This window comes from Tamandua tetradactyla, chromosome 4 (assembly GCF_023851605.1).
Source record: "Tamandua tetradactyla isolate mTamTet1 chromosome 4, mTamTet1.pri, whole genome shotgun sequence".
Lineage (NCBI taxonomy): Eukaryota > Metazoa > Chordata > Mammalia > Pilosa > Myrmecophagidae > Tamandua > Tamandua tetradactyla.
The window spans coordinates 120935237-121007325 of NC_135330.1; positions in this window are offsets into that span (position 1 = coordinate 120935237).

Below are 72089 nucleotides of genomic sequence, written 5' to 3' on the forward strand. Positions count from 1 at the left end.
TGAAGTGCTGTTGTGCACACCCAACTGTATGGCTTGGTGGGTCAGGCAACACCCAGTTCATAATAGGCAACTTGGGTCTCATGGTAATTAGTGGCCAATGGTTAAATGTTCAGTCTCTACTAAGGCCTAGTAACAAGCCAAAAGTTGTTTCTCAAAAGGAAATTAGTTATCTGCATAGGATGATAAAGCTTTTCTCTAAAATTCTAAGGGCTGATGTTGTGGTTCTACTATTGGGACCTGATAATAGGTTCAAGAGAGCATATCTGTTTGCCACCAACACCATTGAATCTGTTGGATCATATGGCCCAAGTGGCAGAGCATGTTGCACAGCAGCCTGGACCTGTTGTAGAGCCTCCTCTTGTTCCAGTCACCACTCAAAATTAGTAACATTTCTGGTCACTTTGTAACTGAGCCCAAGTAGCATATTCAAATGAGGAATATGCTGTCTCCAAAATCCAAAGAAGCCAACTAGGCATTTGACCTCATTTTTGGTCTTAGAAAAGCCCAGATGTAGCTTATCCTTCACCTTAGAAGGGATATCTTGACATGTTCTTTACCAGTGGACATCTAGAAACTTCACTGAGGTGAAAAGCCCCTGTATTTTTGCTGGATTTATCTCCCATCACCTGACACACAAATGAGTAACCAGTAATTCTAGAGTAGTTGCTACTTCTTGCTCACTGGGGCCAATCAACAAGATATCATCAACATAAAGGGCCATTTTGATGTCTTGTGGGAGAGAGAAATGATCACGGTCCTGTGAACATGATTGTGACATAGGGTGGAGATTTATTACACCTCTGAGTTACGACAGTGAAGATATATGGCTGGCCTTGACAGCTGAAAGCAAACTTGTTTCTAGAGGTACTTACTAACAGCTATTGAGAAGAAGGCATTTGCCGGATCAATAGATGTATACTAGGTCAGGGTATGTGTTGACTCGTTCAATAAATTATACCACATCTGGAATAGCTGCTGCAATTTGGAGTCACCACCTGGTTAAATTTATTATAATCCACAGTCATTCTCCAAGAACCTGTTTTCTGCATAGGTCAAGTAAGAGAGTTGAATGGAATGTGGTGAAAATCACTGCCCCTGCATCCTTCAATTCATTAACAGTGACACTAATCCCTGCAATGCCTCCAGGAATCCAGTATTGCTTCTGATTTACTATTTTGCTAGGTAAGTGCAGTTCTAGCAGCTTACATTTGGCCTTTCCTACCATAATACCCCTCATTTCATCAGTCAAGGGGGCAATGTGGGGATTCTGGCAGTAACTGAGTATGTCTATTCCAATTAGTCATTCCAGAACTGGGAAAAATAACCACAGAATGGGCCCAGAATAGGCCAGAGACCCACTGGACCCACTGTGAGGTGAACTTGAGCTCTGACTGGTAAACTAGAGTGATTTTTTGGGTCTTCTGGGTTTAATGTCACTTCTAAACCAGTGTCTAATAATCCCTGAAATATCTGATTATTTCCTTTTCCCCAATGCATGGTTACTGTGTTAAAGGCCATATAGGTCTGCTTGGCAAAGGCTGGGAAGAAAATTAGTAGTATAAATTTTAGTAGTGTAACTCTGTCTATCCCCAAGGGTGCCTGGCCTTCTTTTCACTGAAGGGGCAGTGGGTCAATATACTGTCTCAAGTCTGGGAATTGACTAAGGGGCCTTGACTCTTCATTGTTTTTAATTCAAGTTAGATTGCTGTTGACTTGACCTAGAACTCTTCTGCTTATACAGCTTAAACAAGAATTTAGTAGATTGCCCATCTATTTCACTTCTAGGTACCCCTTAAGCTATTAGCCTACACCACATGTCTCTGTGAATCGGATAATTGTGATTGTTGCTTTGAGTCTGCAATCCATTAGCCATGTCCACATGCCTTTGGTGATTTAACACCTCATGGCTTTTGCCAACTCAGAATCTAATCAATCCCATTCTGTTTAAGGATTCCAGTTCAGTGACAGCAGTTGCCATAGTATTGTCTGACCTTCCAAGAAGAGTGACTACAGAGCTTGTCAAGGATAATGGTGTTAGTCTCACAAATTTATTCCTCACCATCTTTGTAAAATGAATGTCTTCTGGACATTCATGAGATGTATAAACAGATCTTCCGTCATGAATTCACTCTAACATTCCAGTCTCTCTAAGCCTTCAGATCCCCTCATCTTCATTATACCAGGGCAATTCTGGCATCTTAACCTCATGTAGTATTGGTCACCTTTTGATCCGTGTTTCAGCCAACCACTGAAACAAACTTTTAATGTCCTTTCTAACCCCTTGAACTACGACAATGAATGCAGAATCTCTGCTTAGTGGACCCGTATCAGTACATTCAGCCTGTTGTTTCATCTTTATATTCCTTCCATGATTATCCTACACCCTTCAAATCCCTTCCTACACAAATTCCTCTGATTTCTATCTTTATAAATTGGGAAATTCATGCAGTTCTCTTGGAGTATAGCATATGTCCTCATGGATCGCACTTTTTAACTTACCTTTCAGGGTCTGTTGAGACTTTCGTTATAGGACTGGAAAAACAGAATGGGAGTGGGTCATGGAATTAGAAGTGACTTTCAAGCCAATTACTTCAGGGAATTCCATTGCAGTTTCATGTAGTGAAAGAAGATTGAGCTCTCCAGACAGAGGACTGAGGGCTGTTTCCCCAAGGTAAGTGATTACAGGTTTAGAAGGAATTGAAATGTTAATGTGCTCAGGTAGAGGTTATATGGCAGACTCCTCAGGCAGACTGGTGGTTAAGAAGCTTTTTCCTCAAGGTAGGCTGGAGGTTGGGTAGCTGCTTCCTCAGGGCAAGCTGGAGATTGGGTGGCTGTTTCCTCAAGGCAGACTGGAGTCAGGGGAGGGTGCTATTTCTTCAGGGCACACAATTAGAATTTTATTTACCTAAGACTCAGCAGAATTCAGGGTTCCTGTATCCTCACTAATATCATTATCCATCAAAATGTCTCCATTCCAATTTTCAGGATCCCATCTCTTTCCAAACCCCTTCACTTTAATAGGGCAGATACCTTGAAAAGTTGAGATTTTAGTGTACTTTGTATATCTGCTACTCACACAATGAGACTCTGCATCTACTTTTCAGAGATCTCAGTTCTGTGCCACAGTAAGATTTTCTTTTAGAGCACATATAGAAACTTTTACATCTTTCATATGGCACTGAAACTGCCAATCTGAATCTTTTAGCTCACCCATTTCATTTATAACTGTATCCTGCATATCTAAAACAAGATCATTATATCTCTTAACTCTACAAAACTCTGTTAAGGTGTCAAAAACACTGTCACCCAGAGCCTTGCCTTGTATAAGCATATGATTAGTACAGTCAAATGTCGATATTTTGCATATTTCTATTGCCAACTCACATGCCATGGGACGTCATTGCCATCTTTATTCTTATTGGAAATGGAGTCACTAATTCCTTTGAATCTAATCAGAATCAATTCAGAACCAATTGCAAAATCTCATTTATAAGATTATGTTTCTCAAGAACCACTCCCATATCAAAGCTATAATATTCAGGGTTCTCTAGGGAAACATAAACAACAGGAAATATCTGTATATAGTATGAGATTTTATAAAAGTATCTCATGCAACTGTGGGGATGCTCAAGTTCAGATTCCATAGAACAGGCTGCAAGCTGGCAGGTCTTCAGTGATTTCCCCAGGAAAGGTTGACTGGCTGAAGTAGAGAGGAAAGTTCTCTCTTCTAAGAAGTTGTCACCTCTCCCTTAAAAGTCTTCAATTGATTGAGTTAAACATCTCCCATTCTGGAACAATCCCCTTATTTGATGCTAGATGTAATCAGACAGAGATAAAATCATCTGACTGATGCTTTAAATCCATGAAATATCCTCACAGTAACACTTAAGCCAGTGTTTCCTTGTTTAGACAATTGGGCACCATCACCTAGCCAATTTCATACATGAACCTAACCATCACAGAAAGGTTGGGACTTCCACTTTCTCAAACCATGAAGATAAAACATCTTTCTGTAGATGACATTTAAACTTTGAAATATAATGGAATTTGCCCTGCAGTTTTTTGGAACTGTTTGAACTTTGACCCCTGTCTTCTTTCCAATTTTCCCTGTGGAAATGGAAACATTTATCCTATGATTGTACCTCCTTTGTATAATATAAGCAAACAATTTGTTCTGAGATCACAGTTCCAAAAAAGGAGGACAATTTACCTTAGGCCTAACCACACCTATAACTGACTTTGTTGAGATTTTGTACTGCTTTTGACTTTGTGCTGCTGCATTTGTATTGTTACTGACAGGGTTTAAGGCTTTTGTGATATTGTGATGGAATGAATGTATTTTTGCATTTGGAGAGGACATGTCTTTTTGGAGTCTGGAGGGCAAAACATACTGGTTTGAAATTGCAATGTAACCCAGAAAATCATTGCTCTTTTAATCCAATCTTGTGGTGCAGACCTATTGTGCCTGGGGCCTTTTGACTAGATTATTTCCAGGGAGATATGACCCATCCAATTCAAGGTTCATCTTTAACCCTCTTCTGGAGCCCTTTGTGAGAGATGTTTAGGGAGAGAAAGAAAACGCCCCAAGAGAAGCCAGAAGGACCCACAGGGACAGAGAGGGACATTTGAAACCAGATCTCAGGAGGGAAGGACATAGCCATGTGCCTTCCCATGTGACAGAAGAAAACGATGTCAGCAGCCTTTCCTCAAAGAAGGTATCTCCCTCTTGATGTCTTATTACAGACATTTTCATGGCCTTAGAGCTGAAAATTTGTAGCCTAATAGAACCCCTTTTAAAAGTTAATCTAGGACAGTGGCTTAGTGGCAGAATTCTCATCTGCCATGCCAGAGACCTGGGTTCATTTCCCAGTGCCTGCCCATACAACAAAACAAAACAAAGAAACAAAAAAAGTTAATCTATTTCATGTATATTGCATTTTGGCAGCTTTAACAAAGCAAATCAACATCTCACTATTTTCCTTACTATTTCCTCCTTCGAAGTTTATGGCATTGTTCTCTTGTGCTTGCCTCCTGCTCTCTGATTATCCATTCACTATTTTTGCTCAGTGCTTTTCATACCATCACACTAAACATAATAGTGTTTCTCGTGTAAACCATCTTGACTTTCAAATTTGTTTCTGTCATGATGATTTCAACAATCTTCCTTCTGAATATGATTTTTTCCTTCTAGAATGTAAGCTTCACCAGGTGTGCTAACTTGAAACTTTAATGTAATCCAGAAAAGCCCCATTCTTTATCCTAATCCAATTTTGGGGGCAGAACTATTGCTTGCATGGGATCTTTTTTATTAAGTTGTTTTATTAAGAGATGTGACCCACCATTTGTGGATGAGTTCTTTTGATTAGGTGGTGTCCATGGAGATATGTTTCCACCCATTCAAGATTGGTCTTAATTCCCTTACTGGAATTCTGTAAGAGGGAACCATTTTGGAAAAAGTGCACAGCTGACACAGGCAGAGATATTTGGAGAGGTAGAAAGAAAATTACTCCCTGGGAAGCTGTTTGAAATGAAAAGCCAAAGGACCAGCAGACGCCAGCTATATGTCTTCCCATGTTATAGACATGGGCCTTTCTTGATTTAAGTATGTTTCTCTGGATGGCTTAGTTTGGACATTTTTATTGCCTTAGAACTGTAAATTTGTAACTTAATGAATTCTTTTTATAAAAGCCAACCCATTTCTACTATATTGTATTCCAGCAGCATTAGCAAACTAAAACCCTAGGCATGGGATTTTGTCTGTTTTCATTCTTGTGTCTCAGGAACAGTGCCTGATATAGACATAACAGGCACTCAATACATAATTGTTCACTGAATCATTTCCAAATGTAAAATCCCAGTGATACTCAAGGCTTAGTATACATCAGAATCACTAAACATTTGTTTGAAATGCTTTTCCAAGTCACATACTAATTATACAAATACATGCATATTTGCAATTCTCACACACACATACACACACTTATATGCATATTTCCAACTTAAATACTAAATAAATTTTGTATAGTGATCTGGGTTGGAGCCAGAAATCTTCATTTTAACAAGTTCCTTAGTGACAGATGCTGTTCTTGCTTTGAAAAACACTGATTAAATGTACTTTTAATTGCTATTAAACATTTCCAGCTGAATATCCTTTTCTAAATATTTGCTTTTCTTATTTCTATGAATACCATCTGTCTTCCTTGTCACCTATATTTAAAAAAAATTATTCATTTTCCCTGTACATTTTACATGTAACTGTTTCCCATTATTTCTTCCTTCTAATGGGCATTTCTTTGCCCTCACTGCCATTTCACTATTTCAAAAATTCATAGAATTTAAAAATGTTGAAAGATGCCATTATTCTATAGATGATGTTTTATCTTCCAAGAACTTGAAAATAAAGATTTGAAGAACTAACCATCAACTTTGCACATAAGAATAAAAGTAAAAATATTCAAAATTGATTTTAATGGACAGATAAGTTCACAGGTCTGTTACTGGAGCTCACCCAACACCAGAGTCAAGCTCCTCTCCAGGGTTGGAGTCTTACTATGAGAAAGAATTCAAAGATGATAAAGCAAGTATCAGTGAGCAGTGAAGTTTACTGAAAGATTAGTACATGCTAAATAAATTAGCATGGGTGTGCTCAAGAGAGAGACCACCCTGAGTGGCATGGATTTAGCTTGTTTTATCGAGAAGTTTTGCTGGCAGTGATTTTCCATTTTGACCTTAGAATCCCAGGTGTCTACCTTGTTTCAGAAGGAGATAACTGTCAGTGCCTGTGGCCTCCTGTCATGTACTTAACATTTGTTTTGGGCACATAGTTTACAATCTTTATGGCCCCAGGCTCTCTGTTATTAACTAAGAGGCCATTTCAGGTCCAGATTTACAAGCGCTGCGGTGTGGGGAGGTTTGGTGAATTTAAGGGAAATTCTTGCTCTAGAAAGTTTGCATTAACTTTTTCAGAGTTGAGTAGGAAACCGGGGAGGGCAACCTTGATGCCCTATTCTATCTCATTGCCAGATTTAAAACAGTTAAGTATCAAAGTCATATAAAACAAGGGCAGTTAGTTGAACCAGGTACTCAGTGGACGGCTTATTCCAAGTCCCAATGCAGAGACTGAAACATGAGGCTCTTACTATGTGCTAAATGATTTAATGCATGAGGAAATAGAAATGAAATCCTCTTCTTTACTTTCATTTGCTTGGATAATTTTTATTATAAATTTTTATAGTATTCATAGTTTTTATTGCTATTTTCAAGTCTAGTCAATTACCTTTTTGATCTACAAATTTCCACCCTCCGACCTTCTCACTATATACATATAGTAAGCAGGCTCTATTCAGAAACAGCCATTCTTTTTTTTTCTCTCATGGGCAGGCACCAGGAATCGAACCCTGGTCTTTGGCATAGCAGGTGAGAACTCTGCCACTGAGCCACTGTGGCCCACCCAGAGACAACCATTTTAAGGAGTCTTTGTATACCCTCAAGCTTTTGCTGGGGATGTCTTATACTTATCAGCCACCATCCAGGCATTGTCTACATCACCTCTTTTTCTATTGTGTGCAGATGTTTCAGTATGTTTCCATTCTATAGCCCACTAGGAAATATTGGTTCTACTGAAGCACTCTGACTACTCCTTAAACCTATAAACCAAGCACAAGCAGCCGCAGTTGTTTACCAGGGCAAGAACTCTCTTTGGCAGGGCCTCATCTCCCTGGGTTGTATAAACACCTTGCCCTCAGGCAGCAAAGATGTGTCTCTTCTTTCCCAAAGCGAAGTGGGACACAGAGAGCCACCTTCCACCAACCCTGACCCAAGCAGTTGGCTTCCTCATGAGACCAGTCATAACAGGACCTCTTCCCTGGTTCTTTCAGACCCTTTGTAAGTAATAATGTGGTTATTTGCTGAAAGTTTCATTTGTGCCCCAGCCTATGTTCCTATGATAAACCATACAGCATCTTACTGCACATTTTAAGTTCCTAACCATTTTAAATTGATTGCAAGATTAACACCAACAGGCAATCTAATTTTTCTGTTAATGACCTCAAATACTTTAAGTGGTAGAGACTGCTCATAGATATGATTTGTTGGCTTACATAGGGTTTAGCAACAAAAATTTAATTAGTAGCCAATAATACAAATTAACGAGATTTTACATTGAATAAATTGAAGTCCAGTATCAAAATTATTTATAGTTTTCACTAGCCAAGCTCTCATTTTTGTGTGTAGCTGCTATCTTATTTACGTAGAGTTCTATACTTTTTACACTGGCCCCACCTATACATTTTTCCTTCAAAAACCAAGGACTCATTGATCTTAACACTTATCTACATAATCTGTGTGATGACAGAAGGCCATTCATTTTGCTTTGCCTGAGACCTATTTTTGACTCCCTCTTTTTACAGAGGAGGCACTTGGGGCTCTGAAAATTTAATGCAATCATTTTGTGGCCTTTATGATTTGATTCACATTGATGGACTCTCTTGCCTTAAATTATCCTCCTTTCCCTTACATATCAAATTTCATTTTGTGACTGAGGTTTATTATTATGATATGATATGACATGATATTATATTATATATACTATATTAACCTACTCTAATTATTTTAAATTTAATTATATTATTTTCTTATACTTTTGATCTTTGTTGATATATATATAGTATTTTACATACTTCTGTCATTATGTAGATGAAATTGAAAAATCAGGTAATCAAGTACTCAATAGTATCTAAAGAAAGAGAAATATATGGAGATAGCTATGTTAAAGAGAAGATTATTCTAAGTATAAAAATATAGAGAGACAAATAATTAAGGAATAAAGAGTTTTCCTTGTGTGTGTGTGTGCATGTGTGTGTGCATATTATGCATGTGTGAAAGCATATATTCACTGATTAACTCAATAAGTTAATCTGAAATAAAGAAAAATAATTTTTATATTCTTGATGGAATAATGTTATCTTGATTATACCACTTGAAAAATATTTTACTGTAGATTATGTATACAAATATTTCTTTTCTAATGTCTTTCTCTAGAGGCTGGGAAGTGCATCTCTTCTCCATAGACCAATAGCTTTGAACATAATGAAGACAAATGTATGTGAAATGGAAACCAAACTACAGAAAATCAATAAACAAGAAATGAATATAGTAGTATATACTTACACGAAAGCAGTAAAAAGATAAATTCAGAAATCCTTTAATTTTAGTTCTTTATCAGGAACACTTCTATAATGGATAGAGATATTTTCAACTTAATTATGAGAAGATATTCAATATAGTATATGAATGCCTTTATTTAATTTGGTTATTACTGTGAAGTATCAACAGCATAAAATGGAATATTATGGTAAAATTCAAATTTTGTATAACTTTGGTGAAAACAACGTATTTTATTATTCCATAGTGCTAACTACATTTGTTAGTGTTACCTTAGAAAATTGGAGGAAATCAGTAAATAAATGATTTAATATAAAATCATTTGAAACCATAGTGCAGAAATATTTATTTATAAAGTATCTGAATGTGAAATTTTTTGAAATTTTTTTCAGACACTGTTCTGCCTTTCGACATCCCAAGGCATCCATTTGTCAGGCATATGGAGAATGGGAATTTTCAAAGAGAACTGGTATAACACATGTGAAATGAGGTATTTATCTTTTGACAACAAAAATGGATGCTTTGCATAGAGACAGTAGCTTTAAAACCAACTTTGCAGAGAAAGAAAATTATTTCCTACATTTTCTAATTTCCTTCAACGGTTAGCAGACTTGAGCATACAGATTTTTATGTAGCAGAAAGAATCTCTCTTCTGCTACTGTGGGAAACTAGACCACAGACATTGAATTTAAAAACAAGAAGACTGTGCTGTTTCTAACCCTTGTTAGTTTAGTTTTAACTGTCTCTGTGGCATAATGTTCTTTTGATTATGGGGTGGCTGATTTCTTCTTCACTGAAATGGCCTGGCTTTAGGCTTACTTACTCAGACATGGAAGAAATTACTTATGGAAAATCCCTATCACAGTGTATGTGGAAAAGCTGCCCTTTTTGATCCACAATGGGTTGGATCAGATGGCAGAAATAGGAGAACAAAAGGTTGAAATCCATATGTACCCATCTTCTCTTTCTGCATGCTTTCTGGGTAGAGGTGGTTAAAAAATTGAGAATAATTCTAGCCAAAATAATTGGGACACTGGAAAATGGACAGAAGTCAATCTGGGGTTAGAATAAGCCTGATTGGAAGATTCTGGATTTATGTCCCATGATAATTCTCAGTTCCTGGGTGTATGATTAGAATCCAGCACTCCTGTATGCTCTCAAGAAGTTCTTGTGGAAATTACCTTGATCCTGATTGGTGATTGTGCTGGTTTGAAAGTATTTATGTACCCTAGAAAAACATGTTTTAAACCTAATTCCATTTTGTAAAGACTTCCATTTCTGCTAATCCTTTTCAGTATTTTAATTAGATTATCTCCATGGAGATGTGACTCAATCAAGTGTGGGTATTAAACTTGATTAAGTGGAGACATGTTTCCACCCTTTCCAGGTCGGCCTTGATTATTTTACTGGAATCCTTTAAAAGAAGAGGCATTTTGGGGAAAACTTCAGAAAGACATAGCCATGAGAAGCAGAGAGTCCACCAGCCAGTGACCTTTTAAGATAAAAAAGGAAAACACCTCCCAGGGAGTTTCATGAAAAAAGAGGCCTGGAGAGAAAGCCAGAAGATGCCACCATGTTCACCATATGCCTTTCCACTTGAGAGAAAAACACTGAACTTCATCGACCTTCTTGAATCAAAGCATTTTTACCTGGATGCCTTAGATTGGACATTTTCATGGCCTTAGAAATGTAAACTTGTAATTTATTAAATTATCCTTTTTAAAAGCTATTCCACTTCTGGTGTATTGCATTCTGCCAGCTAGAAAACTAGAACAGGGATCTTTACAGAGGCAGGTAAAGTGGCTCTGTGATTACAGAATTCAGGATATGCAGTTTGTCATCTTCACATAAGCAAATATTTGTTGTAGCCAAATTCTAGACAACAGCTGAGGTGGAGCCTTAGTTGGATGCAACTGGGTTGAGAGAAAATAGCCCATAAGGTAAACATCCATATAACCTTAAACCAATGCCCCACAGGATGAGCAGTCCTAGGTGGAAAAGGTCCATCATTACAGGAGCCAGAGGAGTTCAAGGGCAATACTATCTAATACAGGTCTAATATGGGAGACCACCTTTCCTCCACTTACAAAGTCAGGCAAATTATCCTTGTCCATATATTAATTGTCAGGAACAGGGAGGAAGGAAAGACTTTTTGAAAGATTGACTATTTAACAAAACAGTCTGCATAGCCCAAAGAGAACATTTAGACTATTGATTTGAGTTGAGATGACTGGATTTATGGCAATTTAGTTTTTTATTCTTTTATTACTCAGTAGAGTGAGGACATCATGAACTGGAAAAATTGGTTATAGAAGATCATGTATTAGAGTCTGTTCCTAATTTGAATGTAGTATGAATAGATTTAGAATTCTGCTTTCAGCATTTTAGCATATTTTCAGCAAGTATGATTCATTATTTTTTAAAATGTTTTATTGAGATATCTTTAGGCACACAGAGTCCATCCAAAGTGTACCATCAATGGCCCACAATATCATGACATAGTTGTATATTCATCACTATGATAATTTTTAGAACATTTGCATCACTCGAGAAGGAGAAATAAAAGAAAAACCCATGCATCTCATATCCCTTACACCTCCCTGTCACCCCCCCTTTTTTTAAAACCCCTTTTAGCCCCCTATTATTTATTTATTTTTATCCTTACTTTTTTACTCATCTGTCCATACTTTAGATAAAGGGAGCATCAAGACAAAGTTTTCATAATCATATCATCACATTGTAAATGCTATATAATTATATAATCATCTTTGAGAATCAAGACTACTGGAACACAGTTCAACAGTTTCAGATACTTCCCTCTAGCCACTCCAATGCAGCACAGACTAAAAAGAATACTATATAATGCATAAGAATAACCTCAAGGATAAATTTTCGACTCTGAAATCTCACAGCCACTGAAATTTATTTTGTCTCATTTCTCTTTTCCCCATTATGGTCAAGAAGGCTTTGTGAATCCCATGATGAAGAGTTCCAACTCATCCCCAGGAGTCGGATCCCATGTGGAGAACAGGGCAGTGAGTTCACCTGTCTACTTGGCTTAGAAAGAGAGGCCATATCTAAGCAACAAAGGAGGTTCTCTGGGGATGACTCTTAGGCATAATTATAAGTAGGCTTAGTTTCACTTTTGCAGGAATAAGTTTCATAGGGGCAAGCCCCAAGATTGAAGGCTCAGCCTATTGAATTTGTTGTTCCCACTGCTTGTGAAAATTTCAGGAACTCCACAGATTGGGGAGTTTAATATTTCCTCATTTCTCCCCAGTCCCTCAAGGGAACTTTGCAAATACTTTTTTATTCCTTGCCCCAAAATTACTCTGGGATATATCAGAGTATCACACTAACCTGTACAAACCAACAAGATCCCATGCCTTATTCAAGATTTCATGTAATTATGGTGTTTGAATATGCTGACCATACAAGTTAAATTAGACAATGCATTACCCCAAATATAAATTTGGCTCCAAATAAACATCTTTTCCTTTGGTCTCGCACAGAACTTGAACTTTGAAAATATACACTAAATCACCCTTTACACTGTATTCTGATTTGCTTGTCTATTTGTCTCAAACTTTCTCAGTGACTGTTTCTCTGAAAATATTTTAATCTTACCCTAATTTTGGAAGAACAGTTTTGCTGTGTATAGAATTCTCAGTTTTGCTCTTTCAGAATCTTAAATATATCATTCCACTGCCTTCTTGCTTCCATGGTTTCTGATGAGAAATCCACATATAGGTGTTATTGAGCTTGCTTTGTATATGATGGATTGCACCTCTCTTGCTGCTTTCAAGATTCTCTCTTTGTCTTTGACGTTTAACAATCTGATTAGTAAATGTCTTGGTGTGTGTCTATTTGAATCTGTTCTGTTTGGGGTACACTGCATTTCTTAAATCTGTAATTTTATATCTTTCTTAAGATATAAGTGATTATTTCCTCCATTGATCTTTCTGCCCCATTTTCCTTCTCTTCTTCTTCTGGGATATCCATAACATGTATGTTCACGAACTTCATGTTGTCATTCAATACCCTAGACCCAGCTCATATTTTTCCATTCTTTTCCCTCTTTTTTTTTGTGTGTAGGATTTCAGATGTCCTGTCCTGTAGTTCACTAATACTTTCTTCTGCCTCTTCAGGTTTACTATTGTAAGTCTCCATTGTTTTTTTTCCTTAATCCCTTCTATTGTGTCTTTCATTCCCATAAGTTCTGCTATTTTGTTTTTTCCAAATTTTGAACATCTTTATGTTCACTCAATATCTTCTTTTTATCTTTCATCCCTTTTACTGTATCTTCCTTCAATTCATGATTTGATTTTTGATGTGATTTTGCATGTCTGTTTGAATATCCTGAATTTGTTGTTTCAACTCCTGTACTCCTTTGAAATATTGGTTTGTTCCCTTGACTGGGCCATATCTTTGATTTTCCTTGTATGACTAACTATTCTTTGCTGGTGTTGATGCATTTGTTTGCCTTAGTTTTTCTGGACGTCGTTTTCACCCTTCTGTGTAGGGTTTCCTTGGTTGGCTTTGTTCCTTACCCATTCTTTAGCATTCAGTTCAACTTATCCTAGACCTCTAGAAGAGCTTCCATTTAATCAGAATTTTTCCACTTTTTTTGGATCTTGCCCTACTTTTATGGAACTTTTATTGAGGGAGGTCTCCTCAGATACGATTGACCCTAGTCGGATTTTCCCAGACCAGATAAGCCCATGTCTCAGGAGGAGAGAATAGCCAGTATCAAGTTTCCTTGTGTTGTGAAACCCAGCTGACTGTCCGACTTTCCTATGAAGCCTTTAGACTCTGTGCTTTTCCTATCCTGCCCAGCATGCTGCACTTGTCTGCCTGCAGCTTCCCACCAGCATAAAGTGATACAGTGTTTTTAATTTCAGCAGACTTTCCCTGCCAGTGGTAATTTATTATTAGCATATCAATGTCACATTAATACTAACATATCAATAATTTTTACCATGAACAACTCTGCTCTGGCATCTTTGCCCATTATTTGTTTTTATTCAATTTACATATGCTTATTTATCTCCTCTTATATATTAAGTAGGCATTTTGAGAAATGGTTATTTATTAGATGACCATGGTCTTAGATGTCATAGTGAAATTACAGTATTAGGTCTTATACTTTTTTTATATAATTGTATGAAGTAAAAGTGAATCTCAATAGGTATTAATGAGTGTTTAAACTATGATATATTGATTGGAAAACAGACAATTAAAAACATACATATTTTAGTTGAAAATATATGAAACTTACTATATGTTTCCTCCCACCATGAGTCTTAGCATGTGTCAATAGAGTTTTTCATTTCATACAGCTTTTTAAATATGGAAATAGTACTTGAAAGTATCTGATCTTCTTAAAATTCATATCAATCTTAAATATGCACTTTATCGCAATTTATCAAGTATTTTAAAAACTATCCAACTTCAATTTTATAGATTACCTATTCGCTTCATATTTTTTATTATATATAATATTCAGTTAATTTATGTAATTACAGAAACAGGTTGTATTGGCCTTGACAGGTTTGGAAATTTACAAAAACAATTCAATAAGCATTCAGTTCAACTGTAGGGAACAGATTTGTGTGAAAAAACTAGAGCAGTGGGGATTAAGTGGTAGAATGCTTGCCTGCCATACAGGTTGATTCCTGGCCCATGAACCACTACCACCATCTCGAAGAAAGGAAGAGAAAGAACTAGGGCAGAATTTCTCAACTCATTTGTGCATCACATGTTTCCAGACATGTCAACCTCAGATATAGACTCATCCGTTCCTAAGCAGCTGGGTGGATCCCAGAGCAAATGAAGACCTTAAATTAGTTATCACCAAAGATTATAAAACTTCTCTTGGCTTTTGGGAGTGTCATCTAAATGGAGCATATTCTGATAGTGGGGGCAAAGATGATGAAACGAAGGAGATCATCTACATGCTGAGTTCTGAAACATGGCTCTGAGTATAGCAAAGGAGAATTATGTACCACTTACATATCTAACATAGATACAGGGACCTGTGGAGCTGTCAAGAGTGTTTATATTTCAGATGCCTGAGAAATACAGTTCAAACACCATGTGCTGCCATAATGGGCAGGGTTGGGGACAACTCAATTAAAAAATGGGCAAAAGATATAAATAGACATTTCTATACGATATACAAATGGCCGATAAGCACATGAAAAGATGTCCAATATCATTAGCCTCCAGGGAAATGAAAATAAAAATCTAAATGATATACCACTTCACAGCCACTAGAATAGCTATTGTGATGATTAATGTTATGTGCCAATTTGGATATATTACAGTGACCAATTTTTTGGTCAAACACTGGCCTAGATTTTGCTATTGAAGTATTTTGTAGATAGAAAGAGCATCTATAATAAGTTGACTTTCAGTAAAAGACATTACCCTTGATGACGTGAATGGGCCTCATCTAGTCATTTAGGGACTTAAAAACAAAAATCTGAGGATCTTAGCCATTTTTCTTTTAAACTACGCTGTCTTCTCCTCTGAGTTTCTGGTCTGCTGAGCTCCCATACAGACTTCATACTTAAGACTGCAAGATCAACACATCAGAATTTTCAGCTTCTAGTTTGCCTGTGGATCTTAGACTAGACAATAGCCAATTTCTTAAAATATCTCCCTTCCTTTCTCTCTTTCTCTCTCCACGTACTCACACAGAAATATATCTCGTTGGTTCTATTTCCCTGGAGAATGCTGAGTGATGCAGCTAATAATACAAAAACAGAAAATAACAAGTAAGTGTTGGCGACAATGCAAAGAAGCTGGAAAAGTGTACACTTTGGTAGGAATGTAAAATGGTACGCCTGCTATGGAAAATTGGCAGTTCTTCAAAATTATTAACATATAATTATTATATCACACGACAATTCCATATTTAAGTGTAGACCCCAAAGAATTAAAAACAGGGAATTGAACGATATTTGTTCGATGTTCATGGCAGCAGGAGTCACAATAGCTGAAAGGTGGAAGCAACCCAAATGTCCATCAGCACATGAATGAATAAACCAAATGTTGCATATAGATTCAATGAAATATTATTCATCCATAAAAATAAATGAAGTTTTGATAGATGCTACAATGTGGATGAATCTTAAAATCATTACGTTGAATGAATTAAGACAGAAACAAAAAGACAAATATTATATGACTGCGTGTACATGAAATAACTAGAATAAGCAAATCTATTGAGGCAGAAAGTAGAATAGAAGTAACCAGGGGCTGGGGAAAGAGGGGTATGGGAGTTTGCTTAGTAGGTACAGAATTTCTGTTTGGGTTGTTAAAAATGTTTCAATAAAGATAATGGTAATGGCAGTATAAAGCTGTGAATGTAAAGAACACCACCGAGTGCATATTTTTAAAAGAGTGCATATTTAAAAATGATTAAATGTGAATATTTGTGTAATATATATTTACCAGAGTGGAAAAAAAAATTAGGTAGAACTTAGGGGAAAAACAGTAACTTCAAGCCATTTTATTTTGTAACAATTTGATTGTTAGTAAACATCAAATAATTACATATGTATACGTAGAGTGACCAAATAGCCTTTTTGCCCTGGTATATCATAAATAGATAGAGACTTAAAGAGCAAGGTCACACAATTGATGTGAAAAATGCTGAGTAAGTTAACCAGAAGTTTCAGCTTCTTGTATGCCTGTGGATCTTAGTCTAGCCAGGTCTAACAATCACATGAACCAAGAAGCAATTTCTAGACTCTTAATCTCTATACCTGATGGACTCTCCTTGATGTACATACTCCCTTTATGAAAAAATTTCTTTTCAGAAAATGAATGATCAGAATGTGCAATTCATAATGTCCTTTTGAAAGAGGAAAGGGGAGCCAAATATGCACCCTATTCATCACTAACAGGGTTCTTACTGTGGCATAGTTTAATCACCGAGGTTGTAGGACACATGAGTCATACTGACTAGGGATTGTCAAAGTTGCAATTGGTGAACAAAAAGCAGAGGCCAATACACACACATAAAGGAAAGGAAACAACACATACGCACATACATCCACCAAGAACTTGGATCAGGCATCCTTAAAAGGAGATTATAAAGTTGTAGTGTTCTCTAAATATTTTTATGGAGGACATTCAAATAACATTAATTTAACCATTTTAATTGAATAGCTCAGGTGGGGTTAGGACGGTCACAGTGGTGTACAACTGCCACCTCTTTCCCCAAAACACTAACTACAAACTTTAAATTTTTTTGGAAATGTATTGTATTTTTCAGGATAGAAGTCTTACTTACTTGGTTAAATTTATTGCTAGTTATTTTTCACTTAAATGCTATTGTATATGGAATTACTTTCTAAGATTTTTTTATATTATTTATTCTTTGTGTTTAAAAACACAACTGATTTTTGCATGTTCATTGTGCCTCATTACTTTGCTGAATTTGTTAATTAGCTCCTGTAACTTTACTGTGGACTACTTTGGATTTTCTACATATATAGATTCATGTCAACCATCAATAGAGGTAGTTTTATTTCTTCCTTTCCAATTTAGATGGTTTTTATTTATTTCTGTTGTCTTCTAGTTCCAGCTAAAATTTCTAGTACGATATTGAATTGGAGTGGTGAAAGCAGACTTCCTTGTCTTGTTTCTGACTTTAGGAGGAAAGCTTTCCATGTTTCACAGCTGAATATGATGTAAGCTGTGGGTTTTTTTCATAAATCCCCTTTATCATGTTTAGGAACTTTCCTTCTATTCCTATTTCTGAATATTTTCCCATGAGAGGTCATTGGATTTTATCTACTGCGTTTTCTTCATGAATTGAGATGATCTTTAAAATATGTTATAGTTTTTCAATTTTGCTCTTTAGTTTAGAAGAAATTAAATTTTGTATATGGCATGAGTTAAGATCTGATTGGATTTACTTTTTCTATATAAGCAAATATTCCAATGTTTTCTTTTGGAATATCCCATCAATTTACTTATCAATCTGCAATGTTCACTGTGTGATAAATCATATTTCCTTATATGTGTGAGATTCTACCTGCCACTGGATTCTCTGCTTTGTTGCATTAGTCTTTTTCTGCCCCAATATTTGCTCCCTTAATTATTAAACTTTATAAGCCTTGATATCTGATAGGAGAACATCCTCTTGCTTATTTTTCTTTTGTTTAAAAGTTTTCTTTGGCAAGATTTTAATGCATCTTCTCTGACAGTGCTGCACTTGAATAAAGGGCCCCTAAATGTTTGCATATGGAAAGGAAAAACAAATTTCTAGAATTTTAATCAGATGTCTAAAATAATAGGGCAATTTGTCCCATTATTTTTTCTGCCTTAAAAGTTGCCTCGGGTCTTTCCTTTTCTTAACCAGTTCACTCTCGTTGAATGTTTAGTTTGTCAGTATAGTTTACTTCTGTTTTTGACAATATCCTCCACATTCCAGAAATAATATACTTATATCCTTAAGGCTTTTCCTGTCATTTTATAAAAATTCTAATACATTTGTGTAATATATATTTAATTATACTTCCTCAAGCGACATGTTACTGCAAGTTTTTCACATGTTAAAAAGCATATTTCATAATTCCTTACTAGAGTAAACAAATTTAAAAATGATTTAATATGTCACCATCATCTTAATGTTTTCTTGAGGTAATGTATAATTGTTTGAGAAGAGTGAATATATTTACTGAATCAAAACAATGATTATGTTACTTTTTGTTGTATTTTGTGGTTTCATTTTAGTGGAAGCAAATTAGGTTTATGCTTAAAAACTTTATTTTTGAACAGAATATAGGGAATTAAAAGAAAATCGATTATTTACAAAGCATAGTGGGTCAATTTTGCACAATCCTAATATCTTTGCTTGTGTATCTCTAACAATAGGGAAAATTTCAGCATTTGTGTAAAAACACATATTTGTGATTGTGTGTATGGTGTAATGTATACATATCCGTACAACAGTAAAATGCATTCAGCAAACATTTGCTGAATACACACTGTGTACCAAGATCTGGATTCACCATCTCTGAAGATAAAAAGACGAAGAATATGTGCCACCTGATCACAGGTATCTTTCAAGTAAATGGAGGAAAATGGACTCATACTATAATGACGATTCTACAGCCAAATTCAGGCTAGAATAAGGGAGTAAATAAAATGCTATGGGAATGTAAAGAGGAAAATGGCTATGTACAAATTCAGAATATTCTCCCTTAAATCATGCAATTATGACAAATAAATTTCTGTAAAAGTAGCTGATATCCCAGGAATTTTTTAGCTAGTGAAAAGATCATCATTTTCATATTTTGGATATTGTAATCTAACATTTAATCAGAATCCCCTTGTAGGTCTAGACCTGTTCAAGTATGGAAATTAAAGTTCCAAATGTTTTCTCAGAAATTTAGGAATGCAGTTGTATATTTTTTTAATTTTGCTGAATGTAACATATTTGTCCTGAGCAAGTTCTTACAAAAAATATCTTTATAGTTCAGTTAGCACCAAGGAAATTTGTTACACGCACACATATATATATATACACACAGATTTTTTTGCATCATTCATGAGTGAATATTCTTTAAAAAAAGAATACAGAGGGAAAAAAGAATGCAGAGATTTTGGAGAGAGATTGAAAGCAGTCAACATGAATAATTAATCCAAACAAAATCTTGTATTTAATAAAATGTGTTATTAAGGTAGAAATTGTAGTGGATATAAAAATAAATGTAGACTTATTTAATAGTAACATCAAAGTATCTTTATAGTTATGATTCACATTGTGATATAAAAATATTGCAATTTTATAAGAATCAAATAAGAATTCTATGGAATAAAAAATGTAGAGCTGGTTTGTGATGGGGTCTAAGAGAAAATTTATATAGTTGGTAACATATATAGGTCATAAATAAGAGAACATTGTCATAGATTGGGTTCCAAGCTTGATAGACTCTAAGGTGAATATTTTTATATAGAATTATGAGTGAATCCTTTTGTTATGATCATTTGTGGAAAGGAAGAGGAGAGGCAGCATTACCAAGAGAGAGAACTAGGGCTCCAATGCATTCTCAAGAAGTTGTCAACAACCTTTCAAAGTTATCCTGAGATTGGCCATGGAGTTGGACATTTATACTTCCTGTTGACTTGTCACTGGATGCCAGCTACCCTGAGAAGGTGTCATAATTTTAGGCAAGGGCAATAAGGCAATTATTGCAAGCTGATAGTTGAGGGTTTTCTGTAACCTCATAAGCAATAAGTAGTGTAAAGAAAGAACAGAGTGGTTAAAGAAGAGCTCAAGATTTCAAGAAGACACTTAAAGTCACTGGATGAATGAAGATTAAAGATACTTGGAGGAAGTGAGTTCCAGGCAGATGGAAAAACCAAAGCAACGGTCCTGAGGCAGGATAATGCCTTGAATATCAGGTTCAAAGTAGAGCAAGAACGGCACTGCAGGTGGAACACAGCGAATACAACAGATAAAAGTAAAAATGTAGGTAAACAGATAATTTTGGGCCAGATCACACAAGCTCTTACACAGTTTAATATGTCATAATGAGGAGAATATAAAGAGCTTATGGAATTATTTCTTGGAAATATGATATCAATGACCCAAGCCATTGGATTTAATGGTCAGTTTAAGAAGAGATTTCCTTCCTCCCTCCCTCTCTCCCTTCCTTCCTTCCTTCCTTCCCTCCTTTCTTTCTTCCTTCCTCCCTTCATCCCTCTTTCCCTCCCTCCTTCCCTCTATCTCTCTCTTTTTCTCTTTCCTCCCTTCTCGCTCTCTTACTCACTCTGTCTCCTTTTTTTCTTTCATATTTCCTACCTTCTTTCCTTCCTCTCTCCCTCTTCCTCCTCTTTTTCAATCTTGTCCCCTCCCCTAAACTAGCAAATAAAAACACAGCTAAGTTCTGGTACCTTAAATGCCAATGAGCTTATAACCAGTTAATATTTATCAAAATTTCAGTTAAGGGGCATAATTTTCATGAGGCTTTGTAAAGGATATAATTCTTTCCCTTGGCTTTGATTTATAATGCATGCTCCTATTTTAAGCCAGTTCAGGGCTAAACTGGCTATTTTGGTGATATTTTATCAACCACTAACAGAATACCTTTCACATAATTCAAGTTGCTTATGTTGAGGGCTCAATATACATGGGATATTCAGCATTTTCTTTCTGGAAATCCTGAAGAAAACTCCAATCGGATCTTGATACCAAGAATAACATTTCTCTCGAGAAATTGCATTTTTTTGTTGCTTTTTATCTCATATCATTCTAATTTGATCAACAAAGTTCCACTTTTTGACTTGCCCTTCAATGAACAGATCTGTGAACCCAAATGTTGTGTATGTGAAACTATGATATTTGGTAACCTCATTTGCACCAGTTGGGGGGAATAAATTCTTTAGTCCTGAAGGAAAATATTAATGGTACATGTCACCTCATCCACTCTAGACTCCAACAGCCAGAAACAGAAGGAAGTAAAATTCCAATAAATGGAATATCATTTATATGCCGTGGCATTAATATAAGACATCATGACCTGGTTTTTTGGTTTGGCTGCCATTTAGAAAAGGGTACAGAGACTAAAAGGTTAAAAGGTGATTTTTGACCATATTACAGGGAACCTTAAGTGTTAGGTTAAGCCCTGACACCTTATTCTGAAGGAATGTTTTTTGGGTATGACAGATATATGATCATTAGTAATGAAGATGATGAATGAGAACTCGTATTAGAACTAGAAAAGAACAAAAATGGAATTTAGGTATTACAGCATTCCCATGAGGGCACCTTGTATATTATGAAAAGACATAGCTAATTCCAGAGAAAATATAGAAAGAGTAACAATTCCAACATTTGAAAAAATGTTACTAGATACTATGCATTTTGCGTAGATCCTTTTATTGGGGCTTCATAAAAACATTGAGAAAAATACTATTATTATCATTCACATTTCACAGAGGAGAATTTTGAAGAACATAATGCTTAAATAGCATGCCTAAACCAAAGTCAGGTAGTTAGTCCACAGTTATGCCTAAGTGCAAACACAGATGATTTGACTCCAGGTTTTATATAAATATGTTAACGTAAATGTATTAAAATGTGTATATATTTCCAAGACAGAGTAGGTAGAACAGTTGGGAAGGACTTTGTGCTTGATAGAAATGATGAGGGGATAAAATATCAAACTAGAATGACAAATATTAATGCTTGTGGTGAAAGATGAAATTATACTTTGTCTCAACGTTTGGAGACAAAGTGCAAATTGGATTTTGATCATATTTCCCTGGCAAATCATTTATGCTGACTTCAAAATATAATACATAAGGCAACTTGAGAGTATAGTGCAAATTTTGAAATTGTGCTTGTCAGAGGAAAATTTGTAGGTTTTAAGACACGAGAGAACTATTTTCCATACAGTCTTGAGAAGCTGACCAAAGCGATAACATGCCAATTCAAATAAAGAGTGACATCTTTAATGGTGAAATGGCATTTAGTATTATTTTACATGTTTTCATGACTCTTAGTTGTCACTTTCCCCTTTATGTTTAGAATTCTCTTACCTGCACAATTTGGTTCCTGATATCTTCTAATTAGCCATCTAATCATCTACTCTGGTTTTATCTTAAATCTCTTCCTTTTACTTTGTGGTGAATATTGTTTGTTAGTCACTTTTGGGAGTTTCAGAAACTAACATTCCTAAATTTGTTTTTCTCTACATGTTCATATTATCCACTGATAATGGGAGTCAAACAGTTAAAGGAAGGATAATGTTTCTGACTTCCAACTACCCCAACGACCAATTGTTTATAATTATCTCACATCTTTTCATACAATGAATATATAGCCGCTTCTGGAGCTGGAAACATATACCCTATAAGAAGTCAGTGCTTGGGTGTTAATATTTTAATAGAGGGTTTCTCATGTCCTTGAGAGATAATGGTTTGAAAACAAACATATTTAATTTATAGAAATGAGGCTTTTTAAAGAAAGAAAAAATGTCTCAGAAAGCTCAAAGATGGACACTAATCATATAAGATAAGCTCTTATTGTAGATGACAAAGTTCATACAATAAAGCCATGATATTGATATGGATTCTGAAATAGGATCTAATCATTCAGAACAGGGAAGAATACTTTTCTAGAAACTCAGTGGTAAGCCAGTAAGAGAAGAGAATAAGAGAGGCGAAGGATTGTCTTTTGCCACTGCCCTCTTGTTAAAACCCAGTGTGGTGTAGTTGTACTCACGGTGGCTTGGAGGAATCTGACAATATGGAAACTGGTGCCCTGTCCTACCAATGAAGTCTAGGGAGGCTGCAAACCTCTCAGCTAATTCATCCATTTGTCATAGTGCCATGTCCAGCATAACATAACAAAGGTAGAGTTCAAGAGTAGAGCTGCTGAGTGTTTAGAATGAGGGGTGAGTAATAAGAGATGAATTTGGAGTGGTGATCACAGACTTGATTCTTGTAAAAAAATGAGTTTTACTGTAAGGCAATGATGCATGTTGAAGTCTATACATGCAGTAGTAGTCTTATGATCTGTTTCTTTTTTTACACAAATCACTTTTTACAAATCACTGTAGCTGCTATAGACATGAACTGCAGAGATGGGAATTCAGACTGAGACTGGTAAATGAAAATATTAGTCTATCAGAATAGTACACATGAGAAATGAAGGTGGCTTTAACTATGTTTGAATAATGAAATTTTGAGAGATAATCTCAGACAAAGATTCTTTTAAAGATATAATTTTGAAAAAAATGCATTCATGAAATTGTTATGGGCTATAGAGAGAAATAGAAGAATGGTAGATCATGACAAGGTTTTAAATCCGAGAATCTGAGAGAGTGATTGTAAAATTTGTTGAGGTGGATTCATAAAACTACCAGATTCCATGCTATTAAATACCTAAATCCAATAACTGGACCCATTTGCCTTATATTCATGCCCAACCAGCGATCTCCTCATGATAATTTTTCATCCCATGTAGGTTGCCTATAGGAAAAATAACAGTGGTTAGGCAAACACAAAAGTCTGACCTACCCCCATAGTATCTCTCACTATTAATTAATTAATTACCTCTCTGGATTACATATTTCATGTTTTGTGAGTTTCAATCAGTGAAAGTCAGCTTTAAAAATTCCATTCAACAGCTTGAACTGGCAACTTTTATGTTTTGCTCTCTTTAGATGATACAGCAAATTCAGAAATTTAAAAGATACCTTAGAGGATTTTACTGAACAGAGTAAAAGCTCTTCTCACCATTCTCTTTCCATTCAAATTTTTATGCCCACCCACATACAATAAATTTATGCAAGATATATGAAATAATATAGTTTGGTCAACAAGATCCTTTAACATCCTTCTGCAGAAACTACTGTGGTACGCACTCAACTGCCACAACAAACATTATAATTTTTGGACAGGCATATAGCAACTAATTTGAATTTCTGCAGCACCCCATAAATTCTTGAGGAAATAGTTTCCTATTTTATTCCACCAAAGAATCGATTCTCTTACGTGTAGACCCTGCCTCTCTCTCTCTGCTTCCCTCTCCCAGAACAATTCTGGCACGAGCCACTTTGCCATCCAGTTCCCTTCTTAATCCCTGAAAGCACTGAAGTTCTTCCAGAACTGATTGTTAGTCCGAGCATATCAAAAATTTTTCTCTTCAGGAGATTCCCATTATTTATTATTTTGAAAACCTACTAAAGCTCCTTTGCTCCAGTAAAGCAGAAAACATTTGTCAGTCATTCATGGCAATCCCTTATCTGCAGTTTCCTGAGACTTTAGTTAAAAAAAAAAAATTGTGGTTCCAGCTCTAATCCAGTAAAACTGCTCCTTAAGCGACATTACTAATGTTAGCTCAATTTTCTACAGAAAACTTGGTGTCAATAAAGGAAGGCATATTTTCATTTTCAAATAGACTTTCCTTAAGGAAATGCATTAGATATTGAATAGTTCTATAATGTATTTAAAATTGCTTCATCATACTGAATGTGCTTTATATGTTTGTCCTGGTTTTAATATACTGGTAGGTCTGCTAGTTAGACTTTGACGTACTTTAATTAGCAGCACAAACCCAGGAATATTTTTGTTAACATTTGAGGGACTATGGATCAGCTTATGTTCTGGAGTAACTCTGCTAATTAATCAGGCTATAATGATTCAGGGGGAGCATTAACATGATGATGGAAATAATACACAATTGATAATTGTAGATGTTAATAGATACTGATTGACTAGAAATATGGTACAGGCACCCATGCCATTGCAAGAATATGACATGAGCATCTGATGATTCCAGTAGTTTAATACTCTGCAGTGGCTAGTGAGGACCAATTCAGTCTTGTATCCTCACTACTAAGATGAAGGAATCACAATTTTAATGGACTAGAGATGAAGCAAAACCATGTGCAAGAGTAGTAACTTTTTCCCCCTGATTGTTGCAAAATTTTATCTATGTGGTGATATTTACTCTTAGATTTATATTCACAAATGAGTGGTGAGAATATGGGGTGGTGGCCATTTTGTCCTTTCTTTCTCCAAATCTGGAGACTACAAGGATCAAATACAGACATGATAAGGAGAAGCTAAATAACATTCATTTACAAATACTAGCAGCAGACTTTATATTAGATCAGTGCTTCTCACACATATGGGGGCATATGAATCACCTGGGGACAACGTTAAAATGCAGATTCTCTTTCAAGAGGCTTGGGACTGGACTACAGTTTTTCATTTCTAAAACGATATGAGGAAGAATGATGCTGTTCCCAATTCAGTAACAAGGCGTATGTAATAACTTAGTGGCATCATATCTATGCATAATTTTAAAATTATAAAATGACTCTCCATATGTTAGAGATTTAAAAATATTTGAACTTTCTAAGTGATAATTTTGAGTTGATTATTAGACTGTTTCCATCATAATTCAATTCTGATACCTCCAGAGGCAAAACTAATTTTTTTCAATTCTGCTGCTCTGAGTTGAAATGGTTCTTATATATGAAGTCACCTGCTATTTTGTAGTCTAATCCAAGATATGATTTTTCACTTATTAATGCTAATAGTAGCAAATTAATTTGCTTTCCATATAGCTATGAGAGTAGGGGTTTATGAAAATGTATGATTTTGTATATTTGCCTGTTCCAACAAAGCTGAATTCTCTAATTTATGGGAGAGAATTAATTTTACAAAGTCTAAAGTTAATATATTATGCTTTAATACCAAGCAGATCATAATGGACTGTGCTTTCAGGTTTGCTCAATTTAGGGATTTACTTTAATTCAACAAACCATGCATTAAATGTTTACCCTATACCAGGTTTCTGTGCAAGGGAACTATTGATAAATTTAGCATTTTCATGTTTTCCAGTAGTTCATGGGATGGTAAAGCATACTGTTAAATAAACCAACTATTAGATGTGTATAAGGGAACACAATTAATTGGGGGATAGTAATAAACAATAATAGCCAGTTCAATATGAAATATATAATCCAGTGTATAAATTATGTATTATCTTCTATGGATGGGGCTGGTTAGAGTGGAAGGTAATTTTTCAAGACTTCCAAAAATGACCTTTAAACTGGAACTTGATAGATTAATTGAATTCTACCCAATAGACCAGGGGACTCCACTTCTCTGATAATAAAGAATGACCTGTATAAGGTGAAGAGGCAGGGAGTGAGGAAATGGTTCAGAGAAGAGTAAGAAGCCAAAAATGGTTAATGTCCTCAGCCAATAGGTAGGCATGTTGGAAGGGAGGTGGGAGATAGTGCTTTTAGAGAGTATTCAGAGAAAATTGTGAAGGCTTTTGAATAAAAGGTAAATAAGCAGAGCGATGTCTTCATTATTTTCCTTGGCACATTACTGATAATGTTTATCAGAATTCATTGCACAATTCTTATTAACAAAATTGTTTATTCATTTTGCTTGATAGCTAAAAGATAGATATATAATAAATATCATTGTGATATTTGTACGACCATAGCTAATGGCAGTGACTTAACTACTGAGAAATGTGTATTATCTTTGGTTTCTAATTAAATTATTTGCCTAAGTTTACCTATTATTGATAATTTTATTTAAATCCCCACAGGGCTGGTAGTTTATAATATATGTATACCACTTTTTTTTTTGGTGCATGGTCCAGGAATCAAACCCAGATCCCACGCATGGATGATGAGCATCCTACCACAGAACCACCAGTGTACCCCGCTACTTATTTTTATAAATTATTTTATAGAAAAATATTACAAGGCACATTTTCAAAAGAAAGCAAATGTCATTGAAGGAAATGCTTTTTCTTTAACTATGAGATCTTGAAATTAAAGTATCTGTGGTGCATGTCACTGGCAAATGTTCATTTTTTAATATAATCCTTTACATATCTTTATTTGTTAAATAACTTTTATATATTTTAATCAATATATTTCCCTCATATCTAGAAAAAACAGGTTTTATTAATTCATTCTAAAAGGAGTTAAAAGTGAGGAAAATGAGGAAATTGGAATGAGTGTGAGAAAGCATAAACATAAATAAGGCTATAATTGTCAAATATGATGGTTTCACGTACACAACATTTGGGTTCACAGATCTGTCCATTGAAGGGCAAGTCAAAAAGTGGAACTTTGTTGATCAAATTAGAATGATATGAGATTAAAAGCAAACAAAAAATGCAATTTCTTGAGAGAAATACATTATTCTTGGTATCAAGATCCGATTGGAGTTTTCTTCAGGATTTTCAGAAAGAAAATGCTGAATATCCCATGTATATTGAGCTCTCAACATAAGCAACTTGAATTGTGTGAAAGGTATTCTGTTGGTGGTTGATAAAATATGACCAAAATAACCAGTTTAGCCCTGAACTGGCTTAAAATAGGAGCATGCATTATAAATCAAAGCCAAGGGAAAGAATTATACCCTTTGCAAAGCCTCATGAAAATTATGCCCTTTAACTGAGATTTTGATAAGTATTAACTGGTTATAAGCTCATTGGCATTTAAGGTACCAGAACTTAGCTGTGTTTTTATTTGCTAGTTTAGGGGAGGGGACAAGATTGGAAAAGAGGAGGAAGAGGGAGAGAGGAAGGAAAGAAGGTAGGAAATATGAAAAAAATAAAAAGGAGACAGTGAGTAAAAGAGAGATAAGGAAGGAAAGAGAAAAAGGGAGAGAGGGAGGAAAGGAGTGAGGGAAAGAGGGATGAAGGAAAGAAGGAAGGAAAGGAGGAAGGAGAGAGGGAAAGAGGGATGAAGGAAAGAAGGAAGGAAGGGAGGAAGGAAGGAAGGAAGGAAGAAGGAAGGAAGGAAGGAAGGAAGGAAGGAAGGAAGGAAGGAAGGAAGGAAGGAAGGAAGGAAGGAAGGAAGGAAGGAAACGGAGAAGGAAGGAAGGAAATCTCTTCTTGAACTGACCATTAAATCCAACGGCTTGGGCCATTGATATCATATTCCCAAGAAATAATTCCATAAGCTCTTTATATTCTCCACATTGTGACATTATTAAACTGTGTAAGAGCTTGTGTGATCTGGCCCAAAAGTACCTCTTTACCTACATTTTTACTTTTACCTGTTGTATTCACTGTGTTCCACCTGCAGTGCCATTCTTGTTCTACTTTGAACCTGATATTCAAGGCATTATCCTGCCTCAGGACCATTGCTTTGGTTTTTCTATCTGCCTGGAACTCACTTCCTACAAGTATCCCTAGTCTTCATCCATCCAGTGACTTTAACTGTCTTCTTGGAATCTTGAGCTCTTCTTTAACCACTCTGCTCTCTCTTTACACTAATCATTGCCATATTTATTTTCCCATTGTTCTCACACTGGATACAGTAGTATAAATGTGTTTTTTTTATTGCTTATCTCCCACTTGGATATAAGGTCCTGAAGGGCAGGAATTTAAAACATTTTTTTTTCATTGTTATGGTTAGGATCACGTGTCAAATTGGCTAGTTGATGGTGCTCAGTTATCCGGTCAAGCAACATTGTCTGTTACTGCAAGGACATTTCATGGCTGGTTAATAAACCAGAAGGATGGTTTATGAAATCATCAGCATGCTAATTGCATCAATGGCTGATTACAGATGCAGTTGGCCAAGGGAAGAGTCTTCTGCATTTAGTGGTGCTTAGTCTAGTCAGTTGAAGGTTTTAAGGGAGAAGAAAGAAGAGACAATCTCTCTCTCCACTTCAGCCATACAGCCTTTCCTGGGGGGTTCTTTAAAGACCTTCATCAGGGTTGTTATCTTGTGGTCTGCCTTAAAATAATTGGACTCATGTATCTCCATAGTTGGTGAGACATTTATATAATCATATACTTATATATATCTCCTGTTGTTTCTCTGGAGTACCCTGACTAAAATAGCTTTGTAGCAAGAGTGGTTCTTGAGAAACAGAATCTTAAAAATGTGTTTTTGCTATTGGTTTTCTACTCTGATTAGACTAAAAGGCACTAATGACACTATTTCCAATAATCAAGATGGCACTGACAGTCCATGGTTGAGTTGGAAATAGAGAAATGCATAATATCACCATTTGATTCTGCTAATTGTATGCTTATGAAGCAAGGCTCTGGTAACAGTGTTTTTGATACTTTAACAGAGTTCTCTGGAGTTAAGAGATATATAGAGGTTGTTCTTAGTTATGCTGGATACAGTTGTAAGAGAAAGGGATGAGCTGAAGTTTTCAAATTTGCAACTCAAATGCTGTGTGAAATACATAAAAATATCTATGGGTGCCCTAAAAGAAAATCTTATTTCCTGTGGCCACAGACTTGAGATCTCTGAAAATGAGACCTGGAATCTCCTTGTGTGAGTAACAGATTTACAATGGAAACTAAAATCTCAGCCTTGCAAGGTGTCTACAATTAAAGGAAAGACATTGATTGGAAAAGGATGGGATCCTAAAATTGGCATGGAGACATATGGGTGGATAATGATATTAGTGGGGACATTGAAATCTAGATTCTGTTGAGCTTTTGGTAGATAAATCTCTAAAATCTGACTTGAAAAATCAACCACCCCCACCTCCAGTATGCCCTAAAGAGTCAGCCATCAACTTCCAACTAAAGAGATCAATACTTCAGCACCTGCTAAACCTGAAACTACCTTCCCTGGGGAAACAGCTTTCACTTCCCTGTCTGGAGAGACTAATCCTGTTTCACAGATGAAAACTGCATCAGAATGTCCTGAGGCAATTGGCTTGAAGGACACCTCTAACCCTTTTCATGAACTGTCCGTCCCTCTTTTCTTCAAGACTTGTCGTTAGACTAAAGTTCCAACAGGCCCCAAAAGATGAGGTTCAAAGTGTGACCCATAAGGGACTATGCTATGCTCCAAAAGAACTGCATGAGTTTTCTAATTTATATTCAGAGAAATCATGGGAATATGTGTGGGAATGGATATTAAGGGTATTGGATAATGGTGAAGGAATTTAAAGCTGGATCAAGGAGAATTTATTGATATGGGCCCACTAAGCAGAGATTCTCCATTCAGTGCTGTAGAAAGAGCATTAACAGTGTGTTTGGGTGAGTGGCTGAAACTTGAATCAAAAGGTGGCCGACATCACTTGAGGTCAAAATGTCAGAACTTCCCTTGTATATTGTAGATGAAGGATCTAAAGGCTTAGAGAGATTGGAATGTCAGAGTGGATTTATAATCGAAGACCTGCTACATACCCCAGGAATATGCAGAGGACAGATGTTTTTTAAGGACTGTGAAAAATAAATTTATGAGACTAGCTCCATCATCCCTGAAGAGCTCGGTAGTCACTCTTCTTTGTAGGTCAGATATTTCAGTGGGAAATGCTGTCACTGAGCTGGAATCCTATAATACAATGGGGATGATTGGATCCTGAGTTGGCAGAAGCCATGTGGCAATGCTTAATCATCAAAGCCAATGTGAGTGTAACTACCATAATGTACAGTAGACTCAAAACAGCAGTCAGAATAATGTGACTCCAGGCACTTGTGCCACTGACTAGTAGATCAAAGGGTACCTACAAGCGAAATTAATGGGCAGTCTACTAACTTCTTCTTTGATCTGTATAAGGAGAAGTATTCTAGATCAGGTAAACAAAAGTCTAACGAATTACAAAAGCAGAGAGTCATGGCCCCTTAATCAATTCCCAGGCTTGAAATAGTTTACAGACCCAGAGCCCCTTGAATGAGGAAAAGGCCTGAGATCCTTGGGTAAGAGACCTATACACTGCCAAAAATATATACGTTTAATCTTCCTCCCAGCCTTCCCCAAGGAGACATATGGCCTTTTAGCAGGGTAAGTGTGCATTGGAGAAAAAGACATGATCAGATATTTGGGGTGTAATTAGATGCTTTTTTAGAAGTCACATTAATTCCAGAAAACCCTAAACAGCACTCTAGGCCACCAGTCACAGTAGGGCTTATGGAGGTCAGTTGATCTATGGAATTTTAACTCAAGTCCATCTCAGTGGGTCTGGTGGATTCCTGGATCCATTCTATGGTTATTTTCACAGTGCCAGAATGCATAATTGGAATAGACATACTCAGCCACTGCCAGACTCCCTACATTATTCCCTTACTCATGGAGTGAGAGCTGTTATGGTAGGAATAGCCAAGTGGAAACCACTAGAATAGCCTTCAACTACAAAACTGTAACTCAGAAGCAATACTTGATTCCTGGTTGGATTGCAGTTTAGTGTCAATCTTAAGCACTTGAAGGATTCTGGGTTGGTGATTTCCACCACATCCCCATTCAACTCTCCTATTCAGCCTATGCAGAAAACAGATCAGTCTTGGAGGATAAGAATGGATTATGGTAAACTTAACCAGGTGATGATTTCAATTGCAGCAGCTGATCCAGATGCCGTATCATTGATTGAACAAATCAACACATACCCTAATACCTGTGTATTAGTTAGGGTTCTCTAGAGAAGCAGAATCAACAGGGAACACTCGCAAATATAAAATTTATAAAAATGTCTCACATTACCACGGGAACACAGAGTCCAAAATCTTCAGGGCAGGCTGTGAAGCCAACAATTCCGATGGAGGGTCTGGACTAACTCCACAGGAGAGGCTCACCAACTGAAACAGGAAGAGCCTGTCTCTTCTGAATTCTGCTTAAAAGGCTTCCAGTGATGAGATTAAGCATTACTCTGCAGAAGACACTCCCTTTTGGCTGATAACAAATGTACAATGACATGATCATGATTTAATTCTATGAAATGTCCTCATCGCAACAGACAGGCCAGCACTTGTCTAACCAGACAAACAGGTACTACCACTTGGCCAAGTTGACACATGAACCTAACCATGGCAACCTGGTATATACATATTGATCTGGCAAATGCTTTCCTCTCAATAACTCATAGTAAGGACCACCAGAAATAGTTTGCTTTCAGCTGGCAAGGTCAGCATTATTCCTTCAATGTCATACCTCAGGGTTGTATCAACTCTCTGGCCCTATGTCATAATCTTGTCTGCAGGGACCCTGATTGTTTTTCCCTTGCACAAGACTGCACACTGGTCCACTATATTGATGATATCATGTTGATTGGACCTAGTGAGTAAGAAGTTGCAACTACTCTAGACTTACTTATAAAGCTTTTGCATGTGAGAGAATAGGAAATAAATCCAACAAAAATACAGAGGCTTTCCACCTCAGTGAAATTTCTAGATGTCCACTGGTGTGAGACATGTCAAGATATCCCTTCTAAAGTGAAGGATAAGCTGTTGGCTCTGGCCTCACCTATGACTGAAAAAAAAAAGGCCAATGCATATTTGACTCTTTGGATTTTGGAGACAACATATTTCTCATTTAAGTGTGCTACTTGGGCCCATTTACTAGGTAACCAGAAAAGCTACTAGTTTTGAATCAAGACTGGAACAAGAAGAGACTCTGCAACAGGTCCGGTTTGTTGTGCGACGTGCTCTACCATTGGGCCATATGATCCAACAGATCCACTGGTGCTGGAAATATCAGTGGCAATTAGAGATGTTGTCCTGAACCAATTGGCAAACCCCTATAGAAGAATCACAATGAAGACCTATAGAATTTTGGAGCAAATCCTGATGATCCTATGCATATAACTACTTTCCTTTTGAAGAACAGCATTTGGCTTGCTACTGGGTCTTAGTAAAGACTGAACATTTAACCATGGGCCACCAAGTTACTGTGAGACCTTAGCTGCCTGTCATGATCCAGGTGATATCTTATCCCACAAGCCATGGAGTGTACAGAAGCACTCCATCATAAAATGCAAATGGTATATACAAGATACTGCTTGAGTGGCTCCTGGAAGGCACATGTAAGTTATGTGAGAAAGTGGCCCAAAAGCCCATGGCCCCCGTTCCTGCCACATTACTTTCTCTTTACCATCCCAGAGCTATAGCCTCTTGGGGAGTTCCTTATGATCTGTTGACTGAAGATGAGTAAACTTGAGCCTGATTTACAGATGGTTCTGCATGAAATACAGGTGTCACCTAAAAGTAGACAGCTGCAGCATTGCAGTTGCTTTCTGGGATGTCCCTGAAGGACAGTGGTGAGGGAAAATCCCCTCAGTGGGCATAACTTAGAGCAGTGACACATGGTGGTACATTTTGCTTGGAAGGGGTACTAGCCAGAGATGCATTTGTATAATGATTCATGGGCTGTCACTAATGTTATGTCAGGATAATCAGGGACTTGGAAGGAGCATGTTTAGAAAATTGTCAAGAAAGAGGTCTGGAGAAGAGGTATGCAGATAGATGTTTGTGGGTGGGCAAAAATTATGAAGATATTTGTGTCCTATGTGAATGCTCACCAGAGGCTGATTTCAACAGAGAAAGGTTTTAATAATCAAGTGGATAAGATGACCCATTCTGTGGATACCAGTCAGCCTCTTTCACCACCACTCCTGTCTTTGACCAATGGGCTCATGAACAAAGTGGTCATTTTGGTGAGGATGGAGGTTATAAATAAGCTCAGCAACATGTTCTTCCCCTCACCAAGGCCGACTTTCTAGAGCCACTGCTGCATGCCCAATCTGCCAGCAGCATAGATTCAAATTCAGTCCCCAGTATGTTACCATACCTTGAGGTGATCTGCTACTTCTTCCATCAAGGAAAGGGCAGTGATTTGTTCTAACATTTCTGGAGACACATACTCCAGATATGGGTTTGCCTTCCCTGCACACAATACTTCCAGCAAAACTATCATCTGTGCATCTACAGAATGCCTTATCCAACTTCAGAGTATTACAGACAGCATTGCTTCTGAACAAAGGACCCACTTCAAAGCAAATGAAATGTGGGAATGAATACATGCTCATAGAATTCTTTTGTCTTACTATGTTCCCCACCATCCAGAAGCAGCTGGACTTACAGAATGGTAGAATTGTCTTTTTAAGACTCAAAAGCAGCACAAAGTAGTGGGCAATACCTTATATGACTGGGACAGTTTTCTCTAGGAAGCTATGTCTGCTATGAATCAGCATTTACACTGTGGTGCTGTTTCTCCCATAGCCAGGATTCAGTTCAGGAATCAAGGGGTGGAAGTGGGAGTGTCACCACTCACTATTACTCCTAGTAATCCAGTAGGAAAATTTTTTATTTCTGTCTCTGCAATCTTGTGCTCTGCTGGTCTACAAGACTTAGTTACAGAAGGAGTGATCCTGCCAGAAGACACAATAATGATTCCATTGAACGGGAAGTAAGACTGCCATCTGGTCACTTTGGGCTTCTCATGCCTCTAAATCAACAGATACAGAAGGTAATTTCTGTACTGACTGAGTGATTGATCTTGATTATCAAAGGGACATAGGACTGCAACTACACAATGAAGAGTTTTCCTGGAATACAGGAGATTCCCTAGGCGTCCGTCAGTACTACTAGGCCCTGTGATTATAGTCAATAGAAAAGTGCAACAACAACCCAGTCCAGGCATGACCACCAATGGCCTAGTAACTTCAAGAATAAAGGCTTGGGTCACCCCACCAGGAGAAGAATTATGGCTAGCTGAAGTGCTTACTGAAGGTAAAGAGTGCATGTCAAATACGGTAGTGGATGAAAGTAGTCACAAGTACAAACTATGACCACATGACTAGTTACAGAATTGAGGACTGTAATGTTATGAATATTTCTTCCTTGCTTTTTTATGAGTATATCTGTAGTTGTACAGAAAGCAAATATCTTTGTTTTATTCTCCATCTTATCCCCTTATCATATGACAAAATTGTATTGTTCATGTCCTACTATTTAAGTTATAGAATATTAAATTTAAGAGTGACTGTTACCCAAGGACTTGTGCCCTATTCTGGAGAGATTTAGTGTGTTTTCAGTGTATGCAGGAAAGTTGAATGTTGTTAGATGAAAAATATGTCTGTTATTGTGTACTATTTAGAGATTATGTGTGGTTTAAGGTGAAGTGTATAGCTTCCAAGTTGTCAAAGGCTGGGCTGTTAATGGTTAGATTCATATGTCAACCTGACTAAGTGGTGATGCCCAGTTGTCTGGTCAAGCAAGCATGCCCTAACCATTACTGCAAGGACATTTCATGGCTGGTTAATACAAGAGAAGACTGATTTATGAAATCATCAGCATGTTAATTAAATCCATGGCTTATTACATCTCCTGCAATTAGTGACATTTAATCTAATCAGGTGAAGTCTTTAAAGGAGAAGTCAGAAGAGAGAATCTCTCTGTGCTTCAGCTGGCCAGCCTCTCCTGGGGGATTCATTGAAGACCTTCTTAGTACTATAATCTCATGGTCTGCTCTACAGAATTTGAATTTATGCATCCCTACAGTTGTGTGAGACACTTGTATAAAATCACATGTTTACAGACATCTCCTTGTATTTATGTTTCCCTAGAGAAGCCTAATTCATTCATCATTGTCTCTAGCACCTAAAAAGAATTCCTGGGACATTACAGGTACTAAATACATCTCTGTTGAATGAATGGACAAATGCATTATTAGGTTTCTCCACAAGTAAATTTTACTTCATTCAGATTTATCTGAAGTACAGTGATAATGCACATAGTGTGAGCTAGGGGAAAATATGAAATTAATAGAAACATAAATAAAAAAGAATCTTGTTGAGTGTGAAAAAATACAGAAATTTTAAAATACTTTTCTGCTTATTAAACATGTCACTTTGTCAAGCCTCTTTTTCACATGCCTGTACCTTCATTATTTTCTCTGTCTGGGACATTATCTCTGACCTTGATATCTACAGCAACCTTACTCATTTTGAGAATTTCAGTTCCTCTTAAAATCAGTGAATCTTGCACATTTGCTTCCTGAATTCATAGACTTAAAAATTAAATGTGAAATTATTTCAATGAAAGGTAAACATCTCCCCCATCCTAGAGCCCTATTCCTACTCTTACATTTAGCCACAATCCATGATTTCTTTCATATCTTGAAAGAAAATTTTAATTCCACTTCCAATTGTCTCATATTTTATATACTTATCTATCAAAGACAAATATGGAACAAATATTTGGATTGTTTACTTGGTGATATTTCTTGGATAACTTTCCGTCTCAGACAATACACATTAAATGCATTCTTTTCAATGCCTGAATAAAATTTTATTATATTAATGTAGCATATTTTTTAGAGTCTCATATTGATATGTGTTAAGAAAATGTACCTCTTCTTTTTTTGATAGTACAGTTTATTATAGAATGAATCAATTAGTGCTTAAAATCATGATTTATCAGTGGTATAAATATTTAGAAGTGAAATTAATGAGTTAGTTTTGAAAAATAGTGCCAAATTTTCTTCAAAAAGAGTTTAGACCAAGTTACATTCCCACCAAATTCGGAGGCAAATTAATTCACCAATTATCTGTGCTAAAACTTTGTAATCTTTGAAATCCAATAGCTCATTGTTTATGAATGGGTTAATCATCTTTTAAATCATTAAAAAGTAATCATATATTTTGTATGAACAGCGTATTTCTGTCATTTGCCTATTTTCTATGGAATAGTTAGCTGTTTTTTTATAGGAGATTTTTAAACATTAAATGAAATTGTTACTAATCTTTCTTATGTGCTGCAAATATTTTCCACTTATTTTTCATGTTATAGTGATGTATTTAATGGGAATTTTGCAGCAGAACTTTTAAAATTAATTTTCTATTTTATTTTTTAACCAATATATGAACTTTGTTGAAAATACCAAATAGTATTGAAAGACTAATAACAAAAAATAAACTCTTGACTGACTCCTAATTCCCAAACCGAATGACTTCCAACGCTTATGATTGTTTCCTTTAGTATTTACCTGTATAGTTCTATATAATATGCTTTCCTTACTTTATCAATTTAGTTATTACTAAATGATTACTCAGCATAATAGATGACTTTGTTTTCTTACTTTATAATTAAGAATGCTAATTTCCCACCATATACTCAAAACTGTTAATTTACAATTTGTATTTAAATAGAGTAATTATTTACATTGTATTTCATTAAAACCATATAGTCTGTTTTGCATATCTTTTTGTTTTCCTAACATTAAAAATCATTTGTATTTAAATAGAGTATTTATTTACATTGTATTTCATTAAAACCATATAGTCTGTTTTGCATATCTTTTTGTTTTCCTAACATTAAAAATCATTTTGTGTTTTTGTTTGCCTGGTGTGTTATTTACATGCAATAATTTTTTCAAATGATTTAGTATCCCTGTCACATGCCCATATGCTTGGATGCATCCCTTTTTCCTCAAAAGCCTTTTTATAGAGACCACCATCCTCCTTTTCCCATCTGACATGGTTGCTCTTTAAACTATGCAGAGAAAACTTACAGGTATTTTGCTATGTCACTGCCTATATTGATTTTTTGTTTGTTTCTTTTTTTTCTGAATCACACCTTTTTCTACGTCTTGGTTTAATCCCTTATTTGGCTGGAACCAATTCTCAGTAACTTCTTGAGATAGGTTGCATTAAAAGCTCACTTTTTGAATTTTTTCTGCTGATTGTGTCCTACTTCTATACTAAAATTTTAAAAATGATTTGGTTTATATAGATTATGGCTAAATTTTTTTTTTTTAGGATTTGAAATGTATTATTTGATTGTTCTCTGAATCTGTAGTTATTTTTTACTTCTATAATATGAACTCATATTTATATCATATTTCTTTACCCCTCCCCCAATGTCATGGATCACTTTGCTTTTCTTATATGATTTTATTATTATTATTCTAGATTGTACAATTTAATTCTTAGTTTCATATAATCAAGATAAGGAATTTGGAAATTTCCCATATTTTGTTCACATGGAATGTTTTACTGTAAATAAAATTTTGTTTTATTTTCTCTTTCTACAAATATTAATATTATAACCCAAGCTTTCTTTTGGATTGCATTTTCCTAGTCTGGATTTGTCTACCTATCTTTTAATTTACTTATTTTATTTTAGCATTTTTGAGCAGCATATGCTCTATTACAGAGGTCTTTTTCCAGTAATAGATAACTTAATTCCATTCATATGTATTTAATTGACATTTGTTTAGTCTTATGTCTGGCACTTTTATAATATGCTTTTTGCTGTCATGGTTCTTTTCTTATTTTCCGATTTCACCATGCTGTTCCCTGAAATGATTAGGATCGACTAATCTGTTATAAAAAAATGATCAAAATTTTAAGGCTCAATAGCTTAAAACCTATTTCTTTTCTTTTTTTAAGCTTATTTCCTAATTATCTAAAATCATCATATTTAGTATCTGTCCTACCTATGATATGTTTCCCTTGCTAGACTGTAAGTTCCAAGACAAAAAATCTATTTCCTAAAAAATTTTCATTAAACAAATATTATAGCTGCAGTTTGTTTATCAGCACAATTTGAACACTGTTTTAGAATTAGTTTTATGTTTAAAGATGTGCTTTCTTGATTTATTTTGCTTTAGATTATTTAGTCTTTGTTTCATTAAATTATATCATCAGAAATTATCTTTTCTATTTTTTTCTTGTTCTTTTGTATAAATATCTACCTTTCTCAGTCTGGGCCATGTAATCCTGTTTTATGCTTCAATAGCATCTTAAGTAAACACCTTTGTTCTCCCAACAAATGATCATTGTGAAGCCCTCCACTCATTTTTTAAAGCTTTTTTCCCTATGCAGTTCTACGATATTAGAGGAGGCAGATTATTTTCAGAGGAAAATATTACACAGATGCCAAAATTAGCTCAAAGTTATATTTTGACCAAGACTTAACATAGTATAAAACAGGCTGAATGGTCTGTGACACACTTAAACACTCTGACCTCATTTCTTAAATTTCTACCCACTTTCACTTGCCCACAGACAGTCTTGTCTCCTTGTTTTTCCCCAAAACATGCCAAACACATTCCCACTCCAGAGCATTTGCACTTGATGTTATCACTGCTTGGAATAGCCTTGAACAAAATATCCCTCAACATGAATTCCCTCTTCATTCAGGTCTAAGTTCAAATATCATCTCATCAGAGGGGTCTTTTAACAATCTTAGCTGAACAAGTGTCCCTGCTCCATAATTATTAATCATCCATCATGGCTTACTCCTCCTCATAGCACTGATTATCACCAGTCTTATAATTTATTACTGTGTGTAAAATGTTCACTCTTGAGTGTCGTGTATGCTTTGTAAACTGCTATTTCTGCAGTATCTAGATCAGTACCTACACAATAACTGATGGTGGCATGAATGATTCAATAATGCACCAGTGATATATGACAGATGCTTAAAAATGCTAATCAATAACTTCCAGACAACTCTGCCCGGTACTTATATAGATAAATATATAAATATATAGGTAATTTTTTAGATGTACAGCTTTAAAGTTGTAGTGCCTATACTGAGGAAATAATACATGTATTAGTTAGGGTTCTCTAGAGAAACAGAATCAGCAGGAGATATCTGTAGATATAAAATTTATTAAAGTGTCTCTTGTAACCATGGGAATGTAGAACCCACATTCTTTAGGGGAGGCTGCAAACAGGTACCTCTGATGAAGGTCCTCAACAAACTCTCAGGAGACGCTGGCTTGACAACTGTAAGAATGGAAGAATCCAAAATCTATAGGGCAGGCTGTGAAGCTGGCAACTCTGATGAAGACCCTAGACAAACTGCACAGGAGAGACTCACCAGCTGAAGCAGGGAGAGTGACTGTCTCTCCCGAATCCTCCTTAAAAGCCTTCCAGTGATTAGATTAAGCATCACTCATTGCAGAAGATACTCTACCTGATTACAAATGTAATCAAAGTGGATGCAGTCAACATAATGATGATTTAAACCTATGAAATGTCATCATAGCAGACTCAGACCAGTGCTTGCCCAACCAGATGACCAGGCTCTACTACCTGGCCAAGTTAACATGTAACCTGACCATGACAGTCCACCCCCTGTCAACTTGGCAGCTATACACATCACTTTAAACCATACTTAATTTTTAAATAAAAAAACAATAACATACATTTTTCCCTCGCCTAACAATACTCAACTGTCCTGCATACAACCAGAAATACATTAAATCTCCCCAGAATAGGGTGCAAGTCCTTGGGTAATATTCACCCTTAAACTTGATATCTTATAGCTTAAATACTATAACATGAACAAAACAGCATTACAGTCCTCATTTCTGTAACTGATCACATGGTTGCAGTTCATATTTATCACTACCTTCTTCCACTGCTCATTCTATGTTCCCTTTACACTCAGCAAGCACTTCAGCTGGTCATAGTTCTTTGCCTGGTGGCATGACCCAAACCTTCATTCCTGAAGTTTCAGAGCCATTGATAGTTCTGCCTAGATTGGATCATTGCAGTTTTCAATTGATTTTAAACACACGGCACAGCAGTACTAAAAGACAACCTAGGAGATCTCCTATATTCCAGTAAAACTCTTCTTTACCTCCAATGTGTAGTTGCAGTTCTATTTCCCCCTGATAGTCAGGGTCAATCATCCCAGCCAGTAAAGTAATCCCCTTCTTGGTTCGTTGACCCAGGAGCATGAGTAGCCTAAAGTGATCAGGTGACAGTCTTAGATTCCAGTTCAGTGGAATCATTGTTGTTTCTCCTGGAGGAAGCACTCCCCCTCTTGGAACTAAAATCTTTAGACCAGCAGAGCTCAAGTTTTCAGGAACAGGAAGTAAAATTTTTCCTAGTGGATTGCTAGGGATAATAGTGAGTGGTGCCACTCCCGTTTCCATCCCTTAGTTCCTGGACCCATGGATCTTGACAATGGGAGAAACAGTGCCATACAGTGGACACTGATTCAGATGATACACAGCCTCTGAGAGCATCACCTCAGCCTTGCAAAGTATTGCCACATAGTTGGCACCATAATTAAGTTTTCAAAAGGCATTCCACCCTTCTATCAATCAGGCTGCCTCTGGATGATGGGGAACATGGTAAGACCAGAGAATTCCAGGAGTATGTGCCCATTCCTGTACTTCATTTGCTGTGAAGTGGGTTCCTTGATCAGTAGCAATGCTGTATGGAATACCATGACACAGGATAAGGCATTCTGTAAGTCCAATGATGGTAGTTTTGGCAGAAGCATTGCATGCAGGGAAAGCAAACCCATATCCAGAGTATGTGTCTTTTCTAGTTAGAACAAATCACTGCCCCTTCCATGATGGGAGTGGTCCAATGTGACCAACCTGCCACCATGTAGTCACTGATCACCTCGGGGAATGGTGCCATATTGTGGCTGAGTATGGTCTCTGCTCCTGGCAGATTGGGCGCTCAGCAGAGGCTGCAGCCAGGTCAGCCTTTGTGGAAGTCCATGTTGCTAAGCTTATGCATAACCTCCACCCCTACCACCATGACCACTTTGTTTCTGAGCCCATTGGTCAATGACAAGAGTGGTGGGAAAAGAGGCTGACTGGTACCCACAGAATGAGTCATCATATCCACTTATTATCAAAACCTTCCTCTTCTGAAGTCACCCTATAGTATGCATTCAAATGGAACACAAATATCTTCAGGTTTTTAGCCCAATCAGAAAGATCTAACCTTATACCTCTTCCCCAGACCTCTTTGTAAATAATTCTCCAATCATGTTCTTTCCAAGTCCCTGACCACCCAGCCAAACCATTAGCAACAGCCATGAGTCATATACAAATGCCCCTCTGGCCAGTTCTCCTTCCAAGCAAAATGAACAACTAGGTGCACTGCTCAAAATTCTGCACACTGGGAGGATTTCCCCTCACCACTGTCCTTCAGAAACATCCCAGAAAGGAGCTGTAGTGCTACAGCTTTCCACTTTCAGGTGGTACCTGCATATCATGCAGAACCATCTATAAACCAGGCCCATGTTTTCTCTTCCTCAGTCAATTCACCTTAAGGAACTCCCCAAGAGGCCATAGCTAGCTGTGGTCTGGATAAGAGAAGGTAATGTAACAAGAGTGAAGACCATAGGCATTTGGGCCATTTCCTCATATAACTTACTTGTGCCTCCAGGATCTGCTCAGGCCCTATCTCGTATATACCATTTCCATTTTATGATGCAGTGCTGCTCTGCATGCCCAACCTTATGGCTTTGTAGGTTAGATAACCCCCAGCTCAGGTCTCCTGGTAACTTGGTGGCCCATGGTTAAGCGTTCAGTCTCTACTAAGGCCCAGTAGCAGGCCAAAAGCTGTTTCTCAAAAGGAGAATCATTATCTGCAGCAGATGGTATGGCTTTGATGAAAAATCCTAAGTGTCTGCATTGTGATTCTCCTATAGGGGCCTGCCAAAGGCTCCAGACAGCATCTCTTTTTGCCACCAACACTTCCAGCACTGTTGGATCTGCTGAATCATATGGGCCAAGTGGCAGAGCAGCTTGTGCAGCAGCCTGGACCTGTCACAGAGTCTCCTCTTGTTCAGGTCTCCACTCAAAATTAGCTACTTTTTTTGGTCACTTGATAAATGGGCTGGAGTAGCACACCCAAATGAGGAATATGTTGTCACCAAAATCCAAAAGGACCAACCAGTCATTATGTCTCATTTTTGGTCCTAGGAGGGGCCAGATGCATCAACTTATCATTCACCTTAGGAGAGATATCTTGACATGCCCCAGACTGTTCTACACCTAGAAATTTCAGTGAAGTGGAAGGCCCTTGTATTTTTGTTGGATTTATCTCCCACCCTCTGACATGCAAATGCATTACCAGTTAGTCTAGAGTACTTGCTATTCCTTGCTCTCTAGTTCCAGTGAACAGGATATCATCATTATAATGGACCAGTGTGATGTCTTGTGGGAGGGAGAAATGATCAAGTTCTCTGTAGACAAGATTATGACATAGGGGTGGTGAGTTGATATACCCCTGTGGTAGGACACTGAAAGTATATTGCTGACCTTGCCATCTGAAAGCAAACTGGTTTTGGTGGTCCTTACTAACAGCTATTGAGAAAAAAAGCATGTGCCAGATCAGTAGCTGCATAGGAGGTACCAGGGGATGTATTGATTTACTCAAACAATGATACCATATCTGGAACAGTAGTTGCAATTGGAGTTACCCTACCTACCATAATAGTCCTGACTCCAAGAGTTAGAGAGCCAATATGGGGATTCTGCCAGTTGCTCAGTATGTCTATTCCAATTATGTATTCTGGAACTGGGGAAATAACACAGAATGAGTCTGGGGCCCCACTGGACCCACTGTGAGATGGATCTGAGCTAAAACCAAATCAATCACCTGATCTTCGTAAGCTTCCACTCTGATTGGTGGACCAGAGTAATGTCTTATGTCCCCTGGAATTGATGTCACTTTTGAACCTGTGTCTAATAAACCCTAAAATATCTGATCACTTCCTTTCCCCATTGCACAGTTAAATTGTAAAAGGCCATTGATCTCCCTGGGGAAGGCTTCGAGGAAGATTAATAGTATAAATCTGTGGCAGTTTAACAGAGTCCTCCCCCACTGGGACCTGGCCTCCCCCTCATTCAAGTATCTCTGTGTCTGTAAACCGTCTCAAGTCTGGAAATTGTTTAAGGGCCTGTGGCTCTCTGTTTTTGTAATTCAAGTTCAGTTCACATGACCTAGAGCTCTTTTGCTTATACAGCTCAAACAAGAGTTTAGTAAACTGTCTGTTTACTGTACTTCTAGGCACTCCATGATTTACTAGCCAATGCCACAAGTCTCTATGAGTCAGATTATTTTGACCCCTGCTTTGAGTAAGCTGTCCATTATGATAGCTGCATCCAACTTGTCTTTGGTGATTAAGTACTGCCACATGTCTTCTGCCAACTTGAGATCTGATCATCCCCGTTGTGTTTAAGGATTCCAGCTCAAGGACAGCAGTTTTCACAGTAGTATCTGACCTACAGAGAAGGGCATCTCCAGATCTCTTCATGGATGATGGCACTAGTCTCACAAATTTATTTCTCACTGTTCTGGTAAAAGGTGCATCCTCTGGATATTCCTGGGGTGTATGAGCAGGCTTTGCATGATAAATCCACTCTAACATTCCAATCTCTCTAAGCCTCTGGATCCCCTCGTCTACATTATACCAGGGCAGTTCTGGCATTTCAACCTCAGGTAATGTCAGACACCTTTTGATCCATGTTTCATCCAACCATCCAAACAAACTGCTAATACCTTTCCTAACCCCTCAAGCTGTAACACTGAATGCAGAATCTCTGCGTAGTCGGCCCATATCAGTAAATTCAGCCTGATCCAGCTTTATATTCCTCCCACATTATCTCACACCCTTAAAATCCATCGCCACACATATTCCCCTGATTTCTGTCTATATAAATTGGAAAACTCATGCAGTTCTTTTGGAGTATAACGTACCGCCTCAGGGGTGACACTTCATATCTGAAAAGAATTAGAAGTATCTTCCAAGCCATTTGCTTTAGGACATTCATTTGCAGTTTTATCTGGTGAAATGTGATTAATCACTCTAAGGCTAATCCCTTCAGGTGGAGGTTGGGTGGGCAACTCCTCAGGGCAGTTGTACAGCTATGTTCTCAGGGAAAACTATATCAAAGTTATCTAGAAAAGACTCAGCATGACCTAGGGTTTCCACCTCTCCATTGACATTATTATCAACATACGCTGCCATCTCATTTTTCAGGTTCCCACTCCTTTCCAATCAATGCCCTCACTCTAACAGCAAGCACCATGCAAGATTGAGATTTCAATTTATGTTGTAAAATTGCTACCCTAGCCATAACTGTCTGATTTTCCAATATCTCAAGTCTGTGGCTACAGGATATAAGATTCCTTCAAGGCACTCATAGAAACTTCTATATCTGTAATATGGTGATAAGCATTTCATTTGAAGGCTTCTGCTCATCCCTTTCCCTCATCAATGTACACAACATTTCTAACAACAACAAGCCAACATCTCTATACCTCCTAATTCTACAAAACTCTGCAACGGTGTCAAAAACCTTATCCCCCAGAGGCTGGCTTCATTTCAGTGAAGCATTAGAAGAATCCAATGATGATATGTTGACTATTTCTTCTGCCAGCTCAACCCATGGATTGGCAGTGTCATTCTGATTACTGGAAACAGATTCCTTATTGCCTTTAGCTCCAGTCAGAGTAGAAAACGAATCATAAAAACCCATTTTTAAGATTCTGTTTCTTAAGAACCACTCCCAGTACCAAGCTATGGTCTAGAGTAACAGAATCAGCAGGAGATATCCATAGTTACAAGATTTATAAGTGTCTCACATAACTGGGGGAATGTGGAGTTCAAGGTCTATAGGGCAGGCTGCAATCTGGTAACTCTGATGAACGTCTGCAACAAAGTTTCAGGAGAAGCTGGCCGAGCAACCATGGGAATGTAAGGGTCCCAATCCTGTAGAGCAGGCTGCAAGCTGGTAACTCTGATGAAGGGCCTCAACAAACTCTCAGGAGAGGCTGGTTAGACAACCGAAGGAATGGAGGATGCCAAAAATCCATAGGGCAAGCTGTGAAGCTGGTGATTCCAATGAAGAGTCTGGAAAAACTCCAGAGGAGAGGTTCACTGGCTGAAGCAGGAAGAGTGACTGTCTCTTCTGAATCCTCCTGAAAATCCCTCTGGTGCTTAGATTAAGTGTCACTCATTGCAGAAGGCACTATCTTAGCTGATTACAAACGCAATCAGCTATGGATGCTGTAAATATAACGATGATCTAAGTTCATGAAATGTCCTCATAGCAACAGAAAGGTCAAGGTTTGCCCAACCAGATGACCGGGCACCATCACTTGGCCAAGTTGACACTTGAAACTGACCATGACAACACAAGATCAAACATGCTTATGATACCTTGTAATGCCTGGACACAATGTACTATGAAGTGGACACAATGTTCTGGAGGCATAAACTTAAAAAGATTTCCTGTATTTAAGGCATTATCAATTTTAGAAAGGAGATAGACTCCACATTCCAAACTGTAAATTCTCATGCCGTTCCACAGTATTTTGAGGTCAGATATTATGATAGTTTTAATGTCAAATTTCTTATTAAATTTAGTACCAAAAAAAAAGCAATTGTTGAATTGAATTTATTCTGTATTTGTTTGCGTCCTCTTTTTAATTCTGATGGGCTACACCTAATCATAATCATCTACGATTGGATATATTCTCTGTTCAAGTAGTCCCTCAATGAAAAGGAATACAAAAATCTTGCCATCTGCGTACAATACCAGTGATTTGTGCCTCTTTATATGTATCTCCCTTTAAATATAAAATAAATAAGTAGTTGTACTATATTTTTTATTCTGCGTATAGTTGTTCAAATTTTTCAAAGGATATTTTGAATAATAAGACAAAACATAGGCAGCATTATTTTAAAATCCATAAGAGTTATTTGTTTACATTGAAATATGTATAACATTATTTAGTTTCTACTCCATTTCACCCACCTCTAGGGGCAACATTTATTATAATGCAAATTGCTACTGTTGAGATGCATCTTTTCATAGTTATAAAATGAAAATCATTAAGTATTCATTTTGTAAAATGCAGTTTCTGTTTGCCAGTCACTCAAGTAGTACCAGTGCTAGGCTATTGATACTGCTGTATTTACTGTAATTGAATTTCTCTACAAAAGCAAGCTGTTAGGACTATTAAGTGCCCAATCAGAAACTTCCCATATGTCTCAATTAAAATTGTGGCAGATACACAGAAAAATGAATGTGCATGCCTTTAAGCCATATGAATTCTAAGGTTTTGCTGTCAAATGCGTACTTTTAAAAATCTACATCTTTATGAAAGATACGTATAAATATATGCTATCCATCTTACATTGCCAAGATTATTTCATTGAACTCCTTGGGGTAAAGCCAAGTCAAGTCTAGTAAGGTTAGATGTCCTATCTTTTATAAACTGCTTACAGAGATTTTTAAGCATTCTCTGCGTTAAAATCAAATTGTAATTATGACTTATGGTAGTCTTAACAAATATGTGTTGAACTTGAGATGACATTTATCTGGTAATACTTGGGGTTTGCTTGATTTGCTTTAAGGAGCAAATCCATTATTACATACAGAAAAAGCATTTTTTCATTGTTGGATTTTTTTTAATTTTTAAATTCATTTATCTTTTTACTGGTTTTAAATCTTTATTTTCATTTATTTTCTACTATAACAGAATTGTTTAATCAAACAATTTTTATCCAGACTGGACATAAGAGTGAATGTATGCATACATTTTTAATTTCTTTTGTATATCTAATTTACAAATAGACCTGTATTTCTAACATATGCATATATAGAAGCATATGTGCATGTATTTAAAAACTGCATGTAAATTATGGCTAATAGATATTTTCAAAAATTACAATTTACCAAAACACCAATCCTTCTCTTTTAGAAAATGAAATTATGGCAGTTGTTACACCACAGTAAAAAACAGTAATAAAATCAATCAAAATCACAAAAAAGATCAGTGATCAAAATCATTGTATACAAAGATTAGAATTTTTGGAAATTTAATTTAGGCATGAATTATGAAAGTAGACATTTAAAGACATATAATAAGATTGTGTCCACAACAACATAATTTTTTTAAGAGTCATAAATTCTTTCCAGAATTTTTCTTCATAAATATCTATAATGCATTTTTTTTTCTTTACATGGACGGGCACCAGGAAGTGAACCCAGGTGCCTGGCACGGCAAGTGAGAATTCTGCCTGCCAAGCCACCATCGCTGTGGTCTCTAATGCATTTTTAATCCAAGAAATATTTGGCCTGTTGACTGTACTTTTAAAATCCAAGGAATCTCTTTCAAACTTACAAGAATATTAAAATACTTGTGTGGGAGTGTTTCCCTCTTCTGTATCCAAGCATTTACCCTTTCAGTGTGTTCTTTCTATCCTCACCATTTAGACAGGCATTTTGGTACATTATGTCATCTGATGATATAAACCAACTCATATCTATGGTGGAATTCACTGCAATTTTTCAATGTTGTTCTTCTTAACCCTTCACAGCAACAATGTTACCCTCTTTTTTCTACAAATTAATCTCGAAATGCACATCTGGTTAGGGGTTATCCTGTTATGAAAATAAATGTATGTATCCTCGAAACACTGTACTGGTTGCCCACAAAGGTTCAAAATCACAATATATTATTTGCTTTCTTTATGGTAAATATATTCATATCTAAAGCGTTTTTTTCTTTTGTTGCATTTAGATATATCTCACACATTTATTCAGCAAATACCCATTGTGTGCCAGTTTCTAAGGCTCTGGGTATTGTATGTTGGCAAATATGGAATTAAAAATGTCTTTGTGGAATTTGTAGTGAAATAAGAACAAGTGGTTACGGAATGCAGTGCTGGACACCACAGCATGCAATGTTGGAGACAAAAAGCAAATTGTGAGAAGTTTAGGTTATGTTACCTAGACTATGTCATCTGGATAGGTTTCTTTGGGGTGATGATGTTTAAGTCAAAACCAGAATCAAAATCATCAGTATATGAAAAAGCAACAGGAAGTGATTATAGTGTTAGAAGGTCTTGACACAGGAATGAGCGTGTTTTGCTGTCTGCTACCTCCACTCAAAATCTCCAACAATTCCACACATCCTTTGATAAAGGGTGGTGCCCATCAGAGAGCAGGCATTTAATAACTATTTGTTGAATGGATTTCAAATGAATTAAGAAATAATTCAATGCTCCTCATTGATTAATGAATAATTCAATGCTCATAATTTCTTCCTATAACATTTGGAATGAGTAAGGAGTTTTGGAATTAGGGATATTTAATTATTTATATTACTATTTTTAATTTTTGGACCTTGAGTTGAGTGAAATATATCCTTCACTTCAGGACATTGCCATATTGGCTTGTAAAAATCCTCTTTCATACATGAACGTCTGTATATTTTGGATGTATATTTTCTGATACAAAATATTTACTCAATTCTTCCTATAAATAATCATTTTAATGGGATTTTGTGCATCCATTTTATATGTTACAGTATATCATGTATTTTTCTTTTTGAAAATTGATACTAATTTCCATCAATGGTGTGATATTATAGAACTCAGTTTGCTTCTTCTTTTACAAACTCAGCCTATATTTTAAAACATAGTTATTGAGGTATAAGTGATGCATTATAAAGTGCATGCATTTAAAAGGTACACATAGATGAGTTTTAGCATGCACATACATCTATGGCACCATCACTTAAACCAAGAAAATTAATATATCAATCACTTCCAAAAGTTTCCTTATGTCTCAGGGTAACCCATTGCTCCCTATCCCACTTCTGCAATGCCAGATTTTGATCAGTTTTCTGTTACAATAGATTAATTTATACTTTCTAGAATTTTATTTAAATAAAATCACACAGTATAAACTTTTTTCTGGCTATTTGCATTCAATATAATTGTATTGAAATCAATCTATATTGTTGCATGTATCAATATTTTATTTCTTTCATTGCTTTATCATATATTTTGTTTATTCATTCACCTGTTGATAAGAATCAGGGTTATTTTCAGTTTTGAGCTAGTACACAAGAAGTTTGTGTGTATATATATATGCTTTTATTTTATTTTTTTGATAAATATTTTGAGATGAAATGCCTGGGTCATACGGTTTGTGAATAGTTACGGTTTTCATGAGAATTGGAAAATTGGGGGCCATTATTTCCCCAAAATATTCACTCTCCCCCTTTTCCCTTCTTTTCTCCTGCTGGGTCACCCATGATGTGTATGTTTGCGTCCTTCATGCTTTCACTCAAATCCCTGAGAGCTTGTTCAATTTTTCTGTGCTTTTCCCTATCTGTTCTTCTGCCTCTATGACTTTTATTGCCCTGTCTTCTAGTTTGCTGATCTTTTTTCTGCCTGTCAAATCTGCTATTATATGCCCCTAACATATTTTAAGCCTTATTATTTGATTTCACCTCCGTAATTTCTGTTACATTTCTTCTCAAGCTTTAAAATTCTTCTTTATACTCACATATTGTCTTTCTTCATATCCTTTAGCTCTATATCCATACTTTCTTTCATTCCTTTGAATTGATTTAAAAGATTTGTTTGAATATCTTTGGTTAGTTGTTCCACATTCAGTCTCCTCTCTGAAATTTTAATTTGTTTCCTCAAATGATCTTTCTGTTTTTGACTGCAGCTTGTTCTTTTTTGCTGATATCTGGGCATCTGATTATTTTGATGTGTTAACTCTGAAGATCAATTTCTTCCTCTCATTGTTTATTGGCTTTGTGTTACGGTTCCCTTTTTTTATTAATTAAAAAAAATTAACTAACACAATATTTAGAAATCATTCCATTCTACATATGCAATCAGTAATTCTTAATATCATCACATAGATGTATGATCATCATTTCTTAGTACATTTGCATCGATTCAGAAAAAGAGCAAGACAACAGAAAAAGAAATAAAATGATAATATAGAGAAAAAATAAAAATAAAAATACAAAAAATATATTTAAAAAATCAACTATAGCTCAGATGCAGCTTCATTCAGTGTTTTAACATAATTACAATACAATTAGGTAGTATTGTGCTGTTCATTTTTGAGTTTTTGATGCTTGCTTCAACATATTCTGTACCTTTAGAGTAGCTCATGTTCTACTGTCCAGATTTTATCTCTTCTTCAACTATTTCTTGCCCTGGATATGTAGTACGATCTTTAAAATTGTACTTTTTGTGCAATTGTTTCACCTCCACAAAAAGCTTCCTTTCCTGTTTCTTCTGTGGGAATCTTAATCTGTTAGGTTTGGTTTTGTGGAGATTTTTCTCCCCAGCTCTTATGATTTGTTTAAATCATCTCCCTTATTTAGCGTCCACTTTTCCCTACATTTTTCAGTTCTGAGACCTGTCCTGCTTTATAGCAGTTCAGTTTAACCCCAACTCCTTTTTTTTCTAGTTGGCTTTTCTGCCTCTAGTTTCTTCCTTGTTATGGTATCCCAACCTTGCAAACCAGATGGAGTCAATCAGAAATGTGCCTTTTGTATTTATGTGGTCCAATAAACAGAAATTCGATTGACTGTGTGAGCCTCTTACCAATCATTCTGCAGTCTCTTTTCCTTGGGACTCTTTTGAATGTGGCACTTCTCAGCCTAGTTTTCTGGGTTCCTGCAAACTTAGGTCCCTGTGCTTGCATATGCTTCGGGCTCTAACTAACTGCTGTAAGTGGCTCCATGGTTTTCATCTGCAATAAGAGGAACCCAGGTGGTATTGCCTCTGTGTGACTCTTGAGTTGTTTGGGATAGAGTTGGTGTGTGTGTGTGTGGGGGGGGGGGGGGGGTACAGTTCAGACTGGCAGGTCCAGGATAAAAATCTCCTACCTGATTTCGCTGGTTATTTTTCTTTCTCTTTGATTTAGCATTTGTAGACCCCTTTTGTAATCACTATCATCGTCCACAATTGCAAGCAATTGGATTTATGGATTCTGAGTGGAGAGTTTTCAGGGGATGTATTATGTTGCCATGTTGATGATATCACTCTATCCCTTCCTCTTTTTGAAATGAAATGAGTTGAAACTCAGAATTGGGATTCTTTATACAGGCACATTGAGTTATAAGATAATTCAGGGGCTTATGTTTTATTCATGACTTTGACAGTAACTGTGTAATATTAAAACAATGATGCCATTTTCTTGGTCTCAGTTTTTTTCAGAACTTAAAATAGATTTGATTGTATGATTTTTTTCCTTCTGAAAAGATGAGATTACAAGTTTTGGGTCCAGTATTATCCTATATCATTTAACCACAAATAAATTTTCCATAGTTAGATGGTGATTTTCTTTCCTTTCTAACATACATCTGAGTCCCTAGAAACTTCACTGTCTCATTTCTTATTCAAACACTTACATCAGCTATCACTAATTTTCCCTTTATGTCAAAATATGCTAGTAAAATGCCCTAAAAGAACTATGCTCTTCATTAATAGTCCAGCATTCAGGATTTAATAAAAAAGATAGAAACCATTTTGGGTATTTCCCACGAAAAGGAACTTACAATGTGTTACAAGTGCAGCTGAATAAGAGTCAATGTCTGCTACAGCTGTCACTGCACTTCAGAGAGGAGTGTATTACTTCTGCTGCCACGGTCCCCTAGCCCTCTGCCTACACATGCCCATGCCTGTCATCAGAGCCTGCAAAACTGAGTGTGCACGCCTTCAAGCACTCACATGCCATGATTCTGCTACTTACTCAGACAGCAGTAGGGTCATTCTATAAGCCGAATGAGTGCATTAATAAATTCATATGTCAAACCATAACTATTATAGAGACTAAGGAATGTAGTTTTAAATTTTCCCAAGTTCTCTAAATAGCCAAAAAATGTCATGATAAAGCCTAATGTATCTACTACATACAATGTTTCTAATAAGATTTGTCAAATGAATAGATGTCTTGGGTGGAAGTTTTAATCCATTATATATTGCTAGTTCGTTTGAAAATCCCGAGTGAGTGGACGTATCTCTTAAATAAAGAAAAAAAGCAGAATAGATTATAGGGAGAATAAAAGAGAAAAATATTGCCTCAACGAATAAAATAAAATATCAAGCTTTAAAATATATAAAAGATACAATTATGCAGATTGGTGTTCCTGTCAGATAATTGACAGACATGGGTTTTAAGCTTTACTGTACTATTTTATAGTACTATAAACTCTAGTGCCTAGATGCAACTCGGAAGTAAGTACTTAGAGCTTGTTTCAATAGAAATGTCACCGAAAGGATTTTTGCTGGATCTTATTTTAACTCATCTAATATGATTAGAATTTGAAAGGGAAGATTTGTAATTTTCTAACTAGATTGGTTATTTATAGTGATGCTCTTCAAAACCACATGCAAAAAAGCCTTAAATATAATCGGAATAATCAGTGAGCATTATGTTTTGGGTTTTGGAACTAGAAGCATAGCCAATTGGGGTGGAATTTTAATAACTGCTTTGCTACTTCTTACTGTTTACTTTAAGCAAATTTTTTAATAAAAAGAGCAGGATTGACAGGCTCGGAATCAAAGTCCTCTTTTTATCAACTGAACAGATGCAGAACAAGGAGGAAAATTTTCCCATCTGCCCAAACCAGTGCACTGGAGATTTTACCTGTAAAGGATGAGAGGATTTTTTCAAGCTCTTTGCCTTTGTCTTTCTCATGAGAGGATTCCTCATTCAATGGCACTTACATAGGCAAAAATGATTTTTGAATTAATAATGCTGCATAGATTTCAGTTGCTTTAGGCAGATTTTCCACTATTACATTGCATCTCATATTTGGAAATTATGTTAGAGTACTGTCTATTTTAAACACAACAATATGTTTGTAAGGTATATTTCCATTTTGTTAATTAACACATTAAATCAAGGAAATTAAGTTACTTCTATAAAATCACATGACATATTAATAGTAGTGTTTGAGTAAATACTCATAGATTCTGATCATATAGTGCAACAGTAGGCAAGAGAATTGGCAATGGAGTTGTAGGATATTACTGTGCAAACAAATTACCCTTTTTCTGATCTCAAAACTCCTATAAATAAGTGCATGAATGATGGTCATGAAGTACAGAAATTAGACAAAATACTAATGTTCAGAAAGCTCTAAAGAGCGATGCCATATGTTTCACACATATTTTATTGTTTTATTTAACAAACGTATAATGTCTTATTTTGTCAGTTTATAAGAAGCTGAAATTCTAGTACATCTTGCTATTGATTATTTATCACAATTAACTGGAGCATGTATTTTTTCCTAGTGGTGTTTATTGGAATTGTGGTTATCATAATTAACTGGAGCATATTTTTTCCTTATAATCAATAATAAAAAAATAATAAAAAACACTTCACTTTACTTATGAGGAAAATGAGGATCAGAGATGAGAAAGAATTTTTTCAAGTCATTTCTTTAAACCAGTGAGGCATGTAGCCCAAATCTGAATATAGGTTAATCTAATTCTGAGGTCTACACTTACACAAACATGATGCTTCAACGGAGCATACTAGATGTGCCAAAAAAGGTAAAATAGAATTACAGACTTTCAAAGGATACTCAGTCACCTTGCTTCATGTTGTAGATAAAGATGCCTCAGGTGAGACAGAGGGATTTTGCTTTATTTAAGCCTGTATGAGCAAAGGCTACACAATCTTGAAAGGTGCATATGTGCTGAAAGGAATTTTGTTCATTGAATCATGGTGTTCTAGTTTGCTAGCTGCCAGAATGCAATATACCAGAAATAGAATGGCTTTTTAAAGGGGAATTTAATAAGTTGCAAGTTTACAGTTCTAAGGCCAAGAAAATATCCCAATTAAAACAAGTCTATAGACACGTCCAATCTAAGGCATCCAGAGAGCATACCTTGATTCAAGAAGGTCGATGAAGTTCAGGGTCTCTCTCAAGTGAGAAAGCACATGGTGAACAGGGTCAGCTTTTCTCTCTCATCTGGAAAGGCACATAGAGAACATGCATCATCTGTTAGCTTCCTCTGCTGACTTCCTTTCATGAAGCTCCCCAGGAGTCGTCTTCCATCTTCATTTCCAAAGGTCACTGGCTTGTAGGCTCTCTGCTTCTTGTGGCTATGTCATCCTCTGCTTTCACAGAAATCTCCTCTTTTCTTCAAAAATGTTCCCTCTTTTATAAGATTCCAATAAACTAATCAAGACCCACCTGAATGGGTGGAGACACAACTCCATCTAATCCATTTTAACAGCCACTCTTGATCACTCAAGACCACATGAAGATCACATCAAGATGTGGTTCCCTGAGTCACATCTCCAGGGAGATGATCTAATTACAGTTTCAAACATACAATACTGAATAGGGATCAGAAGAAACAGTTGCCTTTACAAAATGGGATTCATATTAAAACATAGCTTCTTTTCTAAGGTACATACATTCTTTCAAACCAGCATACATGGCATACCAGATTTAAGGCTTCACCATTAAAATCCGGAAGTGGTCATTTCAGGAAAAAAGGTTAGTATGTGATTTTGCAACATTTATAAAATTCATGGAAATTGCTACCCTCTAAAAGAGTTTAAGGATAATAGATATATGTTTCCTTAGTCTTCCATACTAGAAAGTTGCTGCAATTTCTGTGGCATGGTACAGGGCAAATGATAGTTAAACCATAGGAAGGAATGAGTAGATAGTGAGCATAAGAACACAACTCATCCTAATATTTATGCAATGAAAATCAGCTAACAAATATTACTGCTTATACTCAAAGGGATAACAGTACAATAGGTAATGCACTGAGTTCAAAACTACAAAGAAAGAAACTTGAGAGCATCCACACTTATAAATCTCTGCTTCATGCACTATCCACATGAGGGCATTGTCTCCGTGGAAGCAAGGATGGGGCCGGCTGCTTAAATCCCCATTGTAACTTAGTCCTGGCGAGTGCCTGGCACAGTTGATGTTAGTGTTTTTACCAAATGGATGAAATCATTTAAGAAGGTACTTCCTAGTATAAGTTTTTCAAACTCTATTCATTGAAAAAGACACTATATAACTCTCAGGTTATAAAGAGCCATTTTAAGGAAACTTGGAAAATCAACCCTTTAGAGAAATTCTATTATTATATGATGGAGTCTTCAAAAACCTTTACAGTGGGCGGGCCACTGTGGCACAACAGGCAGAGTTCTCACCTGCCATGCCAGAGACCTGGGTTGGATTCCCAGTGCCTGCCCATGCGAAAAAAAGGCCTTTCAGTGACAGTGATGGTGTATGTGGATTATACTTATGTTTTAAAAGTAGAATAATCATATTGAGATAAATTCATATGTTAAATAATTTATTATTTCAACTAACATTCATTGATCCCTTAATGTGTTATAAGTACTTTGCAAGATGTTGGTCTAAGGATATATACATATTCATACAGACACATACACAGACTAAACATAAAACGTGCAGTCCAATGGGGAGAGGCACATATTATTTAAATAATTTTTTTTTTAATTTATTGCTACAAAGTAGAGGCACATGACACAATGAAGATACTTAGTAGGGGAAATTTAACCTACAGGTAAACCAGGCAACATTTTTTTTTTTTGAGATATGTTTACCTAGTTATTTTAAAGAAATGCATTTATTCTTTATACATTCAGAGAAAAAATTTCACTGTATAGGATACTGGGTTGACATCTTCTTTCAGTTCTTGAAAAATATTGTATCACTTCTTTCTGTTCTCCTTTCTTTTTTGATTAGCAATACCTACGTTTTTTTTAATTGTTTATTTTGGGTGATTTGAAGCTTTTTACTTTGTCATTAGTTTTCAGAAGTTTAATTATTTTTTGCATTGGCATGGATTTCTTTGGATTTACCCTGTTTGACTTTTTTTGTCTCTTTAATCTGTAGGTTTATATGCCTTGCCAAATTTGTGATTTTTTTTTGAGCCATTATTTCTGCAATTTTTTCAGCCTTGCCAACTTTCTTTTCTCCTTCCAGGATTCTGAAGACGTGGATGTTACATATTTGGTTTTATTCCCACAGGTCCTGGCATCTCTATTCATTTTTCTTTCATTCAATTTTTTTCTGTTTTTCAGGTAGAGTAATTTCTATTGTTCAGTCTTCCAGCTCACTAATTCTGTTCCTCAAGAAGACTTTTAGTACAGAAATCTGTAGGTCAGGATATATTCCTATTACATACCATCAAAAAGCTCTTACTATTCTCTGTAACATTTGTCTTTTCTCTTTTGTCTTTACTGAGAGAAGGACACTTTTACAGCATCATGTTAAATATTTTATACAATTATCTGGTACATTAGCTTCTTGCAAGGTTTTCTTCTATTTGCTAATTTTGACACAATTTTGGTTCACTGTATTTGGCTTCTAAGTAATAACAGAACAATCAATGGAATGGAAGTTAGGAAAACCACGTTTTGATCTCAATTTTGCCACCAGTTTAATGTCTCTCATGGACAGAGATTTACCTGGACTCTTCGATCTTCACCTTTAAATTAATGTGGCTAAACTTAATCACTAAAATTATGTGCAGGCCATATATTCTACATTTTTACAAATCAATCATTCTAGCTTTCTCTGGTCTACTGATAAGATCTTATGTGACTACTCTCTGTTGGACTAGAAAGGCTTAAAAAGCCACTTGTAAATGAACAAGAGAAGATTTCGATTAAAAATGACAGGAAAATGAAGCAAAAAATTTCTTGCTTTCTTTAGAGGCATGAGCGATTCTCCTTACACTGTATTTCTGAATCAGCTGAATGACAATCACAGAGAAGTAAATTCTAGCAATTCTTGTAGAATGTTGCCGTATTCCTTTTCAGGTTTGCAGCCCATTTCCATAGTAGGATTTCTTTTGACATATATTTTATATTCATACTTTAAATGCCTTTGCTGTTCTAGATGAGCAGCCTTCTAAGTAGTTTCATGTGAAGTATTATGTTTCTATGTGTTTTCCTATGTAGTGGAACACTTTCTTCTAACACTTCCAATATTTTCATGGGTTTCAGATGTAATAAATCATCCCATTTGAAAGTCCCAGTGACCAGAATCCTTCCCTAGGCCTTAACTCTGCCCATATATATTTTTCTTAAACTTTTTACTTAGAAATAATTTCAGACTTACAGGGCATTATAAAAATAGTGAAAAAACACAGAGAAAACTCTAACATAACCCCTCCTCCAGACATTGAGTTCCACCAGTTTTAATATTTTGCCAGATTTGTTGTATCCCTCAATCTATCCATGCATTTATCAAACGATCTATTTATATCTATCTACCAATTTACCTATCTATCTATCTATCTATCTATCTATCTATCTATCTATCTACCTATTTTCTAGACATCTGAGAGCAGGTTGCAGACATCATACCCCTTGAACACATAATATTTTCATGTGTATATCCTAAGAACAGGGACAACCCTTATGTTACCATAGTTATGTAGTAATCAAGCTTAAGAACTTAATATTGATATAAACATTACAGCGAGTATTCCAATTTTTTTCACATCACCATAATGCCTTTTTAGTCCTTTTCTCCTCCATTATTAGATCCCATCCAGGACCATGTATTGCATTTAGTTGGTATTGTTGTTTTAGTTGCTTTTGTTAAAATGGTAGAAACATATATTTTCCTATTTTAAATGTTCCCAATCATATGATTCAGTGGGATTAATCACATTCATAATGCCGTGTTACTCTCACCACCATAAATTAGTAGAAATGTGCCATCACACCAAACAGAAACCCCAAACCCATTATGCATTAACTCCTTCTATAATTTTCCTACACTGCTCAAAGCAAATACCATGAAATGATTGTGCTTAAACAATGGGAATTTATTTGCTTACAATTAGAATCTAGAAACATGTCCAAATCAAGACATCATCAAGATGATGCTTTCTTCATGAAGATCAGCTGCCAGCAATCCCTGGCTCCTCTGCCACAGATCAAGTCACATGGTGGTGTCTGCTGGTCTCTCCCTTCTCCTTGGCTTCATTTGATTGCAACTTCTTGCTTCCATGACATTGCCTCTCTCTGGTTGAATTTCATTTTCTTATAAAGGACATCAGTGAGAGGATTAAGGGTCATCCTGAATGAGATGGGTCATACCTTAACTGAAGTAGCTTCATCAAAAAGTCCTACCTGCAAGGGGTCCACACCAACAGGAATGGATTAAATTTAAGAACATGTCTGTCTGGGGTACATACAACTTCTAACTACCACACACTGTATTCCCTATCACACTATACCTGATAGCCTGTACTCTACTTTGTGTCTCTATGTGTTTGCTTATTTTGGCTATTTCACATAAATGGAATCATACAAAATTTGTCTCTTTGGGTCTGATTTATTTCATTTAACATGATGTTTTCAAGGCTAATCTATGTGTGTGGTATGTATCAGAGTTTCATTCCATTTACAGTTAACATTCCAGTGTGAGTACGTTTGTGTGTGTGCGTCACATTTGACTTACTCATTCATCCGCTGATGGACATTGAGTTGCTTCTACCTTGTGGCTACTGTGAATAATGCTGCTATGAACACTTGTATACAAATATCTGTCTGAATCCCTGCTTTCATATATTTGGAGATATATACCTAGAAATGAGATAGCCAGGCCAAATGGAAGTTCTAAATTTAACTTTTTGAGGAAACACCAGACTGTCTTCCACAGCAGCTGCATCATCTTAGAGTCCCACCAACAATGGACAAAGACCACTTTCTATATATATCCTTGTCAGCACTTATTATTTTCCAGTTTTAATAACAGCTTCCTGGAGGGTGCAAGGTGATATGCCGTCATGGTTTTGATTTGCATTTCCTTAATAGCTGTTGAACATATTTTCATCTGTGTATCTTTGAAGATTGGCCATTTGTATATCTTTGAAGAAATGTCTATTCAAGTCTTTTGTCCCTTTTTAAATTGGGATCTTGCCTTTTTGTTCTTGAGTTGTAGAGGTTCTTTATATATTCTTGGTCTCAAACCCTTATTAGACATATGGCCTCCAAGTACTTTCTCCCATTATAGTGGTTGTCCTTTCTGGCTATATATATATATATATATGTATATATATTATATATATTCTTATTTTTCTTTTCTTCTTTGCTTTAGGAGTAGATATCTAAGTAGTGATTTTCTTATTCTATCAGATTTACTTTGTTTAATGGAATAACTGTATCTGTTTTAGAAGAAATATGCCCTCCAGTTTGTTAGGAATTTAAAAAAAAATGAAATCAGTTCAAGGGAAGGCAAAATACTTGTGTAATCTGCTCACCAGACCATGTTGTAGGGACGTTAGGGCAGTGCTGATTTCTCTGGCATATCTTCTTAAAATTATGAAAATGCAAATTAATCTCTAAAGTAATGAGCAAAATCAATGACTTTGTCATTCTTATATATATCCTTACCTTTATATTCAAGGTCTATATAATGAAATCATTTTGAATCCTATAAAAGGATTTTCAGTGAAATTTTATTACATTAATTCAAGAATTTTTTTTATTATATACAGTTTCCAAACTCTAATCTAGATTCTAAGAACATAATCAATATTGGCATCATAATTTGACAAGAGTAAACAGAAAAAAAAAAGAATACTCCTTGAATGTTTTGTGAGGAGGCACTGAGCAGGGAGACTTCTAGGGAAAGGTAAGTAATATGCTAAGACTTGAAGAATGAAATAGAATTATAAAACAAGGGAAATAGTAAAACACATGGCCACTTCCCTCCTTCTTAGCAATTCTTCTCTCTTCTGGATCATGTTTATCATAAGGGCTAGAGAAGTTAATATGCTCTCACTACATAACTTCCAAGAAGGAGTTCCATCACTCTTTCTGAATAATTCTCCTTTCTATAAAATACCTAAAATGGGATATGCTGAACACTCTCCCACCTCACTATCAGTATCTACTAAGTTTTAGAACTTTTTTTTCAATTTTATAATTTACCTGCAGAGTTGGTTTAGAGAGAAAGGCCACTTCTGTGCAACGAAAGAGATTCTTTGGGGTGAATCTTAGGCATAATCATAAGTAGGCTTACTTTCTCCTTTGCAGGAGTAAGTTTCATCTGGCCAAGCCCCAAGATCGAGGGCCTGGCCCATAAATTTGGCAGTACCCAGTGCTTGCGAAAATATCAGATCTTCCCCAAGTGGGGAAGTATAATATTTCCACCTTTTTTACTCAAGGAGATTTTGCAGATACATTTTTATCTTTTGCTTTGATTACTCTGGGATTTATTGGGGCATTACTTCAACCTTTACTAACAAACATGTTCTCGCTCCCTATTCAAGTTTCCATGTATTTATGCTGCTCAAATAATCTGGCCATATAAGTTAAATTAGACCCAATTTAACTTGTAACACTGTAAACGCAGTGTGCAAATGTCCATTTGTGTTCCTGCTTTCAGTTCCTCAAAGCACACACCTAACAAAGGGGTTGCCTGATCATATGGCACTCCCACAGCTACCTTCTTTTAGAGGCATCACAATGCCCTCCAGAGGGGTTCCACCACTCTGCTTCCTTACCACCAGTGGAGTACATCTCTCCACATTTCCTCTAGCACCTGCATCTCTCTGTTAATTTTTAAACAGTTTTATTCATACATCATACAATCCAATTTAAGTAAAAAAATCAATGGTTCTTGTTATAATCACATAGCCATGCATTCATCACTACAATCTCAATATTTCCATTTCTTCTGCAATCCCATGCCCCTTCCCATACCCTCTCTTTACTGACATTTAGATTTGGCATATTGCCTTTGTTACATTCAATGGAAGCGTATTACAATGTTGCTGTTTACTATATACCCGAGTTTGCATTGGTTGTATTGTTTCCCTGTACCATTCCATTTTAACACCTTGCAATGTTGACATACATTTGTTCTCCCTCATGCAAAACATTTTATATTTGTACATTTAATCATCATCATTGTCCACTCTAGACTTCAGTAAGGTACAACATCCCCATCTTTATCATCTTTCTTTCCTTCTGGTATCATATATGCTTCCAGCCCTCCTCCCTCAAACATAATCACAATCGGCTTTGTTCAGTATACTTACAATGTTGTGTTAGCATCAAATTGTGTTGTGCTATCCATTTCTGGATCCCTGCAGTCAGTCCTGTTGAACATTCTGTACTCCTTCAGCATCAAATGCCCAATCTCTATCTTCTTTATATCTCTTAATTAACTTGTGTTCTTAACTTTAACTCTCAAAGTTCACTCATTAATGTGAGTCCATATTAATAAGACCATGCAGTATTTGCCTTTTTGTCTCTGCATAATTTTGCTTAGCATAATGTCTTCAAGGTTCATCCATATTGCTGCAATCATTAGGACTTTATTCAGTCTTACAACTACTTAATACTCCATCATATGTATATACCACATTTTACTTATTCATTTGTTGATGGACATTTGAGCTGTTTCCATCTCTTGACAATCATAAGTAATGCTGCTAGAAACATTGGTGTGCAAATGTTTGTTCATGTTCTTGCCTTCGGTTCTTCCAAATATATACATAATTATGAGATTGGTGGATCATACTGCAATTTTATACTTATCTTCCTGAGGAATCACCAAACTGCCTTCCAGAGAGATTGTACCATCCTACATTCTCAGCAACAGTGCATAAGTGTACCTCTTTCACCACATCCTCTCCAGCACTTGCCATTTTCTGTTTTTTTTTTGATAATGGACAGTTTAGTAGGTGTGAGATGATAGCTCACTGCTTTTTTTTTTTTTTTTTTTTTGGCATGAGCAGGCACCAGGAAATGAACCCAGGACTCCAGCATGGCAGGCAAAAGTCTGCCTGCTGAGCCACTGTGGCCTACCCTCTCACTGTGCTTTAGATTTGCATTTCCCTAATAGCCAGTGAGATTGAGCATCCTTTCATGTGTTTCTAAGCCATTTATATTTCCTCTTCTAAAAAGTGTCCATCCATGTCTTTTGCCCATTTTTAAATTGGATTCTTTGTCTTTTTGTTGTTGAGTTGTAGAATCTCTTTATATATTCTTCATATTAAAGCCTTATCTGGTATGTGGTTTCTAAATATTGTCTCCCATTGCATAGACTTTCATTTTACTTTCCTGAAAACATTCTTTTGTGCACAAAAGTGTTTAATTTTGAGGAGATCCCATTTATCTATTTCTTTGTCATTGCTTGAACTTTGGGAATAAACTCTAGAAAACCACTTCCTATTACAAGTTCAATAAGATATTTCCCTACATTTTCTTCTAACAGCTCAAATATTCTTCTAATAGCTCAAATGTTTAGGTGTTTGAGTCATTTTGAGTTAGTTTTTGTATAAGGTGTGAGGTATGAGTCCTCTTTCATTCTTTTGGCTACAGGTATTCAGTTCTCCGAGCACAATGTACTGAAGAGGTTTTTCTGTCCCAGTTGAGTTGACTTGACAGCTTTATCAAAGATCAATTGTCTATTGATGAAAGAGTCTATTTCTGAGTACTCAGTTCCATTCCATTGGTCAGTGTATCTACCTTTATGCCAGTATCAAAATATTTTGACCACTGTAGCTTTGTAATATCCTTTAAAGACAGGTAGTGTGAGATTTCCCAATTCATTCCTCTTTCTCAAGGTATTTTTACCTATTCAGGGCATCCTGCCCTTACAAATAAATGTGATTATTGGTTTTTCTTTGCCTGCAAAATAAGTTGTTGGGATTTTAATTGCTGTTGCATTAAATCTATAAATCAATTTGGGTAGAATTGACATGTTGACTATATTTAGTCTTCCAGTCCATGAACATAGTATTGCCTTCATTTATTAAGTCTTCTTTGATTATTTATAGCAATTTCTTGTAGTTTCTCGCCTTGGTTAAATTTATTCCTAAATATTTGACACTTTTGGTTGTTATTGTAAATGGAATTTTTTCTTGATTTTCTTCTCAGCTAGCTCATTTCTAGAGTATGAAAACACTACTGATTTTTAGGTGTTGATCTTGTATCCTGACACTTTACTGTACTCAGTACCTCTACTAGCTTTGCTGTAGTTTTTTTTTTTTTTTTTTTTGGATTTTCAACGTATAGTATCAAATCATCTGAGAACAGTGAAAGTTTTACATTTTTCTTTCCAATTTAGATAACTTTTATTTTCTTTTCTTGTGAATTGTTCTAGCTAGAACTTCCACACAATATAGAATAACAGTAGTGACAGTGGGCATCCTTGTCTTCTTCCTGATTTTAGAAGGACACATTTCAGGCTTTTCCCATTGAGTATAATGTTAGCTATGGGTTTTTTTTCATATATTCCCTTTATTGTGTTGAGGGAGTTCCCTTTTATTCCTATTCTTTGAATTGTTTTCATCTAGAAAGGATATGAATTTTGTCAGATGCCTTTTCTACATCAAGCAAGATGACTGTGTGGATTTTCCACTTTGATTTATTGATGTGATCTTACATTAATTGATTTCCTTGTGTTGAATCAGCCTTGCATACTTGGTATAAATTCAGCTTGGTCATGGTGTATAATTCATTTGCTGTGCTTTTGAATTCAGTTTGGGAGTATGTTGTTGAAGATTTTTGCATCTATCTTCATTAAAGAGATTGGTCTGTAATTTTTTTTTCTTGTGGCATCTTTGTCTGGCTTTGGTATTATGATGATGTTGGATTCACTGAATGAGTTAGTTAGCTTTCCCTCCTCTTCAATTTTTTGAAGAGTTTGAGCAGGATTTGTACTAATTTGTTATTGAATGTGTACTAATTTGCTATTGAATTCACAATTGAAGCTATCTGGTCCTAGTCTTTTCTTTTTGGGGAGTTTTTAATAGCTGATTCAATCTCTGTACTTGCGCTTGCTTTGTTGATGTTGTCTATTTCTTCTCCAGTCAATGTTGATTATTTATGATTTTCTAAGAATTTGTACATTTCATCTACATTTGTACATTTCATCTACATTATCTAGTTTAACATATAGTTGCTCATAGCATCCTTTCATTATCTCCTTTATGTCTGCATTGTCTATAGTTATGTCCATTTTCCCATTTCTCATTTTATTTATTTGCATCCCTTCTCTTTTTTTTTTTGTCAGCTTAGCTAAGGGTTCATCAATTTTATTGATTTTCTCAAATAAGCAACTTTCAGGTTTGTTGATTCTTTACATTGCTTTTATGTTCTCAATTTCATTTATTTCTGCTCTAATCTTTGTTATTTTTTTCCTTCTGTTTGCTTTGGGTTCAGTTTGCAGTTCTTTCTCTAGTTCCTCCAGGTGAGCAGTTAATTCCTTAATTTTGCTCTTTTTTTTAAGATAGGAATTTAGGGTAAAATTTTCTTCTCAACACTGCCTTTGCTACATCCTATACATTTTGATATGTTGTGTTTTCATTTTCATTTGCCTCAAGATATTTCTTTTGTATTTTCTTCCATGACTGATTGTTTTTTTAAGAGTGTTGGTTAGCATCCATATACTTGTGAATTTTCCAGCCTTCTGCCTGTTATTTATTTCTAACTTCATTTCAACATCATCTGAAGAAGTGTATTGTATTGTATGATTTCAATCTTTTGAATTCACTGAGGCTTTCTTTGTGACCCAATATGTGGCCTATCCTGGAGCATGGTCCATGGGCACTTGAGAAGAATATGTATCCTATTGTTGTGGTGTGTAATGTTCTGTAAATGTCTAGTTTATTTATCAGACTATTCACAATCTCCATTTGCTTATTGTTTCTCTGTGTAGATTTTTTCTCCATTGATGAGAGCAGTGTATTGGTACCTCTTCTATATTATTACAGAAGTGTGTACTTCTCGCTTCAGTGTTATCAGTGTATGCCTCATGCCACTGCCTTATCGCTTCCATGATTTCTGCTGAGAAATCCACATATGGTCTTACTGAGGTTCCCTTATGTGTGATGGAGCACTTTCTTCTTGCTGCTTTCAGAATTTTTTTTTCTTTGGCATTTGATAATCTGATTCATAAGTGTCTTCATATAGGTTCATCCTTATCTACAGTGCTTGGGGTATACTGTGTCTCTTGGATCTATTCTGTTTGAGGTACGCTGTGCTTCTTGGATTTGTCATTCTGTGTCTATCATAAGAGAGAGGAATTTTCAGTGATTATTTCCTCCATTAGGCTTTCTGCTCCTTTCTCTTTCTTTGACAGCCATACACATACTTTTGTGCACTTCATTTTGTCATTCATTTTCCTGAAACCCTGCTCATAGTTTTCCATTGTTTACCCTATATGTTTTGTTGTCGTTGTTGTTGTTTTCTGTGCATGGGCATGTTCCGGGAATCGAACCCAGGTCTGCAGCTTGGCAGGTGAGAATTCTTGTCACTGAGCCACTATTGCACCACCTTACCCTATCTGTTTTTTGTGTGTAAGATTTCAGATACCCTGTGGTCTAGTTCACTAATCCTTTATGTTGCCTCTTCAAAGCTGCTATTGTAAGTTTCCATTGTGTGTTTCTTCATCTCTGCTATTGCACCTTTCCTTCCCATAAGTTCTGCCATTTGTTTTTCATGCTTTCAATTTCTTCCTTACATTCTTCTAATGTCTTCTTTATATCTTTCATATCTTTTGCCATATTATCCCTCAACTCATTGGTTTGAGTTTTGAATTGACTTAGCATATTTATTTGAACATTGCTTAGTTGTTTCTGTATCTCATTTGAAGTGTCACTTTGTTCCTTTGAACCATATCCTCTTTTTTCCTAATATGACCCATAATTTTTGTTGGTGTTCCATCATCTGATTTCCTTAATTAGTTTATTCTGGAAGTTATTTTCACTCTTTTGCCTAGGGTTTTCTTGCTGGTTGGCTTTGTTCTCTACCTATTCTTTGGTGGCCAATTCAAGTTCTTCCAGACCTCTAGCATAACTTCTATTTAACTGGTCAGAATTTTTCAGCTCTTGGTTTTCTGGTTCTTGCTTGGCTTAAATGGAACCTGTTTTGTGTGTTGGGAGGTTCCCCAGATATAATCAACTCCAATCAGAATTTCCCAGACCAGGCAGGGTCAGTTCTCAAGAGGAGGTTATAATCAGTTCAAGTTTCCCAGAGGATGAGACACTGTAGTTTGTCAGAGATACCTGTAAAGCCTGTAGAGTCTGTGATTTTCCTACCTTCCAGGAAGGTGGTGCTGGTCAGCCTGAAGCCCCACACTGGCATGAAGTGGTGCTGTGCCTTTAATTCTAAGCAGACCGTATAACTGCCAGGAGCATGATTGAATCAGAGCCTGAGTTACAAGGCTGGTTTGAGGCTTAGTCCCTGGTGCCTGAATTCTCCAATGAAGTGCCACCATATAAGCTGTACTCTGACCCTCTTTCCTTGGAGAAGATAAACCCTTTGGGGAATTATCTTCTTCACAGGATTTTTAACTCCACCCTTGCCAGGATCAGGGTAGACAATTCAAAATGCCTGTGGCTTTTCCTAATGAGCTACTAACAATAGTTTAAAAAAAGATGAAGAAAAATAAATAAATCACTTTTCAGAGCCAGCCCCCAGTCCCCCAAGAGCCAGAGTTGGTAGCTAGCTCTAGGTGCTCCTTTTTCTTAGGGCAAAGCCCTTTTCTAGTATTCTGAGTTCAACCAACTCCAAAAGTCTTTTATTTTTCTGTCACCTCCACCTCTTCTCTGATAGGAGAGCTCTCAGGATTTGTCTCCTGCTTGCTCTTGGGTAATCTGTGCTTGGGGCTTGTATTCAGCAGTCCAAATTTGTTAATTAAAACTGCAATTAGGTTTCCTGAGTCTGTCCATGCAAAAACAATGATAACAACATACCTGCAATTGGAGCTTCCTTGAACTACTTTCCTTGCTCTGAGTAGGGTCTGTTTCTTTTTTCCTAAGGGAAAGGGTCTCCAACTGAGCCTGCCATGCAGGTGGGGGAGGAGCCCCTGGAGTTTGGGGATTTTGTTTACAGTTCTGCGCCATCATTTTGGCTCTTTCACCCATTTCAAACTGGTGTATTATGTGTATCTGGTCACAGATGTCCCCCAAACCGTTGATCCAGAAAGTTCCTTGCTATTTATTAGCTGCTCTAGAGTACTAACTTAATTTTACACCTATGCTACCATTTTGCCCTGCCTCACCATAGTATGGATTTTAAAGCCTTGTAGTGATGTGATGTGGTTCTAGGTATATATATATATATACACACACACACATTACTTTCAAATACCAAATCAAGCCACCACCCTCAAAATATTCTTAATGTTTTGAGATGACTAATCAATTCAACAATTTGTTCTTTCATGTTTTTAACATTCATTTATTTATTTAATGTTTTCACTAACAATCAGCCCTAAAATTCCATTTATTTTTTAAAATGTTTTCTACTTGACTGCCGTGCTGGAAGATCTTATTTAACAAAACTGAAAAATGTTTCCCTCTCATAATAATTAACATATTGCTGTATTAAATATTTATTAAGTATATTAAATTTGAAAAAATGTAGAATTGATACTTTTTTCATGTAGCCTTTTCCGAATCACTGGTTCATTTATACTTGTCCCAAGATGTAGATCAAGGGTGGGAGGGTGGCGATCATACTTCAGCTTCGATGCTTCTTATTCTTAAGTAATAAGAATTAAAATGTTTTCTCCAGAGGAATAAATTTATTGTACCCCTCATTTGGTTAGAGATCTATATCTGAATACACATTAGTCATTATGCATGTATAAATCTATATATGTGTAAACAACCTCTAAAAGAAGAAGAATGAATGGCCCCTTGGTTGTGAGCATAGAGTTTTTTAATAATATTTAAGTAAGGAAGTTTTTTTCCTACTGAAACCAATGGGGGTAAATGAATTGATATAATGGTACACTTTGTCATTCCACAAGCATAAATTCTTCTGAAGCACAGGCCCATATGGTTGTAAGGGGACAATGAGAAGACATTCTATCTACCTTCAGGGTAAGTGGTTATATGCCAAGAAAGGTAAACCGTCAATACAAGTACCACTGAACAAGAATTACTGTTTTTACACTTATGTTCTTCAAGAAAGAAACCAATCTTAAGAGGTTTAGGAAATGGTCTAAGAAGGAGCTGCTCATGGGCCTGTTCTAAGACTGGCCCAATTCCAGATGCACAGTCTTGCTTTCGCTTCTGTATCTTCTCAAGTAACTTGATATGAAAAATGGCTTCATCTTGAGTTCTTTTCCCCAGAATGGAAATGCTCTTGCTTTTATTTTCCTATTTCTCAATTTCTTTTATTAAACAACTAAAGGTATATTTTCCATGCATCTCTACTCCAGGCTTGGCTCTTCTGAGAACATTCCTATATCTCAGTTGCTGGTTCTGCCTTCTGTGAGTTCTTAGTCCTTTGTAGCTTCCTTTAAGTGGGCATCTTCAGCTGTTGAATCTTGTAAATGTCAAGCACATCAACTACCTGAATACCTTTGAACTCCCTCAGAAGCCCCATTCCTAGACTCACTCACTGATTGTTGAGCTAAGTTCCAATCGATCTGTTTTCTCCCATCTTTTAAACTCCCTGATCTGCTAGTCTCACCTCTGTTTATCGGCTCACCTACAAACTCATATTACTTCAAACCCCCTTTTATTAGCACTCACGCTGACTCTGCCATGCACTCATGCTGTTGCTCAGTAGCTGGTCTCTCAACACTTTAGATTATTGATCATCCTGTGAATGAGAAATTAAGTTTGAATTCCTGCTTTTCTTTTTGCTGTTATAAATTTTTGGTCTGAATTATGCATTTCCAAATGTGTTTTACTTTAGGGAACAGATTATTTATTATTAACTAACATTATCTAAAAGAGCCTATAGAATTTTAGAGCTCAAGTGGTGTTGGATTTTTTAGTGTGTAGCCTAAAGTTGAGGAAAATGAGACTCAGAAATTCTAAGTGACTTGAAATAGAGCTAAATAGGGGGTTAGTGAACTGGGAAGGAAAATTAGATTTCCTAATTCCTAATTTAAAGAGCTTTTACTTTACTACTATACGTAATTTATAAACAGATTTACTATATCTGTTTATGAGTACCTGGCATTATTTCATATCTGTACTAAAATTAACCTTTGTCTAAATACAAAGCTGGAAAAATACTTTATTTATTCATATATTTGAATTATTTATACAATAATCCTGTGAGGTAATGAGAATTATACTCTCATTATCAGGTAATATCTTAAAACCAGAGACTTTTAATAAAGTGGTAACTTTTGATTGTGATGATCTAAATTATTTTTCTTTTAATTTTATCTCCACTTTGGTTTTTTCCTTTCTTTTTAAACCATAATAATCACTAATGACCTCCCTGAAAATATTAAAATTTCATTTTACATGTATTTAAACTTGTGCCTTTATTGCCTGGAAAAGTCTTTGCTTAATAGTGAAAAAGAAAATCACTTTTAAATATTAAAGTATTGTTAAATTGATTCCTATTGGCTCTCATATCCAAAAAGCCTTATCTCTTACAAGTTACACTTGCCTTTTACCTGGAAGATCTAATCTAGCCCAGTCATCCATGGCCAATCCTGACTTTTGGAAAAAATGGGACACATTAATATAATTGCTACTTTAATACTTTTTATTTCAGAACCATTTTTATTAAGATTTTCTTTGAATCCAAAACCAGTTTCCTAATTGTTCCACTAGATTAATAAAGACAACTCTCTAACTTAGTTTCTTGGATTTTTGCTGCCACTATGTCTAGTACTGAATCCCTGCATCATTCTAGACAATCTTATTTAGGGACTTGAATCACATACTTTTGTTTCAGCTCCCTATAAGGTTATGTCCTCACAGTTTCTATTTAATATATTCTCATGTGAGGAATTGCATAATCTATGCCTACTCTTGGATCTCTCTGATGATGATGACAAATAACTGTCATCATTTGAAATGCTTTGGAATGGTGTTCTATATAAGAATGGATTTCCTACTAACTTTTTCAATTAAAACAATTCCCTGTAAGTTCCACAGCATAGCACTTTCAACATTTCAATATTCCCCCTCTCTTTGTACTGAGATATGTGTGGATAATACTAAAATTATAAAAACATTCCCTGTGACTTTGAATTGTAAATTTTACTAAGAATTTTTATTTTTTTAAAAAATTATTCCTTTAATTCCCAGCCTGGATTTGACAGGAAATATAGCTTTATATAATGTTAAAAATTTTAAATCTGTTTTTAAGTGTAGATTTATCCATTTTGTCAAATCTCTCTAAAGTAATCATTGTTTATATTATCACATTCGCATTTATAAATAGCATTATTAAATGTAATGCCATTTTCTATAAATCTGAAATTTCTCCTCTCCTCAGAGATAAATAATTACAGATTGTGACTAATGAATTTGAAAGATACAATGATAATTTCAATCCAAATTTGTGGTTAGGCATCAATTATGGACCTGAAAATATTTAGAAAGAAGCATAGAAGTTAATATTTCATTTACTGTTTCATTCTTTTTTTAAAAAAGTATTGATTTGTTCAAGGAAAAAAAGGAATACTTAAACTGCTCTTATTTTTAACCAGTGAGTTTTAAGCCAGAGAGTATTCTCAAACTGTAATTTCTGGACCAGCTGCATTAGAAGCATCTGGGATGTGGTTAGAAATGCATAATTCTCAGACCTATCCCAGATCTATTGAATCAGAATGTGGTGGACAACAGTCTGGATTTTTGTTTCTTTGTTCGTTTTTAACTTTTTTATTGTATAATATAACATAAATACACAGAAAAGAAAGAAAAAAGCAATAGTTTTCAAGGCGCTCTTCAACAGGTAGTTGCAGGAGAGATCCAGAGTTTGTCATGGGCAACCATCACCATCTCAGATTTTTCCTTCTAGCTGCTCCACAATATTGGAGGCTAGAAAGAATAAATATCTTTTTATCATTACAATTGACTGTTTTTTCTTTTTTGTGAAAAATAACATATATACCAAAAAAACACAATGAATTTCAAAGCACAGCACAACAATTAGTTTTAGAACAGATTTCAGGGTTTGGTATGGGTTACAATTCCACAATTTAAGGTTTTTACTTCTAGCTGCTTTAAGATACTGGAGATGAAAAGAAATACAAATTTAGTGATTCAACATTCATATTCATTTGTTAAACCCTGCTTTCTCTGTATTACTTCACCATCACTTTTGATCTTTCTATCCCATTCTTTAGGGGTATTTGGTCCTTGATCATTCTATCTTTTTCAC